The sequence below is a fragment of the Arachis hypogaea genome, chromosome 3 (assembly GCF_003086295.3).
Source record: "Arachis hypogaea cultivar Tifrunner chromosome 3, arahy.Tifrunner.gnm2.J5K5, whole genome shotgun sequence".
NCBI classification, from domain to species: Eukaryota; Viridiplantae; Streptophyta; class Magnoliopsida; order Fabales; family Fabaceae; genus Arachis; species Arachis hypogaea.
The window spans coordinates 31,668,580-31,740,668 of record NC_092038.1 but is presented as its reverse complement, the minus strand read 5'-3'; the positions used below and the strand labels follow the sequence as shown (position 1 = coordinate 31,740,668).

General features: G+C 37.0%; 2 protein-coding genes, 1 long non-coding RNA gene and 1 other non-coding gene across 10 annotated transcripts; 2 read left to right on the top strand and 2 right to left on the bottom strand.

Annotated features, from left to right (window-relative positions):
• The first annotated feature begins 2,754 nt into the window (after positions 1–2,754).
• On the top strand, positions 2,755–2,858 carry LOC114927538 (small nucleolar RNA R71). The gene has a single exon (XR_003818026.1). It is a non-coding gene; the product is annotated as a small nucleolar RNA R71 (small nucleolar RNA).
• Positions 2,859–28,654: 25,796 nt separating this feature from the next.
• LOC112775896 (uncharacterized) lies at positions 28,655–39,533 on the bottom strand. 2 transcript variants are annotated; one of them, XM_072232716.1, is made up of 3 exons: positions 39,037–39,533; positions 34,222–34,258; positions 28,655–29,114 (listed from the first exon to the last, which is right to left on the bottom strand). In XM_072232716.1, the coding sequence occupies exons 1-3, from the start codon at positions 39,324–39,326 to the stop codon at positions 28,860–28,862; spliced, it is 582 nt and encodes a 193-aa protein (XP_072088817.1). In that variant the 5' UTR covers positions 39,327–39,533; the 3' UTR covers positions 28,655–28,859. The 2 variants fall into 2 exon arrangements, 1 of the variants encoding a protein (XP_072088817.1); XR_011879714.1 differs by lacking the exons at positions 34,222–34,258; positions 39,037–39,533 and adding an exon at positions 31,257–31,746.
• A 3,933-nt stretch (positions 39,534–43,466) lies between these two features.
• On the bottom strand, positions 43,467–46,107 carry LOC112790147 (uncharacterized). Of its 6 annotated transcripts, none has more exons than XR_003196524.3 (5): positions 45,344–46,107; positions 44,533–44,700; positions 44,339–44,431; positions 43,967–44,026; positions 43,467–43,689 (listed from the first exon to the last, which is right to left on the bottom strand). It is a non-coding gene; the product is annotated as an uncharacterized lncRNA (long non-coding RNA). The 6 variants fall into 6 exon arrangements; XR_011879713.1 differs by having other exon boundaries at positions 45,325–46,105; XR_003196525.3 differs by having other exon boundaries at positions 44,363–44,431; positions 45,325–46,105.
• A 4,832-nt stretch (positions 46,108–50,939) lies between these two features.
• LOC112790146 (nod factor hydrolase protein 1-like) lies at positions 50,940–60,422 on the top strand. Its single transcript, XM_072232715.1, has 2 exons — positions 50,940–52,614; positions 60,161–60,422. The coding sequence occupies exons 1-2, from the start codon at positions 51,495–51,497 to the stop codon at positions 60,184–60,186; spliced, it is 1,146 nt and encodes a 381-aa protein (XP_072088816.1). The 5' UTR covers positions 50,940–51,494; the 3' UTR covers positions 60,187–60,422.
• The last annotated feature ends 11,667 nt before the right edge of the window (positions 60,423–72,089 follow it).

Sequence of the window (72,089 nt, the reverse complement as noted above, 5' to 3'; positions counted from 1 at the left end):
TGCTCTTATCCTTAGTTGCTCCCAATAGTTATGTGGAGGAAAATGTATCCCCTGAGGTATCTCAGGAATTTCTTGATGAGGGAATTACTCATACTCTCTTGATGTGCAGTCAAATGCTCTTCTACTGAGCTATGGACCCTAGAGATGAATCTCTCCATCTCCCATGACTCGGAGCTGGAAAAACTTTTTTGTCTTCCCTTTTCTCTCTTTTTCTTTTTTGAGGTTTCTCTGGCCTTAGGTTCCATCAATGGTTATGGAAAAACAAAAAAGCTATGCTTTTACCACACCAAACTTAGAATGTTGCTCGCCCTCGAGCAAAAGAAGAAAGAATAGAAGAAGAAGAAGAAGATATAGAGGAGAGGGAGAGAGGTGTGTATTCGGCTATGTAAGGTGGGTTTGGGTGGGAAAGAGATGATGGATGTGAGTAGTGAAGAGGTAATGGGGAAGAGAGATTGAGGTGATTGGTGAAGAAGAGAGAAGGTGAGTTGAGGTAAGTGGGGATCCTGTGGGGTCCACAGATCCTGGGATGATCCTGTGGGGTTCACAGATCTTGAGGTGTCAAGGATTTACATCCCTGCACCAATTAGGCATGTAGAATACCTTTGCATACAATTTTGGCATTTAAACACCAAAGTGATGCTCATTTTGAGCGTTCAACACCCAATTGCAGCATGATTCTGGCGTTGAACGCCAGTTCCATGCTTGTTTCTGGTGTTCAGCGCCAGCTTTCCTCATTGTGTATTCTTGGCGTTTGAACGCCAGGATGTTGCTTGTTTCTGGCGTTCAACGCCAGATCCATGCTCTGTTCTGGCGTTGAACGCCAGCCAGATGCTCCTTACTGGCGTTTAAACGCCAATAAGTCCTTCCTCCAGGGTGTGATTTTTCTTCTGCTGTTTTTTATTCTATTTTTAATTTTAGTATTTTTTTCGTGACTCCACATGATCATGAACCTAATAAAACATGAAATAACAATAAAAATAAAATTAGATAAATAAAAATTGGGTTGCCTCCCAATAAGCGCTCTTTTAATGTCACTAGCTTGACAGTGGGCTCTCATGGAGCCTCACAGAAGTTCAGAGCATGATGAAGGCCTCCTAACACCAAACTTAGAGTTTGAATGTGGGGGCTTCTCAACACCAAACTTAGAGTTTGGTTGTGGCCTCCCAACACCAAACTTAGAGTTTGATTGTGGGGGCTTTGTTTGACTCTGTATTGGAAGAAGCTTTTCATGCTTCCTCTCCATGTATACAGAAGAACACCCTTGGGTCTTAAACACAAGGTAGTCCCTATTCAATTGAAGGACTAATTCTCCTCTGTTAACATCTATCACAGCTCCTGCTGTGGCTAGGAAAGGTCTTCCCAAGATGATGCATTCATTCTCCTCCTTCCTAGTGTCTAAGATTATGAAATCAACAGGGATGTAAAGGCCTTCAACCTTTACCAAAACGTCCTCTACCAATCCATAAGCTTGTCTTACTGACTTGTCTGCCATTTGTAATGAAAATATAGCAGGCTATACCTCAATGATCCCCAGCTTCTCCATTACAAGAGAGTGGCATAAGGTTTATACCTGACCCTAGGTCACACAGAGCTTTTTCAAAGATCATGGTGCCTATGGTGCAGGGTATTACGAATTTGCCAGGATTTTGTCTCTTTTGAGGTAAAGTTTGCTGAACCCATGTATCTAGTTCACTAATGAGCAAGGGAGGTTCACCTCCCCAAGTCTCATTACCAAATAACTTGGCATTCAGCTTCATGATAGCTCCTAAATATTGAGCAACTTGCTCTCCAGTTACATCTTCATCCTCTTCAGAGGAAGAATAGTCTTCAAAGCTCATGAATGGCAGAAGGAGGTTTAATGGAATCTCTATATGAGCCTCAGTTTCCTTTGGGTCCTCAATAGGGAACTCCTTCTTGCTTAAGAGACGTCCCATGAGGTCTTTCTCATTGGGATTCACGTCCTCTCCTTCCTCTCTAGGTTCGGCCATATTAATTATATCAATGGCCTTGCACTCTCTTTTTGGATTTTCTTCAGTATTGCTTGGGAGAGTAGTAGGAGGAGTTTCAGTGACTTTCTTACTCAGCTGGCCCACTTGTGCCTCCAGATTTCTGATGGAAGACCTTGTTTCACTCATGAAACTTAAAGTGGCTTTGGACAGATCAGAGACTATATTTGCTAAGTTAGAGGTATTTTGCTCAAAATTCTTTGTCTGTTGCTGAGAAGATGATGGAAAAGGCTTGCTATTGATGAGCCTGTTTCTTCCACCATTATTAAAGCCTTGTTGAGGCTTTTGTTGATCCTTCCATGAGAAATTTGGATGATTTCTCCATGAGGGGTTATAGGTGTTGCCAAACGCTTCCCCCATGTAATTTACCTCTACCATTGCAGAATTTTCAGGATCATAAGCTTCAACTTCAGAAGATGCCTCTTTAGTACTATTGGATGCATTTTGCCATCCATTCAGACTTTGAGAAATCATGTTGACTTGCTGAGTCAACATTTTGTTCTGAGCCAATATGGCATTCAGAGCATCAATTTCAAGAACTCCCTTCCTTTGAGGCATCCCATTATTCACGAAATTCCTCTCAGAAGTGTACATAAACTGGTTATTTGCAACCATGTCAATAAGTTCTTGAGCTTCTGCAGGTGTTTTCTTTAGGTGAATGGATCCACCTGCAGAATGGTCCAGTGACATCTTAGAGAACTCAGACAAACCATAATAGAATATATCTATCATGGTCCATTCTGAAAACATGTCAGAAGGACATCTTTTGGTCATCTGCTTGTATCTTTCCCAAGCTTCATAGAGGGATTCACCATCTTTTTGTTTGAAGGTTTGAACATCCACTTTAAGCTTGCTCAGCTTTTGAGGAGGAAAGAACTTAGCCAAGAAGGCCATGACCAGCTTATCCCAAGAGTCCAGGCTATCTTTAGGTTGAGAGTCCAATCATGCTCTAGCTCTGTCTCTTACAGCAAAAGGGAAAAGCATAAGCCTGTAGACTTCAGGATCTACTCTATTAGTCTTAACAGTCTCACAGATCTGCAAGAACTCAGTCAAGAACTGATAGGGATCTTCTAATGGAAGTCCATGAAACTTGCAGTTCTGTTGCATTAGAGCAACTAATTGAGATTTCAGCTCAAAATTGTTTGCTCCAATGGCAGGAATTGAGATGCTTCTTCCATCAAACTTGAAAGTAGGTGTAGTATAATCACCAAGCATCCTCCTTGCATTATTGTTGTTGGGTTCGGCTGCCATCTCCTTTTCTTGTTCGAAAATTTCAGCAAGGTTGTCTCTGGATTGTTGTAATTTAGCTTCTCTTAGTTTCCTCTTCAAAGTCCTTTCAGGTTCTGGATCAGCTTCAACAAGAATGCCTTTTTCCTTGTTCCTACTCATATCAAAGAGAAGAGAACATAAAAAGAAGAGGAATCCTCTATGTCACAATAAAGAGGTTTCTTATTGTTAGCAGAAGAAGAAAGGGAATAGAGAAAGGAAAATTCAAACACAAAGGTGAGGATAGGGGCAGAGATTTGAGATGAAGAGAAGTGTTAGTGAATGAATAAATAAATAGAATAAGAAGAGGGACAGAAGTTTTCGAAAATAATTTTGAAAAGGAGTTAATGATTTTCAAAAATTAAGATAAGAAATAAAATTAAAATTAAAATTTAAAACAATTAATTAATTAAAAAGAATTTTTGAAAAAAAGAGGGAGGTATTTTCAAAAATTAGAGAGAGAAAAGTTGTTAGGTGGTTTTGAAAAAGATAAGAAACAAACAAAAAGTCAAATAGTTAGTTGAAAAAAATTTGAAAATCAAATTTAAAAAGATAAGAAGATAAGAAGATAAGAAGTTAGAAAAGATATTTTAAAATCAAATTTTTGAAAAAAGATAAAATTTTGAAAAAGATATGATATAAAAGATAAGATAAAAAGATATGATTAAAAAGATATGGTTAGAAAAGATTTAATTTTTAAAATTAAAATTAATTACTTGACTAACAAGAAACTAAAAGATATGATTCTAGAATTTAAAGATTGAACCTTTCTTAACAAGAAAGTAACAAACTTCAAATTTTTGAATTAATCATATTAATTGTTAGCATAATTTTCGAAAATAAAGATAAAATTAAGAAAAAGATTTTTGAAAAATAATTTAAAAAAATAAATTTTGAAAATTAATAAAAAAATGAAAAAGATTTGATTTTTGAAAAAGTTTTGAAAAGATAAGATTTTTTAAATTTGAAAATTTGACTTGACTTACAAGAAACAACTAATTTTAAAAATTTTTGACTAAGTCAACTCAAATTTTTGAAATTTTGAGAGAAAATAGGAAAAGATATATTTTTTTTGAATTTTTAATTATGAGAGAGAAAAACATAATTATGACCCAAAACATGAAAATTTTGGATCAAAACATATGATGCATGCAAGAACACTATGAATGTCAAGATGAACACCAAAAACACTTTGAAGATCATGATGAACATCAAGAACATATTATTGAAAAATTTTTGATGCAAAGAAAACATGCAAGACACCAAACTTAGAAATTTTTAATGCTTAGACACTATGAATGCAAAAATACACATGAAAAATAACAAAAGACACAAAACAAGAAAACATCAAGATCAAACAGGAAGACTTGTCAAGAACAACTTGAAGATCATGAAGAACACATGCATGAGATTTTCGAAAAAAAATGCATAAATTTTTAGAAAAATGCAATTGACACCAAACTTTAAAAATTGACTCAAGACTCAACCAAGAAACACAAAATATTTTTTTGTTTTTATGATTTTATAATTTTATTTTATTTTATTTTATTTTATTTTATTTTTCAAAAAACATATAGGAAAAAGAAAATAAAAAATTCAAAATTTTTAAGAAGAATTCTAGGAATCTTTCAATGTTTAGCCTAAAGCTCTAATCCAAGGGTTGGGATTGGCTTAATAGCCAGCCAGCTTTAGAAGATATAAATCAGGCATGCAACAGCTGATATTTCATCCAACTCTATATACATAGCCTTTTATGTTTACAAGTGGAAGCCTCAATCCAATTGAGTTAGACATGGCTTTACAGCCAGCCAAGCTTCCACATGCTTCATGAAACACTAGAATTCATTCTTAAAAATTTTGAAAAATTTTCGAAAACAGGTGAGAACATTTTGAAAAATTTTTTGAAAAAAAAATATTTTTTGAAAACATTTTGAAAAGAAAATAAAAAGAAAATTATCTAATCTGAGCAACAAGACAAACCGTTAGTTGTCCAAACTCAAACAATCCCTGGCAACGGCGCCAAAAACTTGGTGCACGAAATTGTGATCATCAACAATGGCACCAAAAACTTGGTAGCGCTTTCAAACGTGAATCACACTTAGTCATAACTCCGCACAACTAACCAACAAGTACACTGGGTCGTCCAAGTAATACCTTACGTGAGTAAGGGTCGATCCCACGGAGATTGTTGGTATGAAGCAAGCTATAGTCATCTTGTAAATCTCAGTTAGGCGGATAGTAAATGTTATGGAGTTTTCGAATAATAAATAAAGCAGAAAATAAAGATAGAGTTACTCATGTAATTCAATGGTGGGAATTTCAGATAAGTGTCTGGAGATGCTTGTCCCTGTTGGATCTCTGCTTTCCTACTGCCTTCCTTCAATCCTTCTTATTCCTTTCCATGGCAAACTGTATGTAGGGCATCACCGTTGTCAATGGCTACATCCCATCCTCTCAGTGAAAAAGGTCCAAATGCTCTGTCACGGCACGGCTAATCATCTGTCGGTTCTCGATCATGTTGGAATAGAATCCCTTGATTCTTTTGCGTTTTTCATCATGCCCAACAATCGCGAGTTTGAAGCTCATCACAGTCATTCAATCCCTGAATCCTACTCGGAATACCACAGACAAGGTTTAGACTTTTCGGATTCTCATGAATGCCGCCATCAATCTAGCTTATACCACGAAGATTCTAATTAAGGAATCCAAGAGATATGCGCCCGGTCTAAGGTAGAATAGAAGTGGTTGTCAGTCATGCGTTCATAGGTGAGAATGATGATGAGCGTCACGGATCATCACATTCATCATGTTGAAGTGCAACAAATATTTTAGAACAGGAATAGCTGAATTGAATAGAAAATAGTAGTAATTGCATTAAAACTTGAGGTACAGTAGAGCTCCACACCCTTAATCTATGGTGTGTAGAAACTTCACCGTTAAAATTACATAAGTGATGAAGGTTCAGGCATGGCTGAATGGCCAGCCCCCAAAACGTGATCACAGGATCAAAAAATACAATCCAGGATGAAAATACAATAGTAAAAGGTCCTATTTATACTAGACTAGCTACTAGGGTTTACAGAAATAAATAATTGATGCAGAAATCCACTTATAGGGCCCACTTGGTGTGTGCTTGGGCTTTACACGAGTTGAGGCTTCTTTTGGAGTTGAACTCCAAGTTGTAACATGTTTTTGGTGTTCAACTCTGGTTCGTGACGTGTTTCTAGCGTTTGACTCCAGAATGCAGAATGGAACTGGCATTGAGCGCCAGTTTACGTCATCTAATCACGAATAAAGTATGGACTATTATATATTGGTGGAAAGCTCTGAATGTCTACTTTCCAACACCGTTAAGAGCGTAGCATTCGGAGTTTAGTAGCTCCAGAAAATTTATTTCGAGTGCAGGGAGGTCAAAATCCAACAACATCAGCAGTCCTTTGTCAGCCTTTTATCAGAGTTTTGCTCAGGTCCCTCAATTTCAGCCAGAAATTACCTGAAATCACAGAAAAACACACAAACTCATAGTAAAGTCCAGAAATGTTAATTTTACATAAAAACTAATGAAAACATCCCTAAAAGTAGCTAAATTATACTAAAAACTATCTAAAAACAATACTAAAAAGCATATAAATTATCCGCTCATCAGTTCTCTATACCTTTGGCAGAACAAATTTCTTACTTTTTAAAACACGAACAAACAATCTTTATGAAACAAAGAATAAGGTTCATCAAACGAAATAGTTTGCATCACAAAACATATTTCTACTTCTAGTTGTCATCAGCATTATATTTTCCTTAACTTCGTACTAGTATAAGAAGTTTTAAAATGTCGATTCCAATTATTTTCTTATTCTAGAATCATCTCGCACAAATAAGAATTTTCTAACTAAAGAAAATTGACTTCACAAGTTCAATTAGATGATTTCACATGACTTGCTTTAGAATACTTTTGTTATCATTTGTTTTGCACCATACTAAAGAAATTCTTTCACATGTCATGTAGTATTTGTTTAATGCATTTTTTCCATAATGCCTGACATACATAACTATTGGATTTTTTTTTCACTCAAGCATTATCAATAATACACTTTCATATTTTAGTCAAAAACAAAATTCATCTTTTAATCATCAACCAAAAATAAACGTTCACAATCTTTATCTTAACTTATCAAGCAGGAAAATAATTCTGTGACAGGAAAGCCATGTTCAGCAACAAAGAACCATAACAACATCAGATCATCAAATTAGAAAAGCTCAACAAAACTTCTAATCAGAAAGATTTTTTATCTAACTAACTAATCACCTAAATAATTCACTACACCTAAACAGAGAAAATCACCAATCCAATAAACAACAATAACATTTCATTCACATGTTTATCACATAGTCCCTTTTCTTAAACAACTAAATAACAATTTTCAAAATTCTTGATTTGAAAGAGAAAAAAATCAAAAGGAAATCAAAATTATGTCATAACTTCAAAGATTATCAACATAAGAAGAAAACTCTAATATCGCTTATCAACTCCAGAACAAAGCAGCTCGACCAACAACACAATAACTCAAAAAATCCATGTAATCCACAAATTCAAATACAGTTCTATAAAAGAATTAGATGATAATTCACAGCACATATAGATCGAATCTTTTAAGTAGTTAGTGAGATATCGACATCAGGAGTCATAGTGAACAACACAAAGACAAAGACAAAGAGGATTAAGGCACACATTCACAAAATCGAAGAAGATTAGAATTGGCTACGAGAGAAATCGTAAACCAGAACCAAAACATGAAACCATTGTAAAAACACGTTCAAGATTGGGTACAAGAAAAAGGATTGGAGTAGTAAGAAACGGCAGAGAATGCACAATCACAATAATCAGAAGACGACAATGACACAGAGGACAAGGATGGCATTCCTATAGGCCTCTGATAGTGCCACAATTTGTACAAATAGATGCGCTTATATTTATACAATTGTGATCCTACCATAGGACACTTACTCCATATTACACAGATAAAACCAAAGCTCTGATACCACTTTGTCACAGCCAAAATGAGCCATGACTGACGCCCAGGGAAATTATCCCCTAGCAAGTCTAACAGATTCAAATATAAGATAAACAAGAAGGTTACAAATGTTTTGAATAAATTTACACTTTCTAGAATAAATAATTTCATGTTTTAAACAAAAATAAAATAAATAAATATGAATAAATCCTGCTTGTGACATATGGAGCAGATGACATCTAAGAACTCAACAAATAATAGATATCCATTGCAGATCATTACTCTCGAATAGAAAGGCTCACATAAGCAAGTATTTATTCCTAAAAAATAATTTTAGAAAAACAGAGTGAGTTTTGCAACCCAGTGACTAGACAGTACATCTATAAGTTACATGAGACCATATAAATATTATTATAACAATAATTTTAGTTAGAAAAATAATAATTTATATGAATAAGTGAATCAATAAGGGAGTTCTCATACAGAAATCAAATCAAAAGTCCACACTTGGGCGGTTTTACCACTATGGGTAGCCCTTTCCTCTTGTGTGTCCTAACAAAATAACAGATCTAACGTGTGGCTTACACGTTAGGCTAGCAACACCCCTGCTAGCTGGAGTCTGAGTTAGATACATCTAAGTTAATGTCATAACCGCCATTAACTACGATTTTCTAATACGAGCCTCCCAAACCAATTCAAAACATATAATTTCAAATACAACAATTATTTGCTCTTTCGAATAATACTTTCTCATCAGAAATCTTTTTCAATCATACTTTTTAAGAGATTTCAAATATATTTCACAATTTTTAAAATAAGTGAGTACCAACAATTACTTCAATACTTCAAAAACAGATTTTCAAGTAAAATAAAACATTTTAGAATAATACAAATTTCATAATAAATATATATAGTCTCAAAAATAGATATTCAAGAAAAATCAAACATTTTAGAATAATTCAAAACTTTCTCAAAAATATACATAGTCTCATGTATAGTTTCGAAAGTATAAACTTCATAAAAACGAATCATTTAATTCTAAAAAATCAATTATTCTAATCCATTTAAAATCAGTCAAAGCAAATATAGCTATAACTCAAAAATCATAATAGATATATGTCAAAATAATTATAGATGAACAATCAAAAACCATAAATGTAAAGCCTACTCACAATATAGTCCTAAGGGACCGAAGAGGGTGAACCCAGAGTGCGATATTAAAAGGTGAAGAAAGTTGAAGTAGAATGGAACGGAAGAGCACAGAATTTGGACCAAGGCAATGGCAACAACTTTAATTCTCACGACAGCGACAATGACTACAACACCAGGCAGTAATTTTAAATCGAATACAGAGACAAAGGAAGATAAAATTCTGAAAAATCCAAAACAAAACAAAGACAAAATAAATCAAAACAAGAATAAGGTAGAAAAATGAAATGGTGGCAGAGATAAGGTGAAAATAGAACAGACTAAGAGAAGAAGCTAGACCAGAACAGTGCCAAGGTAGTGTTGCCGGTGAGTTTGGAAGCTCCAGCGTGTTTTCCAGCAACGGTAGCGCCATTCCTGGCAACTAGAGGCGCAGCGACGAGTCTCCCACTCCTTCAGCGAGTTCCTCCTCCCCTCTCTGTTCGTGTATAGTCATGTTTCTCTCTCTACAAACTCTCTCTCTCTTTCTCTCTCTCTCTCTCTCCTGTTCGAGCTCCTTTTCCCAGAAACGCAACGGTGGCAGCGGCGGCGCAGTAGCTTGGCAACAAGGTCTTCATCAGCAAAGACGGATCGACGGTGGGAAAAGCATGGCGGCAAAGGATCTGACGATGATGAGATTGACCGCGTCCCTCTCTTCCTCGCGGGTCTTCCTCCCTCTCGGTGACCATAATGACGGCACGGCAAAACGCTAGCGGCATCAACACTCCTCCAACTTCCTTCAACTTGCAGACTCCCTCTTTCTCTTGGGTTGATGTCAATAGCAACTTGGCAGTGGCAGAACTTCGGCGACGAGGTGTAGAAGCAGCAACCCCTTCTGTCATTCTCTCTTCTTTTTTTCTGTGTGGGTGTATTTGTGTGTGGTGTGAGTTTTGAAAAGAAAGGGGGGTTGTGGTTGATGAGGAAGAGTGGAAGTTGTTTAGTAATTTAGGGTTAGGGTTGGGTAGGAGGAATAAAGGTAATACTGGAATTTTGATAAAATTAAAGGGTAGGATAGTAATAATAGAAAAAAGAAGCTTGGGACATTACACGCTTGATGTCTTCAATGTCACGCCCTTGTCTCTGTTGTTCTTCCCTCATAACTCTTTGATCTTCTCTCATTTCATTGAGGATGGTGGAATGCTCTTGATGCTCCATCCTTAGCTGATTCATATTAGAGCTTAATTATCCCACAGAAGTATGTCATTGATCCCAATAGCTTTGAGGAGGAAAATACATCCCCTGAGGCATCTCAGGAATCTCATGTTGAGGTGGCTCCACATGCTCATGTTGTGGTTTGTGTGCCGGATCTCTAGTATGCTCCATCCTTCTTTTAGTGATGGGATTGTCCTCCTCAATTGGAATTTCACCTTCTATGACAATTCCAGCTGAATTGCATAGGTGACAGATAAGATGAGGGAAAGCTAACCTTGCTTGGGTGGAGGGCTTGTCCGCTACTTTGTACAACTCTTGAGGTATCACCTCATGTACTTCCACCTCCTCTCCAAGCATAATACAATGGATCATTATGACTCGGTCTATGGTCACTTCGGACCAATTGCTTGTAGGGATGATAGAGCGTTGGATGAATTCCAACCATCCTCTAGCTATGGGCTTGAGGTCAGGCCTTCTTAGTGGAATAGGCTTGCCTTGGGAATCCCTTTTCCAATGTGCTCCTTCCACACAGATGTCTGAGAGCACTTGATCCAGCCTCTGATCAAAGTTGACTATTCTTGTGTAAGGATGTGGGTCTCGTTGCATCAAAGGCAAGTTCAACGCCAACCTCACACTTTTCAGGCTAAAATCTAAGATTCTCCCTTGGACCATGGTGCTCCAATTCTTAGGATGAGGTTCACACTAATGTCATGATTTTTTGTGACCCATGCATTAGCATAGAACTCTTGCACCATTGAGATCCCAACCTCTTGGATGGTATTGGTTAGGACTTCCCAACCTCTTCTCCGGATTTCTCTTAGGATTTTCGGATACTCATTCTTCTTAAGCTTAAAAGGGACCTCAGGGATCACATTTTTCTTTGCCACTACTTCATAGAAGTGGTCTTGGTAAGCTTTGGTGATTAATCTCTCCATCTCCCAAGATTTGGAGGTAGTGGCTACGGCCTTTTCCTTCCTCTTTCTAAAGAGTTCTCCGACCTTGGGTGCCATAAGTGGGAATGGAAAGCAAAAAGTAAGGCTTTTCCAACACCAAACTTAAAACTTTGCTCATCCTCGAGCAAAAATAAACAAGAGAATAATGGAGTAGAAGAAGAAGAAAATAGATGGAGATGGAGAGAGAAGATCAATTCGGCCTAGTGAGGGTGAAAGGTGTATGAGTAGTGTGTGGGATAAGTGATATGAAGGGGATATTTATAGGGATGTTGCAGTTACGATTTCGAAAGGTTGGGTGGGAAATATGGGTGTGAAATTTTGAATTTTAGTGGGTGGGTTGGTGGGAGTTATAATGGTTTTGGGCAAGAGTTATAGATGTGATTGGTTGAGGATTTATAGGGAAGAGTGTATGGGGAAGTGTGAAAAGAAGAGAGAAGAAGGTAGGGTAGGTGAAGATGCTGTGGGACCCACTGGTCCTGAGAGGCTAGGGAATTCATAGTCCCTGCCCCCTAATGGGCATTCAATGCCCAGCTCATGCTCCATAACTGGCGTTCAACGCCAGCTTCCTGCTCCATTCAGGGTGTTGAACCCCAGGAGGGACCTCCTTCCTGGTGTTTAATGCCAGGTCTTTTGCTTCTTTCAGGCATTGAATGCCCACCCTCTGCTCCAAGGCTGGCATTCTATGCCAGTAATGTTACCCCTTGTGGGCGTTAAACGCCCACTCTTGCCTCTTGTCTGGCGTTCAACGCCATCAAGACATGCTCTCCAAGGTGTTCCATTTCCACTTTTGAACGTTTCTGTCTCTGTTCTGATTAATGCACATGATCATGAACCTAAAGAAAATAACAAAACAAAATGAAATTCAAAGAAAAATATAAATAATAATAATAATTATGGTTGGGTTGCCAACCAACAAGCACTCCTTTAATGTCACTAGCTTGACGGTTAGCTCCTTACGGAGATTGATATAAGCTCAGAATTTTGCCCCTTACAGTGAACTTTCTTCCTGTCTTCTCATGAATGAGCTCTGCATGCTCTAGAGATAAGACATGACTCACTATATATGGTATGACTGGTTTCTTGGTGAAGACAACTCTTGTAACACCCTAATATTCAAATTCTTATGCTCGAGTCATAAGTCAATGATATTACGGTGGTACGACTCTCAGGTGGATTTTTAATATATAAATATAGGTAATTTCGAAAGGAGTATTAATCGAGAAGCCTGAAAGGAGTAGAAATAAAATCGCGAAGACGTATCACTCACGTTTCGACAACGAAAAGTTAAACCGCGAAGCCGAAAGCGATATACGGACAAGGCATAAAGGAGATTAAGAGATAGATAACAGATAGATATATATAACATAAGTAAATAGCCACTAGTCGCGACCCGCGAAGTTTAGGCCGGCTAGGGTACAATATGAAAGTAGTTGACAACAGTGCATCCTAATCTCTCCCAAAGGAAACATAAGAGCCTCTATAGGCAAGTTCCAAAAGAGTTCAACACATAACATAATATCTTCAAAACAGAGGTGGAGAGATTCTAAGCAAAACACAAAGTAGAGAAAATGAAGATCTTCGCCGGCTCTCAGACGAACCGCAGCTCACTTCTGAGCACTTGGACCTGTATCTGAAAAACAAGAGATATATACGGAATGAGAACCCCGGGCCCATGGGTTCCCAGTACGGTAAAAGTGCCAAATAAATACAATGCACTGCAACAAAAACTCACTAAGCATCCTAAACTCCTTTTCACCAAGTATCCAGCCTAGATTCTCACTAATCCATAAATAGGCATCTGTTGTAAGGGGATACTAAATCTAGTTCATGTTACACATGTTTCCCAACTCGCTGATTCTTTCACAAATCAGACTTAGAATCATAAGCAAAACCATTACCAGTTGTTCTGCCTCAGCAACTTTATATCAATACATCATACCCTCGCCTGGAGCTAGTGAAATCACATCACTGCGTCTACCCAGGGGGCTCAAATGATCTCATTCAAAAATCATCATCATTATGCAATCGCATTATCAATTCATCTCATCAAGAACAGCCCCCAACATCCACCAACACCATTATGAGGGATCTCTCAGTTGTACAAATACAATCAATGCAGACAAGTAATACACAACTAAGGTACAAGTAGAACAAGTAGCATGTAATCAGGTAATATAGCATATATGATATAGAAATCCAAAACAAATAGGCAAACCCAAACAATTCAAACATATACAAATGATGTATGCCTGCCCTATGGCTGATGATATCATCTGTCGGTTATCAAGCCAACCCGACGTGTCCGGTAGCTAACCCGGGCACAGTCTCTCTGCTGCGTATTAATATCATTAGAGGGACTATGTGCCCTGTCGCCATTAGAGGGTATCTGCGCCCTGTCGCCATTAGAGGGTATCTGCGCCCTGTCGCCATTAGAGGGTATCGGTGCCCTGTCACCCTTACAACCAGAGAGAAAACACAAGCATTGACCCGGAGCAAGCGGGACGAACCACAACCCTTGCTACTACCCAGGTATCTGAGTTACATTCATTCAAAACTCCATAATTAATTCATTTATCATAAACATCATTTTTTCGCCTCATACCCGGAGCAAGTGGACTAGCCACTGCTACTACCCAGGGAGACTCGTAACTCAGATAGTGGAAGTGCAAATCACAATTATCAATAATTCAGCATAAACATGCATGAATTCTCATCCATGGATCAACATCCATATCAGCCATCCGGCTCACGGTTAAATCCATAACCAGCCAATATTCATAGCATACACAGCTATTCCGGCTCACGGTTCAATCCAGAACCAGCCAATTCATAAACAATTACGGCCCTTCGGCCAATGGCATAACAAGCACTTCCACCATCATCCTCCCCATCTCACATAATCCTCAATGATCCTCATTGATTATTCATTTTCCCCTTGCTTCACTCGCAAGTTATCTCATTCACTAGCCCTTTTCTAATAGCTAGGCATATCATAAAGATTTAAGATATAAGTGGTGAGATCGGAGGCTTAAAAGTATGAGATTTGGCTTTTAAAACTCAAATATCAACTTTGGCATGAAGACAATGCCACGCGTACGCGTACTCCACGCGCACGCGTGGATGTCCTTAAAAACTCATCGACGCGCAAGCGTCATGCACGCTAACGCGTGTATTAAAATCTGCCAAATCGACGCGCACGCGTCAACCACGCGTACGCGTAGATACTCTCGTGCCCCAGGCACAAAGCTGGCACAGTTCTGGCACAACTCTCTGGAAAATGGCTGGGCATTGGGTACAGCACTATCGGCGCGCCCGCGCACATCACGCGCACGCGTGGATGGCATTTTCTGGAAGATCGGCGCATACGCGCCAAGTGCGCCCACGCGCAAGGGTTATTCTGCTAAAAATTTTCTAAGTTAAAAAACTGCAGAATTCACAGATTCAACCCCCAATCTTCCGACGGACATAACTTCCTCATTTTAAATCGTTTTTCACCCGTTCTTCGAACGGCATGGACATCCCGGATCCAATTTCATTTCTAAACAGATTTGGCACAAAACAAAGATCCGTAGTCCAAGCTATGTCCCGTCAAAGTATGCCCAAAAACCATGTTTTCATATAAAACCACAAAGTGCCATTTTCAAAACAAGCCATTTTCAACTCTTTTCAAAATCAACCAAAACATGCCAATTTCAACCCTTTTTGAAACCAATCAAAATATACCAAAATCAACATCAAGCCTCCTCAACTCATACATTAATACCTTGCCACAATTCACAAACCGCCATATAACCATCTTTACCTATTTCAAACGAATGGCTAAATTACAAACATATCAACATGCCATACATCCTTCCTCATCCAAATTTTCCAACAATGTTATTTCCAATCAACCATCACTATACATAACCAATATCATACTCACTATCACGTGGTTTCACCCCCAAATCAACCTTAATCATTTCTCAAGCATATATCACAACATACATATCTCTCATGCATTATCATACCATCAAGGCATCAATAATCATACTCACATATATGACCACATAATATATCTCAACCAAAATCAAACATACCTCATCTATACAATTTCACCCAAAATTACCAATTTCCACACTTCAACTCCTCAAACCTCATTATCCAATAACCAACCCAATTGTTCATATATTCATTACATGAAATTCATCCAATCACTTGTGTCATCATACAATGCACACATCAACTTACCTCCCTTACCTCTTTTCGGCCTCCGGCCCAAAATTTACGGCCTCCGGCCCAATTTCACAATTTAAATGCATAAACCACAAATTAATACTCATTACCCAATACATCAAATTTTTAATACACCAAGCATACAAGGCCACACAATTCTCAACCCAATCATCAATTCACATTACATACCAACTATACATATTAGCATCAACCATTTACACAATCCAAACTTAATCCTAGGGGCATCTAGCCTAGGAATTCTCATCACACCACACGGTACTTAAATGAAACTTGAACCGTACCTCTTGTAGCCAAATCAATTGAGCCTCTTCTATGGAAGTCTCCACCAACCCTTAGCTCCAAGCCTCACCAAAGCTCCACAAGCAATACCAACCTCCCAATTGTGCATCAAAATCACCAAATACACTAACATAACCAATATCACATACATACATCAACCTAGGGCTCATAAGGATGATAAATCACAAGGGTTTGAGCACTTCTTACCTCAGCCCATATGAAGTAGGGATAGAACCCACTTAGAATCCATGTTGGAGTATCCCTAAACACCCAAAATCACAAGATTTCAACACTAACTTCCCAAAAATGTGTAACAGTGGGGAAATTCGAAAACTGGGCAGAGATGAATGGAATACTCACCACAAAACTTAGATAGAAATGTAGAGGATGAGAAGAGCGACGCGTGGCCGCAAACGGCTCGTCAATCGGAGCTCCGTAGCTCAAGTTATGGTGGTTTGAAGATCAAAGAGAGTTAGGTTTTCTCTCTTCTCTTCTCTCTTCTCAAATCAGCGCCCCACACTACTCTTTTAGGGTAAAAATGAGCTGAAATGCTCATAACTAATGTTTATATATGTTGGGTCTTGGGCCCACTTAGGCCCAGTTCACTTATTTTTGTCCGTTGGCCCAATTTTGGGCCAAAACCTTTAAGATTAGCGCTTCAGACCGCACTTTAAATATTTCTACCTCCCCTAATCATAATTCCTCATTTTCTTAATATTATTTACTCATAATCAAATTTCTCAGCTGCAGTACCAGACAGGTCTCAGCCGGTACTGCCGGTCAAAATTCCACTGCGCGCTTTTACACAGGAAACTATGTCTTCCGACTCAGAAAAACTCACTGAATCCAAATATCATATTTAAATCATCAAATTCCAATTGCAAAATCTTCCAACCCTATTCGCTCCTACTTAACTTATTATTTAATCAATTTCGGTTAGACCGGGTATTACATTCTACCCCCCTAACAGAAATTTTCGTCCTCGAAAATTCCACCCATCACTACGAGTACGCGAGCATAGTCTGCCTTTATATCAAACGCATAACAGCTCCAAGATCCTTTTTACTCTGCGCGCTTCCGTTGCCGCACTCTGATTTCTCTATCTACGAGGGTCTCGGTCGTTCGTTCAACGCCGACCAACAGCCTCGTCCCTTACTTTTACCGGCTCATCAACTCACACCTTATTAAATCTCGAATTATGTCATTAATAAAATTTCCATCATCGTTAATCATAGCCATTATCCCACGTCACTATAATCAATCAATGATCATCACCACACCTTAATCATACTCCATCACTATCCTCTCTCTCTCTCTCTGCCAAGCCAATTCCTCTAATCACAGTTCAACTCCAAGCATAATCTCCAAACTTACTTTCTTATTCTCAAACCCTCAAATTTCTTCATGACTTACTGATATAAAGCCTCTGGCTTATCAATCAAAAACCCCTTTCATTTCTAGAAACCAAATGAGTTCGGAATAGCGAGTTAACAAAATCATAAGAGTTCGCATTTCCTTTAATAATCTATAAAAGCATTTGAAACGCATCTCTTTTGTTAAAATTACTCATATCCAAAATCATCTTCAAAACCAAAACCAACACTTCTTTCAAATTCTTGGGGAAAAATTTTCAACAGTACCTCTCCAAAAATTGGGGTTTACCACCTGTCACGGGTTTCCTCAAACCAATCTCAATACCGCATCGACATTTCGATTAATGGTTTTCACATTCGTTATTCAAAATCAATCATTATAAATCTCAAACTAAAACCAAGATCACTATGACCAAACATCACAGTACTCATCTTTCAACACCACAACTTGCACTCTCTCATCATCTAAATCCAATTGTGCATTAATGATAATTTCCTCATCTGCTTTAGAACCATCAAAGCTCGCAGCCGTAATCATTTCCAACTAATTTGGGATCATTACTTGCAGTAACCCGCTTAACCCTTCTAATATTCAAACATAAGATACTATATTAAACTTTTACAACTCCTATTCGTAGCTATCCTGTGTTACTGCTTCCACAAGTTTCCGCTGCTTTATTCTGACCTCTCGTCTAGTACGAGCTTTATCACTTACTTCCTCAAGTACTCAACCACAACTTAGCATGACTGGCATTCACTAGACTCTATCTATGATAGCCAAAACCACATACCAACTTAATCGTACCTTTAGCACGTCGTTACCAATCTTTCGCTTACCAATTCCCAAACTGTCAGATCTAACGGTATCCCCCGTTGTTGCAGTGAACACACGACCTTGTTGTTAGTTCTTGGTAGTATTCCGGTTGACCTTCTTAGGACATTTCTAGGACACATGTCCAACTCCTCTACAACCATGGCAAAGTTCCAATCTACCTCGACACGGAGTTCCCGAATGATGGCTTTGACGCCACCCACCAGTCATTCCATTCTGAGGTTGCCTTCCGTTAAAGGCCTACCTAATCATTTATGCTCACCAAACCTTCTATTAAGATAGCTTAGGGTTATCTAGAACAGATCATAATTTTTCATTCGACCATGTATTATGAGTGAATACCAGCCTTCAGCATTATGTAAAGAATTAAGTTATCAGTTTTTCTTATTACCTCAGGTACGAAAATCGGGCCTGGCAGTCTCCCGATCCTTCCGGTGTGGGCAATCTCTGACCAAATGTCCTAGCTTGCCGCAATTGTAACACAAACCCGAACCATAACGACACGGTCTATTTGGGTGATGACCTCCACACCTCTGACAGCTCAAAACATCCGAGGCAGCCACTATTTGTTTTTCCCTACCCTTTCCTTGGGAATTCCTATTCGTCGCAAGGTCATTTCGCCTTTGGGGAAAACGTTGTGAGTATCCTCTTCTCTTACACTCTTGACCCCTTGTTGGGTACTTTTGATTGTGCTCCCTGCGGCGGGACTCCCGACGGTCATTCTTTGCCTCAACAACCTTCCTCACACATTCTTCAGCAATACGGCTCTTGTTCACAAGTTCAGAGAAGACCCTAATCTCCATCGGTCCAACGGAGCTCAGGATTTCACTTCGAAGTCCTCCCTCATACTTAATACACTTCCATTCCTCAAAGTCTCTTGGAGCTCCCTGACACATGCGGGAAAACCTGAATAGCTCCTCAAATTTGTCTGTATACTCAGATACGGACATAGCACCTTGCTTCAGCTGTAGTAACTCCAGTTCCTTGGCTGTTCTGGCGGAATTCGGAAAGTACTTCTTATAGAATTCCACCTGGAAGGCATCCCAAGTGATAGGATCATTCCCCTGTTGCAGGAGACGTCGAGCCCCTTGCCACCAATGTGATGCTTCCCCCGTGAGCAGATAGGTAGCGAATTCAACACGCTGCTCTTCAGGCACCAATTGCGCTTGCAGTGCTCGCTCCATGGCCCGAAACCAAGTATCAGCTTCAGTCGGATTGGTGGTTCCCTTGAACTTAGGTGGATTAACCTTTAAGAAAGTTGCCAGTGTCATCGGGCCCTGAGCTTCCATTCCGCCATTGCCATTATTGTTTATCTGTTGCCCAAGAGCCTCCGCAGTGGCTTGCATAGCAGCAGCCATATTCTCCAATGCCGCCATAAGGTTTACCGGGTTATTCAGGTTGACTTCCGGTTCCTGCCTGCTAGTACGATCTCTCTCACGTCCCCGACTGGGTCCACGAGGCGCCATCTGGTTCCTATACACACCAAACAATCGATATCAAGTTGATCAGTCTCAATATCGGAAGTATAGTGCTTCAAAGTACCAAAGGTACACTCATGGACTTCATGCTAGATGTATCAGTTAGATACCCTAACTAGCACAGGCACCGACTCAGAGTATGCATTGAAGCATAAGCAGTTCCATCCCTCAGGCTCACGAGGACGAACTGCTCTGATACCATAATGTAACACCCTAATATTCAAATTCTTATGCTCGGGTCATAAGTCAATGATATTATGGTGGTACGACTCTCAGGTGGATTTTTAATATATAAATATAGGTAATTTCGAAAGGAGTATTAATCGAGAAGCCTGAAAGGAGTAGAAATAAAATCGCGAAGACGTATCACTCACGTTTCGACAACGAAAAGTTAAACCGCGAAGCCGAAAGCGATATACGGACAAGGCATAAAGGAGATTAAGAGATAGATAACAGATAGATATATATAACATAAGTAAATAGCCACTAGTCGCGACCCGCGAAGTTTAGGCCGGCTAGGGTACAATATGAAAGTAGTTGACAACAGTGCATCCTAATCTCTCCCAAAGGAAACATAAGAGCCTCTATAGGCAAGTTCCAAAAGAGTTCAACACATAACATAATATCTTCAAAACAGAGGTGGAGAGATTCTAAGCAAAACACAAAGTAGAGAAAATGAAGATCTTCGCCGGCTCTCAGACGAACCGCAGCTCACTTCTGAGCACTTGGACCTGTATCTGAAAAACAAGAGATATATACGGAATGAGAACCCCGGGCCCATGGGTTCCCAGTACGGTAAAAGTGCCAAATAAATACAATGCACTGCAACAAAAACTCACTAAGCATCCTAAACTCCTTTTCACCAAGTATCCAGCCTAGATTCTCACTAATCCATAAATAGGCATCTGTTGTAAGGGGATACTAAATCTAGTTCATGTTACACATGTTTCCCAACTCGCTGATTCTTTCACAAATCAGACTTAGAATCATAAGCAAAACCATTACCAGTTGTTCTGCCTCAGCAACTTTATATCAATACATCATACCCTCGCCTGGAGCTAGTGAAATCACATCACTGCGTCTACCCAGGGGCTCAAATGATCTCATTCAAAAATCATCATCATTATGCAATCGCATTATCAATTCATCTCATCAAGAACAGCCCCCAACATCCACCAACACCATCATGAGGGATCTCTCAGTTGTACAAATACAATCAATGCAGACAAGTAATACACAACTAAGGTACAAGTAGAACAAGTAGCATGTAATCAGGTAATATAGCATATATGATATAGAAATCCAAAACAAATAGGCAAACCCAAACAATTCAAACATATGCAAATGATGTATGCCTGCCCTATGGCTGATGATATCATCTGTCGGTTATCAAGCCAACCCGACGTGTCCGGTAGCTAACCCGGGCACAGTCTCTCTGCTGCGTATTAATATCATTAGAGGGACTATGTGCCCTGTCACCATTAGAGGGTATCTGCGCCCTGTCGCCATTAGAGGGTATCTGCGCCCTGTCGCCATTAGAGGGTATCGGTGCCCTGTCACCCTTACAACCAGAGAGAAAACACAAGCATTGACCCGGAGCAAGCGGGACGAACCACAACCCTTGCTACTACCCAGGTATCTGAGTTACATTCATTCAAAACTCCATAATTAATTCATTTATCATAAACATCATTTTTTCGCCTCATACCCGGAGCAAGTGGACTAGCCACTGCTACTACCCAGGGAGACTCGTAACTCAGATAGTGGAAGTGCAAATCACAATTATCAATAATTCAGCATAAACATGCATGAATTCTCATCCATGGATCAACATCCATATCAGCCATCCGGCTCACGGTTAAATCCATAACCAGCCAATATTCATAGCATACACAGCTATTCCGGCTCACGGTTCAATCCAGAACCAGCCAATTCATAAACAATTACGGCCCTTCGGCCAATGGCATAACAAGCACTTCCACCATCATCCTCCCCATCTCACATAATCCTCAATGATCCTCATTGATTATTCATTTTCCCCTTGCTTCACTCGCAAGTTATCTCATTCACTAGCCCTTTTCTAATAGCTAGGCATATCATAAAGATTTAAGATATAAGTGGTGAGATCGGAGGCTTAAAAGTATGAGATTTGGCTTTTAAAACTCAAATATCAACTTTGGCATGAAGACAATGCCACGCGTACGCGTACTCCACGCGCACGCGTGGATGTCCTTAAAAACTCATCGACGCGCAAGCGTCATGCACGCTAACGCGTGTATTAAAATCTGCCAAATCGACGCGCACGCGTCAACCACGCGTACGCGTAGATACTCTCGTGCCCCAGGCACAAAGCTGGCACAGTTCTGGCACAACTCTCTGGAAAATGGCTGGGCATTGGGTACAGCACTATCGGCGCGCCCGCGCACATCACGCGCACGCGTGGATGGCATTTTCTGGAAGATCGGCGCATACGCGCCAAGTGCGCCCACGCGCAAGGGTTATTCTGCTAAAAATTTTCTAAGTTAAAAAACTGCAGAATTCACAGATTCAACCCCCAATCTTCCGACGGACATAACTTCCTCATTTTAAATCGTTTTTCACCCGTTCTTCGAACGGCATGGACATCCCGGATCCAATTTCATTTCTAAACAGATTTGGCACAAAACAAAGATCCGTAGTCCAAGCTATGTCCCGTCAAAGTATGCCCAAAAACCATGTTTTCATATAAAACCACAAAGTGCCATTTTCAAAACAAGCCATTTTCAACTCTTTTCAAAATCAACCAAAACATGCCAATTTCAACCCTTTTTGAAACCAATCAAAATATACCAAAATCAACATCAAGCCTCCTCAACTCATACATTAATACCTTGCCACAATTCACAAACCGCCATATAACCATCTTTACCTATTTCAAACGAATGGCTAAATTACAAACATATCAACATGCCATACATCCTTCCTCATCCAAATTTTCCAACAATGTTATTTCCAATCAACCATCACTATACATAACCAATATCATACTCACTATCACGTGGTTTCACCCCCAAATCAACCTTAATCATTTCTCAAGCATATATCACAACATACATATCTCTCATGCATTATCATACCATCAAGGCATCAATAATCATACTCACATATATGACCACATAATATATCTCAACCAAAATCAAACATACCTCATCTATACAATTTCACCCAAAATTACCAATTTCCACACTTCAACTCCTCAAACCTCATTATCCAATAACCAACCCAATTGTTCATATATTCATTACATGAAATTCATCCAATCACTTGTGTCATCATACAATGCACACATCAACTTACCTCCCTTACCTCTTTTCGGCCTCCGGCCCAAAATTTACGGCCTCCGGCCCAATTTCACAATTTAAATGCATAAACCACAAATTAATACTCATTACCCAATACATCAAATTTTTAATACACCAAGCATACAAGGCCACACAATTCTCAACCCAATCATCAATTCACATTACATACCAACTATACATATTAGCATCAACCATTTACACAATCCAAACTTAATCCTAGGGGCATCTAGCCTAGGAATTCTCATCACACCACACGGTACTTAAATGAAACTTGAACCGTACCTCTTGTAGCCAAATCAATTGAGCCTCTTCTATGGAAGTCTCCACCAACCCTTAGCTCCAAGCCTCACCAAAGCTCCACAAGCAATACCAACCTCCCAATTGTGCATCAAAATCACCAAATACACTAACATAACCAATATCACATACATACATCAACCTAGGGCTCATAAGGATGATAAATCACAAGGGTTTGAGCACTTCTTACCTCAGCCCATATGAAGTAGGGATAGAACCCACTTAGAATCCATGTTGGAGTATCCCTAAACACCCAAAATCACAAGATTTCAACACTAACTTCCCAAAAATGTGTAACAGTGGGGAAATTCGAAAACTGGGCAGAGATGAATGGAATACTCACCACAAAACTTAGATAGAAATGTAGAGGATGAGAAGAGCGACGCGTGGCCGCAAACGGCTCGTCAATCGGAGCTCCGTAGCTCAAGTTATGGTGGTTTGAAGATCAAAGAGAGTTAGGTTTTCTCTCTTCTCTTCTCTCTTCTCAAATCAGCGCCCCACACTACTCTTTTAGGGTAAAAATGAGCTGAAATGCTCATAACTAATGTTTATATATGTTGGGTCTTGGGCCCACTTAGGCCCAGTTCACTTATTTTTGTCCGTTGGCCCAATTTTGGGCCAAAACCTTTAAGATTAGCGCTTCAGACCGCACTTTAAATATTTCTACCTCCCCTAATCATAATTCCTCATTTTCTTAATATTATTTACTCATAATCAAATTTCTCAGCTGCAGTACCAGACAGGTCTCAGCCGGTACTGCCGGTCAAAATTCCACTGCGCGCTTTTACACAGGAAACTATGTCTTCCGACTCAGAAAAACTCACTGAATCCAAATATCATATTTAAATCATCAAATTCCAATTGCAAAATCTTCCAACCCTATTCGCTCCTACTTAACTTATTATTTAATCAATTTCGGTTAGACCGGGTATTACAACTCTCATGCCAGGTGAGAGGCCTTCAATAGGGATCTTTTTATCCCTCCAGCCTTTAACTACTTTCTTCTTAATACCTTTGGTCTCAGTGCTTGTTGATGGATGCACAGACCAAACTTAGAATTGGTGTCTGGGGGATTATTAAAGCTCTACACTGAAAGAGATAGTTGGATCACTAAGTGTTACGTAGTTATCTCTCTTTTCTCAGAAGGAGAGTTGGGGTGAGGCATCTTGAATAAGATGTGCTTCTCCCCTAGTTGTAAAAGCAGTTCTCCTTTTACTACATCAATGATAGCATTGGCAGTGGCTAGGAAAGGTCTTCCAAGAATGATGGAGTCATCCTTATCTTCCCCAGTATCTTAGATTATGAAATTTGCAGGGATGTAAAGGTCCTCAACCTTCACCAAGACATCCTCTACTAAAACATATGCTTTTTTCATTGACTTGTCTGCCATCTCCAGGGAGATATTTACAGCTTGTACTTCAAAGATTCCCAACTTCTCCATCACAGAGAGTGGCATGAGGTTTATACTTGACCTAGGTCACACAGAGTCTTCTCAAAGGTCATGGTGCCTATGGTGCTAGGAATTAGGAAGCGTCTGGGATTCGAAAGCTTTTGAGGCAACTTCTCCTAAACCAAAGCATTAAGTTATTTGGTAAGCACTGGAGGTTCTTCCTCCAATGTCTTTACTCCAAATAACTTGGCATTTAGCTTCATGAGAGCTCTTAGGTACCGAGCAACTTGCTCTTCCCTAGTTTCCTCATCCTTATCAGAGGATGAGTATTCATCAGAACTCATAAATTGTAAGAGTGCTTGCAAGGGGACCTTTACGGTCTCTACATGAGCCTTGGCCTCCTTTAATTCTTCTATAGGGACTTCATCAGTGGTTGTTGAATACTCAGTAGAAATACGTTTACTAGCGTTCAACTCTACCTCTTGTGGCCTTTTGGGCGTTGAACGCCCAATAGGGACATCTTCACTGGCGTTCAGCGCCAGCTTCTCTGTCAATTTGGGCATTAAACGCCCAGTAAGGTCCTCCATACTGGTGTTCAATGCCAGCTCTTGTGCCAGTTTGGGCATTGAACGCCCAGGAGGGACTTCCTTCCTGGCATTCAACGCCACTAAGGGTGTAGCATTGGGCTTTGAACGCCCATTAGGGAGCTTATCATTGGAGTTCAATGCCAAATTACTCCCTTCATATTCGACCTCAACTTCAGCAGTGATGGCCTTGCACTCTTCTCTTGGGTTTACTTCAGTGTTACTAAGAAGAGTGTTAGAAAGAGTCTTAAGGATTCTCTTGCTCAGTTGACTAACTTATACCTCCAAATTTCTGATGGAGGATCTTGTTTCAGTTATGAAACTATGAGTAATCTTAGAGAGGTTAGAGACTATAGTGACTAAGTCAGAGAGGCTCTGCCTAGGAGTCTCCATATGTTCCTGAGAAGATGGGAATGGCGACCTGTTGTTAAACATATTCTGGTTTCTTCCACCTTGATTATTATTGAAGCCTTGCTGAGGCTTCTGTTGATCCTTCATGAAAGGTTAGGATGATTCCTCCATGAGGGATTGTAGGTGTTTCCATAGGATTCTCCTATGTAGTCCACTTCCTCCATCATGGGTTGTTCAAGATCATAGGCTTCTCCTCCAAAGGAAGCTTCTTGAGTGCTGCCAGTTGTAGCTTGCATTTCAGTCAAATGCTGAGAGATCATATTGACCTGTTGGGTCAGGATCATGTTCCGAGTCAATATGACATTTAGAGTGTCTACTTCAAGAACTCCTTTTTTCTGAGCTATATGTATTGGTTGTTTGCAACCATCTCAATGAGTTCTCTTGCTTCTGCAAGTGTTTTCTTCAAGTGGAGTGATCTGCCTACAGAGTTGTCCAATGGTATTTTGGACATCTCAGAGAGACCATCATAGAATATGCCTATGATAGACCATTCTGAGAGTATGTCAGAAGGACATCTCCTGATCAGTTGTTTGTATCTTTTCCAAGCTTCATAGAGGGATTCACCCTCTTTTTGTCTGAAGGTTTGAACTTCCACTCTGATTTTGCTCATCTTCTGTGGTGGAAAGAACTTGGCCAAGAAAGCATTGACTAATTTTTCCTAAGAGTCTAGGCTTTCCTTAGGATGAGAGTCCAACCATATCCTAGCTCTGTCTCTAACCGCAAAGGGAAAGAGCATAAGTTTGTAGACGTCAGGATTCACTCCATTGGTCTTAACAGTATCACATATTTGTAAAAATTCAGCTAAAAACTGATGTGGATCTTCCAGTGGAAATCCATGAAATTTGCAATTTTGTTGCATTAGAGAGACTAATTGAGGCTTAAGCTCAAAGTTGTTTACTCTAATGGCAAGTATGGAGATACTACTTCCACAGAAATAAGAAGTTGGTATGGTGTAGTCACCAAGAACCTTTTTTGTATCTCCTTCATTATTAGGCTCGGCTGCCATATTTTCAGCTTCTTGTTCAAAAATTTCTGTGAGGTTTCTTCCGGAGTGTTGTACTTTAACTTGTTGTAAATGCCTCCTTAGAGTCCTCTCAGGTTCAGGATCAGGATTTAAGAGAGGTTCTTTATTCCTGTTCCTACTCATAAACAAGAAAAAAAATAAGAAAGAAGAAGAATGGGAGCTCTATGTTCAAGAACAGAGGACTCCCATTGAGATGTGAAGAATAAAGAAAAGAAGAATGAAGATAGAGAGAAGAGAAGAAGAATTCGAATAATAGGGAAGAAGAATTCGAAAATTATAAGTAAAAAGAGAAAATATTTTTGTTTTTATTTTTATTTATTAATGAAATTCGAAAATTAAAGCTAAATAACTAAAAATATTTGAAAATTAAATGATGAATTTTGAAAAGAGAAAAATAGAGAAGATGCTCAAAGTATTAAGAAATATTAAGAAATATTAAGAAATCAAATAACTCAAAGTACCAATTGAATAAGGCACAAAAGCATATAATTATTAATAAAAAGTTATCAATTCTCTTTAAGAAATGCCAAGGAAAAGTACTAAAGATGCTCATGCATCAACCAATCAATGACTGATTTTGTTAGCAACCGATATTGCTTGGTTCTAGTTTGGTAGCCTTGGTTAAAAATCGATCTCTAATAGTCATCGACTGAAGTCAGTTGCTATTTTTTAATTTAGCATCTAAGGATATGGCGACCATAAAAATCAATCACTAAATCAGTCGATAAATCTATCGCTATTTCGGTAAATTCTTGTAGTTCACCAATTCTTCCTAATCTTGATCAGTTCTCCTTGTTCTATTAGTCTCACCGCCCTCTTTTGGATCATAGTTAATGAATTAGATCCGTTAAAAGGAAGTAAAGAATTTGATAGAGCACACAAAAGAGAAAGTTCAGAATGACCAAATTATGGTTTTTTTCCTCAAAGAAATGTAACTCCAAATCAAACTCCAGTGAAAATCCTAGCAAAGCACTAGAAAATCCTAGATGGGAACTCCACTTAGCGGTCTCATGTGTGATGTTTTTTTATTTTATTAGTTTAATAAATATTTAATTAAGTAATAAAGTAAAAAAAAAGTTACATAATTGTTTGAAGAGTAAACTACTAAAATGGTACCCAAAAGTTTGCATCGCTAATAAAACAAATTTCAAAAGATGCCAACAACAAATAAGCTCTCGAAAGATTCAAAAAGGCGACAAAAAGAACTAGATATTAAATATATATTCTAAAAAATAACTTTAAAGATCAAATTTTGATGCAAATTTTTACAATTATGATTAGAAAAATAAGATCTTTTCATTCTTAAAATTTGATAATTTTTTGTCAAGTGAAATTCTTTTTTAAAAAAATTATTACAAATGACCACATTTTTTGAAAAATAAAAAGAAAAAACTAGAGATCAAATTTTGTTTCCAATTTTTTTATGCACCTTCTAAATATTTATTCAAATGTAATCACAAAAATTTAGATTTAATGGATAAACCATTTGCTAAATATGATTTTTTTTTGTTACTTACGAAAAATATAGTATTTATGAATTCTTTTTGTCATAATTTCAAATCATTTAGGGGTTGTTTTGTCAATAATATTTTTCAAGGGCCATTTTGGAAGTGGCTAAATCATTTGAATACCGAATTGGTAGTTAACTCTTGTTTAAAAGTAACAACTTGATGGAAGTTAGTTTATTGAAAAACAAATCAGTGAAATTCTTCTTCTTCACTCACCATCAAAAAAAGAATTGATGAAAGAAAAATAAAAAGGCAAAATAATAGATAAAGTAAATTCTTCGTATTAATACTTACCCATAAATTAACGTTAGTAATTTTGTCTTATGTCTATTTGTGAGAATCATGAATTTCAAAATCCTTTTAACATGTAGTTCTATAGTGTATACTAAAAAGTATATTAAAGTTACATATTATATACAAAAGTGAGAGTTTTATACCTTTTTTAAAGAAGAAAAATCCTACATTGGATCTAACTTTCTTTTAAACCTGGTTCACATACATTTCACACATCCAAATCACAGAAACCAAGCTAACTTTAGCCAAATCCTAAACATTTGTTTCGTTTAGGTTGATTATCACTAGGATTTTGGGTAAGTTGTTCGTTTGTCTCCCCTTTGGTAGTGGGCTTCTCCATGGCATTTAAAAACTTGCGCATGTGCTTGAGGTATTCGGGATAAGCTTCAAGGTCACAATGTCCCCCACCTTTAACCCACAAAGGTTCATATTTTTCCTTACAATTTTCCCATAATTGCTTTCCATGGGTGCAATCAACGACTTCATCACTAGTTCCCTGCGTTTAATACATAAGCACACAAACAAAACTACCATTAGTAACATGACTTTAAACAACTTTATCAAAGATTGAAATATCCCATATTAACAAATATCCATATGTCGTATTGTATGGGGTTATCATCAATTCACAAACAGTTGCAAAATAAAAAAATTAAATCCACAATAATATTTTGATTGTGCTACTTATACTAGATGGCTAATATTTGAAATAGATATTTTTTATTTTTTATATTTGGGTAATAAAATATAGGTATACACTTATAGTCTTTTAAATCTAAGCATCGCTTATATTGTTGCATTCTAACTATGGATATTCAAGTAAAAAAATAAAATCATAATTCCCAACTCTATTAATTATTTGGACTTTCCTTCGTTACTGCTTAGAAAAGGAACTAAATATTTGTAAAACGTATACTCTATTAGAATAATTGAGATTTTACAAAATCAAAATTAATATAGAAAAATCTTAAGAAAAAATCTTTTGGAAAAATGACACATTTTATTCCTATGCTAAAATTGACTCAAAGTTGTTGCAAAATAATAGAAGTATCAATTTATAGACCAAATATAACAATTAAAAATGAATAGGAATCCACATTAATGTTAGTGCGATTAGTGGATAACTCATATAGCAGAGAGAGGAAGATAGTTGCCAGCTGGCATGTCAAGTTAGTTAGACGTTAAAAAGAAGAATTAGTTAGTTAGATACATGTGTAAGAAGTTGGTTAAACTTGAGCTCATTGTAAAGTAGTATTTAATGGTAGATTGTATCACAAAAAACTAAGATTTATCACTCTGAACTTGAAACTCAATTTTGAAACTTAATGAAACTCTACCCCCTGTAGCTATTCTCTCACCCTCACTCTCATTTTCTGTGTCAACTAAGAACATATTTTATAATTTTAACATGGTATGATGAGCATGTATTTGTCGAGATCTATAAGTACTTTACATAAGAAATGATTAATTTGAGTTTTTTTAGTTCTAATTCGTGTGGTTTAAGCTCAATTTTGTTGAATACACAAAGAAAAGAACAACGAACCAAGAGTTCTCCATGGCATGCTCCAAAAATTCACAAAGATGAAGGCACAAATTTCATCATTTGAAGCTTTCCCAAAAGCAAACCAAAATTTGTACCAAGATCTTTCAATTACTATTTCTTGCACCCTGATGAGAATCCAGGTACAATGTTAACAACAATTACTTTCTTAACTCATAACTATCACTCTAGGGGCAAGATCTGCTTGTATTTCCATCAAGTTAAAAAACAAGCTAAAATTTATCTATGGATCATTACCGAAAGTAGACGAGAATTATATCACATTCAATACTTGGGATAGATGCAACACCCTTATGCTTTCTCGGCTACATGCCTCACTAAATCAAGAAATCTTGTGAAATGTGTCATTGTATGATAATGCATGTGATTAGTGGGAGGAGATGGGCAAAAGATATTTTGAACAAGATGTATTTAGAGTTACTGAATTATAAAAAGAAATATTCTCGATGAGATAAAGAGAGATGTCAATTACATCTTATTTTACAAAACTGAGTTTGGGAAGAAATTGAAGAGTTTAGACTGATCCCAGCATGTGATTGCTTTGTCCAATGTTCTTGCAGACTTGGAGTTGTTAGAGAATACAGGAAGCAAAAAACGTCGTATACATTCTAAGGGGACTCAATGATCAATATTTCACAGTAAAATCCAAATTACCAAATAATACTGATAAAACCTCTTCCTAAAGTGGCAACACCATATTCATTGCTTTTGCAACAAGAAAGACAGTCAAGACAAGTAGGAGGGCTGAACTTAAAGGTTTTAATCAATGCAGTAGTCAATAATTTAGGAATTGGCAATAGAGATGGAGCAGTTGGAGTTTGAACTTTGGGAATAAAGGAAGAGGCATAGATCGTGGAATATTTGGTATCTGTAGGGGACAAAATTCTCCAAAGATTTGTGCTCACTACGGAAAAATTGGGTACCACACTGACACATGTTCCCATAAACATAGGTTCACACATGATATGGAAAGAGCCCAAAAAAACAGCAAGCATAAATAGCTTTGAGGTTGCTGAGAACAATGTTGGTTGCAACAAGATTTTAATTCAACAAGAGGGAAGTCAAGATTTTGAGAACCTGTTTTCAGAAGATCAAAAGAAGGCCTTGGTTGCATTTTTCCACCATCATGCATAGTTTCCTACTCATCCATCATGTGTATTCCAAATCCTTTCCACTTATATACACTCAAATTTTTCTAATAAGTGGATTCTGGACACAAGAGTAGCTGTTCATGTATCATTCTCTTTAACATTTTTCTAAATCCAAAGAAAGATCCCACCAGTAATTGTTAAACTGTTGAATAGTTGACAAACTATTTCAACCATATGTGGAGAAAAATAATGAGGGAACGACCTATTACACTATACTGTGACAATCAAACAACACTCCATTTTTATGTATAGACATTGGTAACCAGGGTATTTCTTGTAGTGATATAGACATTAATTGTCATATAATGGAAGGTAAAGCTCAAAAAGGAGTGGTGAAGCTCCTTCTAATTAGGTTGTTGATGTCCTCACAAAATCACTTGATCCTAGATTGTTCTCTCTATTACACTCCAAGTTTGGTATGGTGGATTTCCAAATGCCAAGATCAAAGAGGAATGTTGATGGATAACTTAGCTGGCAAGGAGTGAAAGCTAACTGCTAGTTGGTATGTCAAGTTAGTTAGACGTTTGAGAGAAGAATTTATTAGCCAGACACTTATGTAAGTAGTTAGACTTGATCTTAATGTAAAGTGTACACATCATTTTAGAAAACAAAGTTTGAGAAATACTCTTAAGAAATGTTGTTTAAGTTGTTATCTATCCAATGTTTAGTTTGTCATTTTAGTTTTTCCTCCAAACATAAGAAGATAAAGATTAACTCCAGTTTTAACTTTACGGACAAGATGCGAAGATTCTTTTGTTTCAAACAGACGAAATTATATAACTTGAAAATAACGAGAACAAATATCCAATCGATTTTTATTTGTTTTGTATTGCAACCCCGTATAAAATAAAATTATAAAATGATTCATAATCATTCATTTTGTAAGGCATGTCAGTTCATTTTCATCCAAAATAACGTTTTGAGGGACTGAATATAATTTTTTTTAATTTTTTATCAAAAGGGATTTATATATCTCATAATGAATCAAATAAACAGAATATTTATTCAAACAATAACGATATGTGACACACAAACCAACAAAAAATATCATGCTTAAATCGACAAATACTATATAACTTTTTGATATAAACACACTTCTTTCTATTTTTTAGCAATGAATATAAATTTAAATTTTAAAAAATAATCAATTCAAAATTTTAATAAATCTTAGTTTCCATGCTTTTCATTCAACTAAACCGCAAAATGAAATATCTCATTCACAAATAGAAATTATAAAAAATATCTCTAACAAATATCACATTAAAACCTATAAAAACTGTTTTATATTTACTAAAAATCAACTACCAAATTATTAGTCACTATATATTTGTGTATATTTAAATAAAGATGTTAATATTTACACCAAAAATCAGCCACCATATATTTATATGTGCTGTTAAACTCATTTTTAATATGTATTTTGTATTTCAACATATATTTTATACCAATGATTGGTTTAATTTAGTGGTTAATTTTTAATGTACACATAATATGATTAATATTTATATATATTAATTTATATATTTTTAACACCATCAGAATAACCAAACAAGCCCTAGTATATAACCAAACTTGCTATAAATGAATAATTAAATTTGTGTAAATAATATAATAAAAAAATTTTGTGAGATACTAAATACGTATTTTTATATGCAATGGCTAATTAGTAGCTGATTTTTAACATATATATAGTAATATAGGTATATATAAAACATATAGATACTAAAAGAAAAATAAAACAGAATTAAAGTAAAAAAAATATAGATGATATGAAAAGATGTAGGTATATATACATGCAGAACTAACATTGGGCTGTTGACATGCTTTATTTTGTCTATATTCTGAAACAAAAAAAAATTGTTAACATAAAAGAAGAACAAAATTTCAACAAATTTTAGAATCAAAATCAAGGAATAATTAGAAAATCATACTTTGAATATGTCAAACCAAAATGTCATCTTGATAGGGTATAAGACCCTTATCCCTGAGAGGATGCCACTGTGGATAACAACAGCTCTCAAGTTTACTAACTTAGAAGCCAAGTGTACTGTGGGACCACTTCCAACTGATTGACCATACAAAATTAGTTCTTCTTCCTTAATCCCATATTGACTCTTCAAACAATCATACACTGCTTCTACGTCATAGTATGTGTTCAACTCGGTTGGCTATTATAGTTAGAGAGGTGTTCATGCAAAGATTGCCCAATTAGATAGGCCAATATAAAAGTTTGGTAAAAGATAAAGAACTCGGATGATATGAAATTTGAAAGTTAGCTTCTTTTACCTATACGACAACATTTAATTAGATATAAAAATATTTTGTGAATAAAAATTCAATCACACAATATGAAAATACATTAAAAAATATTATGCGCATAAAAAATTAACTATTAAATATTTTTATATAAATACATATGTTGTTTAATTTATTTTTAATATGTATTTTGTATTTTAACATTATATATTCATATAATGTATGTATATAATATACATATCCATTCTCATCATAATCATAAATTTTATTTATTATAAATGTAAATTTGATTGACTATATATGGTCTTAAAATTTGATTATAATTGCATATCTGATTTGATTTTATTATTTATGAAATTTATGACAAATGTAAATCTAATTTGTACTTTTTAATATTGTAAGTGGATTTCCTATGTATATGTCGAGCAACCAATAGTGGTTTATTTTGTGGTGTTCATAAAATTTATTTAATTAATAGCTTTGTACTAAAAAGTTGTCTCTTTTAAATTTTTATTTTCCTCTCTTTATCATTTCATAGGGTTATAAAAATTAATATAAACTCTTAAAAATAATCCAATGAAGTGACAAAAAGACAAAAATAAAAATTTGAGAGAGATCAATCTTATAATACTTACCTTACCTGTAGAAGCACCATATCCTGAGTAGTCATAACTGCAATTTAATCAAAACGTAGTATATTTTAGAAAAACACATAAAAAAGACTTTCCTATTATTCTTTAACTTCAAAATGATATATCTATATGAACATCATTGCTTCTAGCAATAGATGTGTTATATTGTAGGGAAAAAACAACAAACAAAAGGAGCAACCATCCACTATAGGATATTATAAGAATAGACACTTTCATGCCACCTCTACAAATTTTTCATGAAATTTAATCTCATTCAATTTAACAATTGAAAATTAAATTTCATGTCATATTTATTATTTACACGAATTTAACAATTTATATTATTCAGAGTATTTAAAGTGAGAAAAGATTGTTCGAGTCTAAATTATAATAGAAAATGAAATTAGGATTTTCTTTCTGCATTAAGTTTGGATTTTTTTCTGTTTGGTTTTCTTATTTGGAATTATAATAACATTATTGATTTACTAATATCTCAACTTCCATTGATACGGTACAAATATGGTTGATCTAAATAATCATCACAACTTTGAACCATTAATTCTATCAATTTTCCTAGGTAGACAACAGAAATTGTGAATAATGGATTACATCCTATATCTACTAAACATAAACATAACATCTAATATAATTATCTCACTGTATTTTCAATTTTATTTTTCTATTTTACCTTCTTTTTTAAATTAAATCCTGTTTTCACCTACCCTTAACGCCAACTCTGTTTTTTCACCGTATCACCTCACCACCGTCTTTTTTATCACCGGAAACGAAGCTTTCCAACGCTGCCCTCGCCCACTGTCGCTAACCATCTAAGGAAAATCGCAGTTCTCCCGTTGCTCGGATGTCGTACCACTACCGTTGTGTCACCACCGCATAGTTGTGTCTTCTCTCCATCCTTTCATGCACTGCTGCTCTACCCATTTCGAAGCCTACGAAGTGATATCACACAGTCACCGAGCCAGAGGCCTTATTCTACCGCTGCTCCAACCCTTCACTTCTGCCCTTCCTTCCACGCCGCTGCGTCACGTCTTAATCAATTCCATCGCGTGTTGCTTGGTATGGCCCAAATAAATATCCACATCTTAGTGAAAGAATCATCCACATACATAGTAAAATAAACATCCGCCTTAGTTGATAAGAAACAATTAACAAGTTGACCAAAATACCACCCGTGCACCATGTTTAAATGGCGTAACTCAAACCCAACTTGAATTCAAGCAAAACTAAACTAAATCTAATCCAAAGCACATAACAAAAAAAACTTGTGAAACATGTGCATGCAAAATCAAGCAAATCAAGTAAAATATCAATCGTATACCCAAATAAAAATCCACTTCAGAATGAAAAGAACCATTCGCATGCATAGTAAAATGAACATCCGACTTAGTTGATAAGAAACAAGTAACGAGACAGCAGCTGCAGAAGACACCGGAGCACAATACAATAGCTACGACGGTGGTAGGGGGTTGCGAGAGAGTGGTTGCGGCAGCTGTACGTGTAATACAATACAACCGCACTCGCGGCCGGGAACGCAACTCACGGACGGACGGGCACCTTGCAACGGCTCTCCTTCCGACAGCGGCGAAGATCTGTGTAGGCGGATCGGCGGCAACGCACAATGAATGCATATCGGCGGAGATCTGAACGGCATGCGATTAGCAGAAATGGAAGGACAGTGCGAAAAGACGGAAGGGGACGTCGTTTGAAAAAAAATAATTTAAAAATAAAAAAATTCAAAATTATGATTAAATTTAATTAATTCAAAAATTTTAATTTTTAAAATTAAAATTAACTTTTCTTTTTAAACCTATTGTTTAAGTTGTTAAAAAAAACGTTATTCCTAATACTTTCTCTTTTTCTGTTAGACATTATTTATATATAATTTTCTATCTATTTATTTTATGTTTTTCTATCTATGATAGAACCAATTCGAGAAAAATAGGAGAAAAGTCAGAGAAGAACGTGCTGCCCAAATCGCTGCAAAAATCCCAAACCTCTTTTGACTTTGGAGGATAAGGTGGACACATAACAGTTGGTGGTCGCAAATGTGGGAGGGGTATGGCATTGGGTGCATCAACACTAGCAATGCGCCTCAATTTAATGATGTTGAGATGCTAGGGGACCATATTACTACCGGTTAGCAAGACCAATAGAGGATGTGGTGCATGGAGTTAAAGGCATGCTAGCTATAACAATAAGTTGATGTAGACTCACTAGAGGTCGTAAGCGGAAATTATCCGCCTCCAACGGAGCTTCAACTCTTAGAATACAAAAGTGACTTACATGAAAAGCATGGTCAGCCAATTATAAACGTTAGGGATGTCAACGGGAAAAGGCGAGGCGGGGGAATCCTCCCTGCTTCCTATCCCCGCCTTCAGATTTGTTCTCCGTTCCCATTTTCGTTTTCTACCGTAAGAAAATATTACTCCCCATTCTCATTCGTCACAGGACTCCATTTCCCGCAAAGACCCCATTCCCTATCTCTCTAATCGTTATGACCAATTATTAATTTTCATAGTAATAGAGCTAAAATATATGTCCTATACAAAAATAGTAAGATTTTATACAAAAAGTCTAAACAACAAGATGGTGACTTCTTTCAAAATGACGCAATGGAGACGCTACGGCGAGACAAAGCACAGAGCAGTGGATGAGGTGGGAGATGCGACAACAGAGAGAAGAATGAACACTATGATAGAGTTGTGGAAAGGAACGCCACGAATATAGAGAACGACGCAATGAGGGTGATGGAACGGTGAGGGGTGACAATACGGCAAGACGGAAGAGTGACGAGGGAGTGGCTACAGAGAGCTTGAATAGAGTATGGACAACGCTAGGGATCTATGAATTGAAGACTCTCTCTCTCTCCCTCTCCCTCTCCTTCTCCCTCTCCCCCTCTCTCTCTCTCTATATATATATATATATATATATGGCATGTGATATGACAAAAAGACATGTATGAAAAATAAACTATTAAGAATAATTATGTAAATTTATGAATTTCGGGGATTAGCAGAGACGGGACGGGGATCCCCATTCGGACCCCGTGCCTGCCTCGGGGAAATTTTGTCCCCCGCTTCTATTCCCGCGAAAAAAATTTCCCACATTTAAATCTCTGTTCGAGGTAATCCTCGCAAGAATCTTCATATCTCGGAGAATTTTGCCATTCCTAATAAACGCTAATGTAGTCGCGCAATGTAGAGCAGCTCTTCTTACATACTAAGAGTGTACAACTAACCCATCCAACTTCCTTTATGACCGGTGATGGTAACACACGCAAGATCTGAAATGAAGATCACCCACACGATGACAACAAATTCCTCAATGAGGACTATCTGTGAACATTATTTTAATTATGACATTACTGACAATTGATAGTTTTATTGAATTTATTTGTTTATATTATAATAAATCTTACAAATTTTTAGTTATTAATAATTAATAAATATAATAATTTTTCAGCTTTACAATAAATTCTATTATGATAAATACAACAGGTAAAGAAAAAAGAAAACCTTTATTGATCGTTACGCTATTTCTAAGCAAAAGATAAAATTAGTCATTTTTATTATTTATAGATGCCCCTGACATCAGTATAGTTATTTTAATAGTGATTTTTTTTTTTTTACATTTTAGCGACAATTTTACTAACAGCCACGAGGTATCGGTAAAAATCTCAAATTTTATCAATAGGGTTATGACTTGTCACACTTTTATCATTGTCCTGATCATCTATAAAATTTATTACACGCCTTGACTATTAATCGTAAGACTATCGATAATACTTAACATTCTTATAATGGGTGAATGAGCAACACCATATTCACTAGTGCCACGAGACGAATGGGCTATCGAAATGCGAAGTCAAAAATTAATAAAAGGAGTGGGGTGGAGATAAGGGTACAGTGAAGGTGGAGTCCTGGGGCCGGAAGAGGAAGGGTGATGATGATGAGGAGGAGGATGAGGAGGAGAAGAGAAAAGGATGGAATGGTAGTGAAGATGATGATGATATATCAGTGAGTAAAATTGAAAGAAAAAAAACACTTATTGATGATATAAAATTAATGGTAAAGACAACTAAAATTAATTTTATTATTGGGATGAAGTTCAATCAAACTAAACGTTATCATTATTTTTTAAAATATTTTGAAAAATACTACCTTTTCGTTAGATTTGGATACTATATAAAATTAATATGTTGCTTTTAAATCAATATAAAAAATATGATAGTTTGGTTTAATTATTCAAGGTATTTTTAACTCTCAACAACTAACAATTCGTCAAGATTCCAAGAACTAAAACCAAATATTATGTTATATCATAATGAAATTAAATTATTGTATAGATTAAGACATTGCTGTTAAGCCACTATAATTGGCCTAATAGTAAGGTATTAAAGTAGTATATATATATATATATATATATATATATATATATATATATATATATATATATATATATATATATATATATATATATATATATATATAATGCTAGAAACACAATTATCTTATTTACCAAATTAAAATTCATAATATTTATAACGATAAAATAAAACCATGGTTAATAAGTCTGAAACTTGATTTTAACAATTAAGGGTTTTAGCATTCTTTTACATATGAATCTATTAAAGTTTTGTTGTCCAATTTATTTCCCCTAATTCAATAATATAATGAAAATCCCCACTTCAATAATTACTTTATATATAGGTATAATATATTCATCCCTCTAGAAAATAAAACCAATTGCAAGTACAAAGAGCAATAATATTGAGATCAAGAAGAAGAAGAAAAAAGGAACCTCATAATATTAACGCGAAATTGAGCTCTAAGGTACATGAAAAGATCGATCATCTGACCCAAGTCAGCGGCATTGCCATGCGAGTATAGGAATGTAAACCTGGCAAAAGGGTGTTTCCAAAATATAGCAATGATCTTGTTCCCACTCTTCGTATCTAGACGATGCACTTCCACATTCTTCTCTTTGGGAAGCGGCGAGAATATGAGCTTCATCCCATCCTTCTCCTCTAACACTTTATACGTTGGTGGGGTTGGAGGGTAAAATGCAAATCTTGAAGCTACATTTCCCATTTATAGGGTTATATTATCGTAACTCCAATATGCATGTTCAATAATGTTGATTATATTTTCAAGAATATATTATCTTAGTCTCACTCTATTTGATTCTATCATCATGTGCTAATGACAAAAATGAGAAAAAATGGTGTGCCGCTTTCTTGTTTCTTTCAACGTATGTTTAATGATTCGTTTGTGGTGGGTTACAATGATAGAAATGAGTTATCTGTATTGAGATTCTAAATGGAATGCAAGTGTAAAATGTGAAAGCAAAGGAGGAAGGTAATCGAAGAAAACCAAAAAAGTAAGTATACCCGATTTAAGCGGCTTCATTGTTGGAGCTATTGTTGTGGTGGGAATAGATAGGACCATTTACCTTCATTTTCATTAATTAAAAAAATCTTAAATAAGCTTTGAATTTATATTTTAATAAATATTTTGAGTTTTGATCTTATTATTTTTTTCTAGTCCAAATACTTTTAAAACATTTCGTTATTTTTTTTATTGTTAAGAAAACGGGGCTAATGCCTAAGATTACGCATCTACTATGTTTCAGGGTAAAATTGTCCTTTTACCATCATCAAGCAAAATCTGTCTAAGTTTTGTTGTAGGTTAATCTGTAAAATGAACTCCATGATATATTTTCAAGTTCTTTTTCGCTAACCAGTCCCCGCGCACCAATTTTTTTCTCGATAGTTGTGAACAAACTTTAATTTTCATTTTCTTTCTTTAAATGTTGCTATTGCTCTAGCTATATTATCCGGATGTACCTTTAGCTTATTTTCCTGATTTATCACTTATCCAACAGTTTCGGAATCAGCTTCAACAATAACTCTTTTAAAGCTCAAGTCTCAGACTATCTTTAAACTATGCAAAAACCCCAATGTTCTTGGAAGGCGTTACACCTTCCCATATTAACCATATATCATGCGATCCATCTTCCATCTTTAGTTCTAAAAAGGCCGCCGTACCCTGCTGCTTCTATATCTTCTGTCACTGATCCATCTGTATTTAGTTTGATCCATCCTTTTGGTGGCACTTCCATTTAATATTTGCCTCCCTTCTTTTTGGGCCTGATTCCAGCAGTTTCGCTTTTTGAAAAGCTGAGATGATGGAATTTACATAGGAGTATATAACCACTTTAGTCTCTCTTGATCTCTTGAAAGGGAGGAATATTTCTCTGTTCCTCCAATTCCAAGTCCACCAACATATGACCATGAATTGTGTGATCCATCGTACTTGTTTGGTGATTCCAAGTTCCGTTTTAAGATTCCAACAGATCTATACATCAAAGGGAGATCTATAAAAATTAGATAGATGACATGGTGCAATTATTTTTGACCAAGTCCTGCTCACCTTCAGATAGTCTCAGACAACATGCATCAAGGATTCCTCTACATTAGTGCATATATGACAGTGAGGAAAAGCACCAAATATCTTACTGTACCTTTGGGAAGTTACAAGTTTCTTGTGCACTAGCAGCCACATGAAAACTCTGATCTTTTGGGGTCCTTGCCACTTCCATATTATATTCCAAACCTGATCGTTTGCCTCTTCTGGATGACATAAAGCTTGATAAGCAAGTCACGTGTTCTTTTTTACATTAATCTATCTTCTCCTAGATCTTCACATGGTAGATGCAAGGCCCTGATTTTTTGGACTATGTTGTCTTAGAGGTTGTCATTGAAGAGAGAAAAGTTCCATCCTTCACTCTCCATAACCACATTTTTCAGTTTCATTTCCAGGTTCAATTTAGCCCATTCTAATAATAGCTGCTGTAAGTGGTAGTTCATCCCTTAACCACGACTCTTTTCAGAGAAGTATCCAAGCACCATTTTCAGGTGAAAGAGCAATGTTTTGTTTGAATGTGTCCCACATCTTCCTTAAGTTTTTCTAAAAGGGTGTATCAATTGATGTTGAATTCATAGCCTGCAAGAGATTTTGTTGTCTTGCATATTTATGCTTTATGATTTCTGTCCGTAATGTTCCTTTTTCATTGACTAACCTCCATAGAAGCTTGAGGATGAAAGCATCATTCATAGTGCGCAATCTTCTAAATCCCAAACCTCCTACCTTCTTTGGGCTACATATGACCTCCCATTTGATAGCATGAATTTTTTTGCTTCCTCCTTTCTCACCCCAAATAAAGCTCATTTGCATCATTTTTTTTTTGAATTTTGAAATACATCTTGTCAAAGTTGAGTGTAAGACTTACAACTATTTTTGCTAGTGTAATCCTTCCGGCCAATGATAAGCACTTTGCTTTCCACCCCATTAGTTTGTTTCTAACTCTGTCAATTGCACCTTTGTATATTTCTTTTTCTTTTCAGCTATTGAAAAAGTAGGCTCTCAGATATCTCCCTATGCAAGGGACTTCTTTGAATCCACACTCGTTGGTTATCTCATCCTGTAAATTTCTATGGACATTTTTTGAGAAATAAATTGAGGTCTTTTCCGCATTTATAGTAAAGCCTGAAACTTTTTCAAATTCTTCCATGATCATTTTTATCTTCTTGATTTGGTCTACTGTGGCTTCCGCAAAGAGAAGAAGATCATCGACAAAAAGCAAATGGGAGATCAAAGGTCTCTATCTTCCTATCCTCATCGGATACCATTACCCTCCTTCAACTTGCTCTTCAATTAGATTTGAAAGTTTGTTCATAGCTATGACAAAAAGATAAAGAGAGAGAGTGTGTCCCCTTATCTTATATCCCTTGAAGGATCAAATTTTTTAGTTTTGCAGCCATTCCACAGAATTTTATATGACACGGTAGTAACATAACTGCTTTGGAAGTTCAAACTCCTGCAGGCTCTGTTTAACAAACTCCCAACTTCTCTATCATTTGCCTTTTTAAAGTCTATCTTAACGCAAGGAATCCTTTCTTCCATTTAATCTTTCTCATATCATGCACAATCTCCTTCGCGATTATTATGTTATCGTGGATGATTCTTCCCGTTATGAAACTAGATTGAAAAGGAAAAATTCTTTCCGGGAGCAATAGCTTAAGTGTTGCAACCATGATCTTTGTTAAATATTTGTAGATCATATTGCACAAGGCAATGGGATAGAACTGGTTGATGAATTTCGGGTTTTGTATCTTAGGTATCAAAGCAATCAAAGTTTGGTTTAGTCCTCTGATCATCTTCGCATTCTTCCAGATTTCCTTTATAAAAGAAAAAGCTGAATATTTTACTAGTCCCTAATTTTCGTTAAAAAAAGAAAGCTGGGAATCCATCTTTCCCAGGAGCCTACAAAGATCCTATAGTGAAAATAAAATATCTTACCTCTTCTTCGGTGAGCAGCTTTTCCAAGTCCTCCCTGATATGTTCTTCCAGCATCAGTACATTACTTGGATAATTTAAAAGCGGCCTATTATAATCATTTTGTGTATACAATTCTTTGAAAAAATTTTGTACCATCATCTTCAGTTTCTCTTGTTCTCCGCACCGAGATCCATCTCCTTTCCTCAGCTTCAGAATTTTATTTTTTCTTCTTCGTATGAAAGTTTTTGTGTGGTAAAATCTAGTGTTTCTGTCCCCTTTAACTAGCCACTACTGTCAGAATTTTTGGAGCCATAGTTCTTTTTGGTCTTACACCATTTCCAATTCTTGACTAAACTCCTTTTCCAATCTTTCAAAAAATTTGTTCCAGCCATAAGATGGAGCTACCTGGATTCCTTTTAGCTGGTTCACACTACAAGAAAAAGGCGTATTTGTAACAAAAAATATTGTTACAAAACGTCGAAATTTTGAAACAAAAGTTTTTTGTAACAAAAAAAGGGGTCCATTGCAGTAAGTCCCGTTACAAAAAGTTTTTGTAACGAAAAATGAAACTGTTACAATTCAAAATAATATTTTGTAACAAATTTTTCTGATACAAAAAACAAAAGTCATTACAAAATTGATAACAAATTTTGATCTTCAAAATATTTTTAGTGACAATATATTTTTTCCTATCATAAAATTTTGTTACAAAATATAACTTGATTTTGAAACATTTTTTTCCTTTAGTTACAAAATACTATTTATTTTGTAATAATTTTTTTAATACAAATTACACACATAATTTGCCAAATTATATTATTTTTTAATTAATTAATATATTAACTAATTTACTCAATAAGTCAACATTTATATAATATATAATAACATAGATAGTTCAAATATATTTCATTTAACTAAGATTGTTTTATAAATCTTTAACATATAAACTTTAAAGTACAAACTAACAAGATATATTGAAGAACCATAATGAACTAGATAGATACATAGGACAAAAAAAACAAGAAATTATAAATCTCCAAAATATAAACTACAAATTACAAACTCCGTTCATACAACTCCTTTCTCATGGAGAAACTTTTAATAAGTGTCACACCTGAAAAGACCACCAACAAAAAAAAATACTAACTTTAGTTAACAAATTTTGTTTCAATTTGTAGGTGATGCTTTTGTAGCAATGTGCACGACATAGACAATTTCAAATAAATGAGGAACATCATCATACCACTTCAAGATATGTATCCTCAGGAAATAGATTCATTATAAAGATCAAGCACTTAGATGCCGAAATATAACAGTGGGGTGAGCCTCAAGCATGAAATATTCTGCTCATCATTAATAGCAATATAAAGATCAATGACACAAATACTTACATGATCCTCAAAATCTAGGCTCCTTAAATTGATAGATAGATTTCTCATCAGCAGTAGCACCTAAACAGGGTATGATTTGGTAAGTACTTCTCTAACATAAATTTATAACTTCACATTTCTAATATCTGTCCAAAGTCAATATTTTAAAGCCTTTGTAGAAATAAAGTTTCAATATCTTAACTCCATTTAAGGAGTAGGAATTATTTTTTTGAAGCAAATAGAAATGGACTGTCAAAAGAAATGATTCATTGGACAGTAAGAACACCAGCAAATATACCGTCTCAATATCTATAGGACTAAAATTAAATTAAATTAAAACCAGAACATGGTAATCATAGCAGTGACAAAATAGAACGTGTAAATGGACCAAACCTAAGGGAAAGATCATACGAGTACCAAGATAACAGAATTAGAACTAGCAGCAGCTTCAACAGTCCCACAGCAACACTAGCATCAATATTCAACCTAATTGAAGCAGAAAATAGGATAATAGTAGAGTAAAAGTGGAAGTAGAACAAGTTTAAGAAAGCGAAGGACCTAAACCGAAATAGAGGCAGCAAAGATACCTCCATCAGTGACTCTAACAACAGCGTAGAGATCAATAGTGGTCACGGTGGCTTCTGACTAGCCCAGCACGACAATAGCAGCGGTGGTGGTCTCCATCATCCTCCTTCGCATCTCTCTCTGTTTTGTTCTGCTTCTCGACAGCGACTACGCGGAATAGCAATTAATATCTAGGACAGGATCAATAACAATATGATGTCAATTAATGCAATTCTAAAAAATTGTCTAGAAAATTTGAGCTTTACTTGGCAAAGAAACAAAAAAATTTACAACAACAAAAGATTTAGCTAAGTGATTTTTTAAGCAACACAACAACAAATTCAACTATTCAAGTATTAAACTCAACCCAATGATGTTATCCAGCAACAAAATTCAACTCAATGATGTTTAACAGCAACAAAAAAATTTGCTCAGGTTCAGCAATAATTCTAAAATACCAAATACTACAACAACAATAACAACAACAACCACCAGTCCACCATCATAAAATTCTAATTTCAAACCTTAAGACACACTGAAATTGACACTGAAAGTCTGAAAGAACTGGGTCGAAGGGAGCTCACCTGGGAAGTTGACACTGAAAGTCTGAAACAACTCAAGAGTAACAACTCAATCGATGGTATGAACATGTAAATAATTATTATTATTATTATGAATGAATTTTGTTGGGCATCAATCTAGCATCAACTAAATTAAGAACAAATTAAAAACAAAAACAAGTAATAATTTGAAGTTTCAATAATACTAAATTACTAATCAGAACAAGTAAAAAAAAACAAGTAACAAATCAGAACCATGGAAAAAAGATTAGACCGGGGTAGTGGCACTGGACTTGAATTGGGGCAAGACAATAGAAATTCCAGGGCTTTTGGGCGGTGACTGTGACGGCAACTATAACCACCACGGCGTAGCCACACAAGCAGCAATCCTAACAACCTCCGCGGTGGTTTTGGCAGCGGCAACATCTCCCCCAATACTTCCAACAACAGCTTACAACTCAATGATGGTCATGGCAGCAGCGAAGGACCCACTTCATCCTCTCTCGCTGTCCACCTTTCTCTTGCAAAGAACTCTCAGCAACGGCAGAGTCTCTAAGGCGGCGTGGTAGCGTCAAACCCCAGTGGCGGCGAATAGGTGAGAAAATGGTAACGGGAACGCTTCAATCCCTCTCATCTGTCGCACTTCTCCCTTTCTCTGTGTCATTCATTCTCTACCTCAATCTCCCGACATGGCGGCGGCTCAGCAGGAACGGTGCGACGGTGACGGCGACAGTCTGAGGCGACGGCGACGGAGCACGACACCAACGGCTTCGTGACACCAGTGGAGTTTGGCAGCTTCTCACGTCTCCCTCTCTGCAACAGTGTCACGCCCTTCTTCCTCTCCTGCTTCTCCATTCTTCGCGCTCTCTCTCTCTCTCTCTTCGGTACAACACGGCGGCGCGGTGGCAGTGATGACCACCGACACTGCCCTTCCTCTTCCTCCCTCGTTCTCTTCCCGCGGCTCCCCTCCCTCCTTTCCCTTTCTTTCCTTCTTTCTTTTCTGTCTTTTTCCCTTTTGATTTTTCCCCCTCTGTTTGGGGTTTCTAAAATAGAAGAAAGGGGAAGGGTAATATCAGTTGGAAAATGAAAAAAAACATTAAATTAGGGTTTTGTTGTGTAAAAAAAAATTAGGATTTGTATAAAAATATTAATAAGATAATAGGATTAAGTAATAATTCAAATTAAAAATTAATATTAAATGATTATCTTTGAAATATTATTTTATTATTAATTTAAAATTTATTTTTAAATAAATACTAATTTAACAAAAATTGATGATAATTAAATTAATTCTCTTTTATTTATAAAATAAGGTTACAAATTTATATATTAAAACTAAGGCATATAAAATATTCATTATTTTTCAATTATAAGAACTCAAAATAATAAATAGGATTTCACTCAATTTTTATATAAAAATCTCTAAAATATAGTCTTAAATAAATATAATATATCATAAATAATTTATTAATAACTTTTAAAAATTTAGGGGTCTTACACAAACTATCATTAATTTGACTTAAATATTTTAAATTTTTTAATATAAAATCTTAAATAAATATAATAAATCATAAATAACTTATTATGTTAATTCAAAGTCTTACATTTAGTATGTTGAAACAAAATTTTTTATTAGTTACAAAAAATTTTTGAATTTTGTGACAAATAAATAACTTGTTACAAAAATATTGTATTTTGTGACAAATTAATTTTTTGTTACAAAATATTTACAGCTTTTGAAACAAATAGATATTTTGTTATAAAACATTATAACATTTTGTAACAAAACAGCAATTCAATACGAAAGCCAACATAATTTGTAACAAAAGAAATCAAGTTGTTACAAAATATTGAAATGTTTTGTAACAATTTTTTTTATTGTTACAAAATAATCTTATTTTCTAACAATACAAAAAAACTATAATTTGTAACAATTTTAAATTTGATACAAATTTTTTATTACAAATGTTCCATTTTCTTGTAGTGTCATGAGTTTCCTTTTTCTCTTTATAACATCTCCAAAGATATCTTTGTTTCATTTTCATAGACAATGTGCCATATCCTCCAACGACTCTGGTAATTCTTCTTGGTTTTTTCATAACTCATTTAGAAATTCCTTGAAACTTGGATGTGTTTCCCACATTGCTTCAAAACGGAAAGGTTTTTCTCCTCCATCAACTCTTCTTGGGTTCAAAGTAGCAAGCAACGGATGATTATCAGAATGAATTCATGTGAGAACCTCTATTTTAGCCTCTGAAAACCTCATCTTCCAGTCAACATTGGCCAAAGCCCTATCAAGCTATTTAAAGGCTCTGTCCCTCTTATCCGTCACACCTCCTCTCTAAGTGAATCTGGACCACAGGAAGCCTAAATCAATCAACTTACAACTTTCTATTTATCGCAGAATCTTTTGCAAGCTCTCGCATCTGTCCTTGCACCACCCTTCTTTTCATATTCTTCCATTATGTCATTGAAGTCCCCTATTAGCATCTGTCCCTTATTCGCTATGTTGCGTAGATTTCTCTACAGTTCTCTTCTTCCTTGTTCTTGCAGACTACCATATACAATAGTTAACCACTAATCCTGCTCCTCTACAATTTTGATATTTAACAAAACATATTGCTTGTTTGATTCCAACACAGTAATACCAAGGTCATCACAATCCCACATGACCCAAATTCCTCCTGAAAAACTAACAGCTTCTTCAATGTAAGAATATTTGTACCCCAAAGCGCTGACGTTTCCTGAGCTCTACTTCTACTACACCTAGTCTCAAAGAGTAAAGCTATATCTATCTTATTCATTATTAAATTCTCTAAGTGTGCAAATTGTAGCTTTATTCGCAACACCTCTCACATTCCAAGCAAATATAATCATAGCAGAGGTAATAAAATTGAGAAGGGAAATTTTTTAACCAGTATGCCTTAAGCACAGTGCATGTCATCTTCCTGAGGAATAGTGGTCTGCATTTGAGCTGCTCCTTCATTCTCCATGACATCCACATTCTCCACATCTGCTTCGAAGAAAACATTGCTACTACGAGTTGTGACGAGTTTCCCGACCCAAATTCAGGGGGTCTTTCTTCACTTGGTTGCGGTTTTGGCTCTGGCGGAACCTCTTCTCTTTGCATGGGTGATGGGTGATTTCCACTCCACTGTCCTGATCAGCGTTGAAAATGGCACTTTCCACCCAATTTTTCTAGTGATGAGTTATGTTGATTTTGGTTTGATTTGATAAAGTTCTATATTTTTCCAATGTTTGAACCTGGGTTGGATCTGCTTGTGGTAGCTCAGGTTTGGGGCAGGTGTGTTCTGGTTGTGTCCATGGGTATTTGATGCATGAGAATCTTAAGTACTTTTCTTGGATATTTTTTAATAGAATTCACTGATTGTTGCTTGTTTATCATATGCTTTTATATAAAATTTTATAATACTTTGAGTCTTTTGTTTTGTGATTTGATAAGAAGAAAATGAAGGTAAAAATGGAATAAAGTACAAACAAAAAAACAACCAGAAAAGCATCCATCATGAGGCAGTGGGCTGGCATGTCACACGCCATAGAGGGGCGTTGCATGCCAGGCCAGGGAACCAGAGAAGAAAAGAGTGCATAACATGCTTGGTGTTGCACACCACACCTTAGGTGTTCTACACGCCCTTAAAACCATGCCTAAGATGCCTTGTTTGGGGGGCGTATGACACGCCAAGAAATCGGCGTTTCAAACGCCCAGTGAAAAACTTGGCGTGCAACACGCTAAGACACGGCGTTGCACGCTAGGCCAACTTTTCAGAGGATTTGATTCAAGACCATTCGAGCTAGAAACGAGCGTGCAACACACCAAGGAAGTGGCGTGTCACACGCCATAAGAAAGACACCTCCAGGGACGTTGCATGCACGGCGTGCGCCATTTTAAAATGCCTTCGACACGGGACTCGCACGTACGCATGCCTCAAGCGTACGCACAACACCTGGAAAAAAGGGTTCATGCGTACGCATGCCACATGCGTATACGCAAGATATGAAAAATTGAAGATTTATGCGTACGCATGCTGTATGCGTTCACGCAAAAGCTGGAAGAATGAGGACTCATGCGTACACATGCTGCATACGTACATGCGATTGAGGATTTTCGTTAGGGCATGCTTACGCGGGCTTCATGCGTATGCATGACACAGTTAACAGTGGGCTTGCAGCATGCCACAAAAGAACAAACGTGTGAGTTCAACATGCCTTCGTTGGTTCAATGAAGACCCATCTTTAGCAATTTGAATGGGCGTGTAACGCCATATGTTGGGTGTGTCGCACGCCATTGTTCACCTCCAAAAACCTTGTTTAAAGTGAGTGGCGTGCCGCAAGCCAAGATCCGGCGTTGCGCGCTGGGCCAAGTTTCCAAAATGTTGTTTTAAAGACCCATATTTTAAGTTCCAAGGACCAAGAGAATGGGCGTTTAACACCACACATGGCATGTAACACGCCAATGGAAAAAGTTGGGCATGTCACGCGCCCAAGAGTGGCCTTTCACGCAAACATAGATGAACCCAGGAAAGCGTGTTACTCCTTTATGCAAAGCGTGGCAGTGCATAGGAAAAGTGTGGCATTAACATGAAAAAAAGTGTCACTTGACCCAATATTCACAATTAATCCTTTTTGCCATTCCGAAAAAATGTGTCACTTGATCCAATATTCACAATTAATCCTTTTTGCCATTCCAAGTCCATTCTGAATGACGGTGGCATACAGCTCAGCAACAGTGATGCGAACGGCTTATATCTAGCGGTGATTCTGACCACAATGACAATGACGACGACCTAGTGGCGGAGCACGATGATGGCGGCGATAGCTCCAACAACGATGAAGGCAGCCTCTCATGGGGTGTGTGAGTGTGAGTTAAGGGTGGCAGCTGAATGATAGTGAGGAAGAGTGTGTGAGTGTGTTAGGATTAGGGTAAAATTAAAGTTAGGTTAAAGTATGGTAAAATTAGGGATTTTAGGGTTTGAGTAGTGTAGAAATTTTAATAAAACTAGAGAGTAGAGTAATAATTTAAAAACAAATATAATTATTTTTGAGAATACTATAAACTCATTAATTAGTTTCAAGTAGCTACTTTACTTTAAAAATTAGAGATAATCTAATAAATTTTCTTTTAGTTCATAAAATTAAAGTATTCAATTCCAAATCTCAATTATTCAAATTAAACTAACAAATCCTCATTATTTTTCAATTACTAAAACTTAAATTTTAAATAAAAAATACTTTATTATCATAAAAATTATATAAATCCTAATTTATTTTAAACTCAAAGTCTCGTAACTTTGATTTAATTATTTTTGTAAATAATTTTTCAAAAATAAAATCATAAATAAATATAATAAATTTCAAATAATTTATTATTTAATTTTTAAAAATCTGAAGTTTTACGTAATTATCTTATAATAAATTTGTTATGGCTTATTTATCTAATACGCTATTAAAAATTTAATTAAAAATAATTAAAAAATCAATTTATTCAACTAAAATAATTTTAAAAGACTCTTAGAAAATAAAAATTTCTAGGTACTATAATTTTCAATCTAAATTTTTTGGGACCAACTACTCTAAATTAAATGAATAGATAATAAAGGATTCCTCAATCATAAAAGTCAGAAAGAAAATCCAAGTTCCAACAAGCATATTTACACCACAATAGAAGGGAGATACACACCCACCTCATCATTGACCCATTCACATAACAGTTCGCATATATATATATATATATATATATATATATATATATATATATATATATATATATATATATATATATATATATAGTTCGACATAAATTATTATTAACTTGGTACGTCTCAACACTCTCTAGTTCTCAACCACAACTTACATTTATCATTATTTCCAACCAGCTTAACAACAGACTTGGAAAAATCTTGGAAATCAAAATTTGATTTTTTTTATATATTATTCCGTGCCGATTGCCGAAACGAGACACAAATACAATTCTAAACCGCATAATCCATATCAGAAACCATGCATTCTGCCGCTCCAAAGGACATAAAATACTTAAACCTAGGACGGCAACTTACAGAATCTCTCACCCTTTGGCAACAACCAGAAAATGATATTTTGACTTGTGTATGTTGACAGACAATTTCGCCTATTCATGCAAGAAAAAGTGAAAACCTATACAACATTTTGGCCTAACATTTTTTGCTTTGCTCTTTTCGTCCCTACATCAAAATATAAGTTACTTTTTATTGATTCTTAAAAAAAGAATTTTAAAAAAATAGCGTAAGTAATATTTAACAATAGAAACATAATAATGCATGTCATATCGTGCTCCAGCTCTCTAGTAACTTATAAATACCTCTTAAGATCCCACAAAGTTCTTGTCCTTAGAACCAAATAAAAAATCAACAGCCAGTCAGCCACATATCATGTCAATGCACTGTCTACTACATTCCGTCACTTTCACAACACTGCTCATGGCAATAGCCACAGCCATAACCACCGTCCGCGCCACCGTCACTGCTTCTTCTTCACCCATCAAAGGTTCATACTGGTTTGATCAAGAAACATTTCCAGTTTCCGCCATAAACACAACCTATCTCAGACACATCTTCTACGCGTTCCTCTTACCCAGCAACACGACCTACACCCTCGAAATCACCGCTTCCAACGCCACCAGCCTCTTGAAATTCACCACCACCCTCCGCTCCAAGTACCCTCCCGTCAAAACCTTAGTCTCCATCGGCGGCGCCGCCAGTGACGCTGCTCTCTTCGCTCGCATCGCCGGAAACGCAGATGCGCGAGCCGCCTTTATTGGCTCCTCCATAGTCGTCGCGCGCCGTTTCGGCTTTGACGGCCTCGACCTCGACTGGGAGTTCCCGCGCACTGCGGTGGAGATGAGCGACCTCGCCGTCCTCCTCCGACAGTGGCGTATTGCGATCCTCGCCGAGTCAGAGCTTACCGGCCGTCCGCCGCTTCTCCTAACAGCCGCCGTCTACTTCGCCAGTGACTTCATCCTCGCCGCCGGTCCGGCGCCGTCGTACCCGGTGATCGCTATGAATAAGACCCTTGACTTTATCAACGTCATGAGCTACGACCTCCACGGAGCGTGGAACAACGATACCGGAGCTCCAGCAGCGTTATTCGACCCGAAAGGGAATGTAAATGTTGTTTACGGGCTTCGGTCATGGGTTCGGGCTGGGATCTGCCCGAAGAAGGTGGTTATGGGTTTACCCCTTTATGGGAAGAAGTGGACCCTACTTGACCCGAATGTGACTGAAATTGGAGCAGCAGCTATTGGGATAAAACCCGAATCCGGTGGGGATGTGCCTTATTTTCAGATTGAGGTGTTTAATAAGGAAAGTGATGCCACCGTCGTGTACGATCCAGATACGGTGTCGGCGTATTCGTACGCGGGAACGTCATGGGTCGGGTACGATGACCCAATGACAGTGACCGTGAAGATTGGGTTTGCTCAGGCTCTGGGACTTCGTGGATATTTCTTCTGGGTTGCTGGCTTTGATCGTGATTGGAAGATTATTGAGCAAGGTATATACTGTGTTGCAAATTAAAGTGAAAAAAAAAAAGACAAACTTGAAAACCAACACAACGGCAAATTAATTTTAGAAGGATGCTTAATATTATTAGAATTTATTATTTTTGTTTAGTCATTAATATTTAAAAGTATAAAATAAAATATAATAATTAAATTATAATTAAAAATAACAAAAAAATAATAAATTTTGAAAATTTTTTAATATTTTTTAATTTTAAAACAATAACATCGACAAAAGAAATACCAATACCAATAATAAATAAATAACATTATTTAACTAATAGTTTTATTAGTAAATTATTTTGAAATGAAAGAAATATTGTGTTGATAAATTAAAGTTGAGTAATACGTCAAATTAGTCGTTAAGAATTTTTTTAATATGATAATTTAGTCTCAAAAAATTTAATTTCAAAAATCAGTCCCTAACAATTATTTTTGTTATACAATGCACATCCGACGTTAATTTTGTTGTCAATTAGTAAGGACAATTTTTTTTTTTTTTGTCAAAGGACAATTTTCAATTTTGTTATGTAAACCGTTAAGTCGCCACATGATTATTGAGTGTCACGTGACAAATTAGTCCCTTGCTGCACCACAAAAAAACTACATATATTTATTTATATGATAAATTATTAAAATTGCCTCTAATTTTTTAATACACTGACAAAATTATACTCATTTTTTATAACGTAAAAAAATATTCTCAAAATATTATAAAATACAACAAAAATAACTAAAAAAACATTATTTTTTATAAATAATTTTTATATTTGATAAATCGTTTATTAAAAAAAATTATATTATTTGATCTATAACTTATTGACTACTTTTAGTTATTGTTTAATCAAAATAAATTTTAAAGATTGATTTGGTAATTAATTTTTTAAAAGATTAAAGTATTTGATTAAAATTTTTAAAAATTTTAAAGTTGGTTTAAGGTATTATTACATTAACTTTGAAAGTCACATTTAAAAAAAAATCCCAAAACTAAACTCTTTTTCTTTGCATTTGATTCATGTATGTTAAGTTTAAATTAAAACCATCAAAAGCAATAAAAAAAGGTTGATCTTTCTTTTCCTGTTGGGAAGTGATTTTATTTCTTGTTATCCTTACCTCAAATCATACAACAAAATAAGGGTGCATAACAGGTACACAATAGTGTGAATATGAAAGTTGTTATTGTATAGTATACAATATTTTATATCTTTTAAACCAATTTCTCTGATTAATGGAAAAGTATTGAAAATATTCCCCTTGGGTTTTGATTTATAAATATTTTTAATGTGTTCTACTTTTTAAATTCAAAAAGTTTCACTCCCCTCTTCTGTTAGATGCTAAAATAATATTTTTCTCTCTTTTATTTTATAAATATAAATTTTCTTCCCTTCTAACTTTTAAAAAACTTTCTCTTTAATCCATTTTAAATTTTTTGTGTTAACTAATGTTAACTTTATCCATTTTTTAAGAAAAAATAAATTATTTTTTAAAAAAATACCCATTAATAAAAATTTTATCTTTTATCATTAAATTTTGTTTACTAAAATATACTTTAATAAATTATTCTTTTATTGATTAAATTGTATTTTTATCAAAATATTTTAAAAAAAATTAATAATTAAATTATTTTTTTCTAAGATACCTACCCTTCAATAACTTTTTAATAATTAAAGTGTTATTTTACTAAAATTTTTGTTAACAATTATTTTTATATTTTTTATTAATTTTTTGTTATCAATATATATTATTTTAACATTAAATAAAAAAATCTTACCACAATTAATATGTATAACAATTAATATATATTGATATTGAAAAATAATCTTACTAAAATTTTTTATTTAATTTAAAATAATATACATAGATATTGAAAAATTAATAGTAAAATATAAAAAAATTGTTAACGAAAATTTTGGTAAAATTATGATTTAATAATTAAAAAATTATTGAAGGTTATTTTAAAAAAAATAATATAATTATTAAATTTTTTTAAAAATACAATTTAATCAATAATAAAAGAATAATTTATTAAAAGATAAAAAATAAAAATTTTTCTAATGGATATTTTTTTAAAAAATAATTTTTTTCTTAAAAATGGATAAAATTAATATTAGTTAATACAAAAAGTTTAAAATGGATTAAAGACGAAGTTTTTTAAAAGTTAGAAGAGAGGAGAATGTACATTTATAAAATAGAGGAGAGGAGAGTATCATTTTAGTATCTCACAGAGGAGGGGAGTGGAATTTTCTCTTTTAAATTTTATGAATAAGAAAGAGAACTTCCAAAATAATAATAAACTTTTGTTTTTAATTTTTATTTCATAAAATTTTAATAACAGAAAATATAAAACATAAAAATAAAAGATAAACTACCAAAATGATTTCTAATTTCTGAACACGTTCACAAAAAATATCTCTCACTTTTATTAATAAGTGACAAATGACTACTCAAATATTTAAAGTATATGATAGCACGAATTAGCAGTAAATAGCAAAATTTAAATTTAGTAACTACTAAACCTAAAGAACTAAAAAATGTTAGGTAAATAAATTAATTTTTATAGCCAAATTTAACCAAGTTTTTTTTCTTCTTATTTTTATGTGTTTCTTCTTTTTTCAATTGATTTTTATTATGCCAATAAATTATTGGATCAGCTTGATTAAATTTAATTATCAAAATAATTTTGTCACGTAGCATAACTTAGAAAAAAAATAGAAAATAAGACCAAAATATATATTTTAAAAATAGCAAAATTTGTTTAAGCCAAATTTTTATATGAATAACATTTATGGTGCTTTTTTATCCCCTTAAGACGATAATGCATTTACTTATCTGTACTGCGAAAGCTAACGAACGTAATACATACTTTTTGGTAATGGTGCTTTTTTATTCCCTTAAGACATCATATCATCATGTCATTATGATTAGCTATAGCCACCAAAGCAGAGCAGTCGGCTTTACTTATTTATAACAATAATTAGGGTTTGACTGGCGGAGATGCTCAAGTGACTTTTCACTTTAGTAATTTGTTTAACAAGGTATAATACGAGTATCTTGTAACGGATAATTATATTAATCAAACAATTGTAATTCATACTGATATTTAAAGAAATAATATTGGTAATCGTAAATTATATTGCATGCTTTTATTACAATTATTAAAATTATTTTTTCACTAATCTATTTTTAATTATTATTATTATTAGTGGCACTACCAGAACGGCCTCCTGTCGAGGTGATATTGTTTTGCGGCAATCGTGAACAACGAACTAATGGTGTATATAACCACAACTAAACCAAATATTGCAATAGATATTTTGAACAATGAATTAATAATGTGGTTTGATTGCTTGATTTGCAACATGCTTTAAGAATTATGGGATTCTTTTATGTTGTTGAATATGATCCGACTTTTTTGGGGTTTGCTTGAATGTTTATCTTGTTATACCCAATTTTCTAATTTGTTGTGATGATTTTCTTTTGCTGTGTTGTAGCTATAGTTGTATGTCTCATTTAGTAATATTCAACATGTCTTTTAAAATTCTATTTGACCTAGATTGGATAGATATTACCGTATTTTCTGTTATTTCTGTAATTGATAACGATTATGCTTAAACTTTTCGTAGACAACATAGGTTGTGTAGAGATCAGGAGGATGAGGATAGATATGAGATTGTGGTTGCTGATCCCAAGGAGAGAATTATTTTTTCCCGACTTGACAAGTCGGAATGTCATTCCATTTACATGTATGAGTACTTTTTTACTAAGCTGGGGTGAATCTCCATGTTTCTTATTTTGAATCTAAAATTCTCCATCTTTGTAAAGTTACTCCTTCTCAACTCCATCCTAATTCTTGGGTTTTTTGAAAATTTATCAGCTAATAAGTCGAGAACTCGACCTACCTTTATTCTCCAAAGTTTTCTTTTATCTTTTTCAACTCATCAAACCATCCAGTTCCAAAAATAGGGCTGGATTTTCTTCTGAGTTGTTCAATGAAGGAAGGGTTTTTTTTTCTATTTTTAACGATTTCTTTCTATGATTTCAAAAATTATTTTTTTAAGATCCGATCGGTTGAGGGTATCCAATCTTTCTTTCTGAATGAGAGAGACAAAGCCCTTTTTAGCCTTTATTGGGAGGAGTTTTCCACAATTATAAAATACAACTTAGAGGATTTAGATGATGTAGAGGAGTGTATAGTCACCCTGTTTCAAGAGTGTTTAGGTCGAGCTCCTACCCTTGATACCAAAAACTTTCTGGTAGAAAATCCGAGCAACATGCGTACTGAGCTAGGTAGTACTTTCTTTGCATTTTGTAGATACATTTTTGTTGATATTTATTATGCTTATGTAATCCGACATTGATACTTGGTTTTGCAACAAGGATGACTAGTGGGTTGAATTCTCTGAAAACCCTATGCCAAGTCAAAAGGAATGTTGTTTCCTGAGTTATTCAATTGAAAGAGGCTGGTAAGTCAGGTGACCTCTCCTCTCTCTCCAAGTCACACTTAGGTCCTTCTTTCTTAATTAAGACTCTTTCTGATCCTACTCCTCCTTGTAAAACCTGGTTAATTAATGGCTAATTAACCCATAAATGAGAATTTATTCCAGAAAGCCCTAAATGTTATTTTTATGGCTAAATGTGATAGAGGAGGTTGAGACGAGAATTTCGGTACCAATTTTATAGAATTCGGACCAAGATTTGACCGAACGGGCCAAACCGGGCCAACCGGACCCAAAGTGGGCCCTTGGCCCAACATAACTAAACCAAAACCCTAGTTTTCAGCACTCTCTCTCTCCTCACTTATCACTCAAAAAACGCTGAAATGGAGGTCATGGAGGGGAGAACTCTCTCTCAAGTTCTTTCTCTCACTTGATCTTCAAATCACCATAACTTTTGATCTAGAGCTCCGATTGCCGCACCGTTTGCGGCCACACGTTCACCGCGGAGAGCTCTACAAAACTCATACAATCAATCTTGAGGTAAACCACGTTTTGCTCTTCGAATTTCCAGCCTTGTTTTCGAGTTTCATGAGCAAAAATATTGAGATTTTGGGCTCTTTGATGTTATAGGACCCAACTCTCTTGAAGGAGAAGGTTAATCTTATCTCCTTAGACCTTGGGTGTGGTAAGATTCTCAACCCTAGTGTAAGTTGTTGTTCTATGATGTTTGGGTATTGAGATGTTGTGTATGGGTATGATGATTATGGCTTAGGTTGTGTATGTGTGAATGTTGAAGCTTGATTGGTGATATTGAAAAGCTTGAAAAGGGATTTGGTAGTAAAAATCTGTTCTTAGAGGTGTTGAGACCTTGAGAGCTTGTGGATAAGTGATTTGGAAGTGCTCCGGTTGAGCTTGGAAAATCGGCTAAGGTATGGTTTCGGTTTCCCGTATCTAATATGTAATGTGGTAGGAAATACTTAGGCTAGAGGCCCTAAGATAGGCATTGAATTGTTGATGATGTTGAATGGTTGATATATATAATGTGGTCATATATGTGATGATGATTATTGATGCCTTGATGGTATGATGTATGAGAAATATGCATGTTGTGATATATGCTTGATGATTGGTTATGGTTGAATTGTGGGTTGAACCATGTTGATGGTGAATATGATATTGATTATGTATAATGATGGTTAATTGGAATTGGTGTTGTTGAAAATTGGCATGAGGAAGAGTATATGATATATCAATGTGTTTGGGTTTGAGCCACTTGGGTGAAGTGGGCTAAAATGATGGGATAATGATTTTGGTGAATTATGGTAAAGTGTCAATGTGTGAGTTGAGGAGGCTTGATGTTGAATTTGATATATATTGATTGATTTCAAAGGAAAGGGGATGAAATTGGCATGTTTTGATTGGTTTTGAAAAGAGTTGAAAATGGCTTGTTTTGAAAATGGCACTTTGTGGTTTTTATGAAAAACATGGTTTTTGGGCATACTTTGATGGGACATAACTTAGACTACGGATCTTCGTTTTGTGCCAAATCTGTTTAGAAATGAAATTGGATCCGGGATGTCCATGCCGTTTGAAGAACGGGTGAAAAATGTTTTAAAACGAGAAAGTTATGTCCGTCGGAAGATTGGGTTTGAATCTGTGAATTCTACAGCTTTTAACTTAGAAAATTTTTAGCAGAATGACCCCCCGCGCGTAGGCGCACTTGGCGCGTACACGCCGGTCTTCCGGGAAGCGCCATCCACGCGTGCACGTGATGTGCGTGGGCGCGCCGATGTGCTGCACCCAATGCCCAGCCATTTTCCAGAGAGTTGTGCCAGAACTGTGCGAGTTTTGTGCCTGGGGCACGAGAGCACCCACGCGTACGCGTGGTTGACGCGTGCGCGTCGATTGGCTGATTTTCAATCCACGCGTTAGCGTGCATGACGCATACGCGTCGATGAGTTTTGTGGTCATCCACGCGTGGGCGTGGAGTGCGCGTACGCGTGGCCCTGTTTTCATCCCAAAGTTGATTTTTGAGTTTTAAAAGCCAAATTTCATACTTCTAAGCCTCTGATCTCACCACTTATGTCTTAAATCATTAAGATATGCCTAGCAATGGGAAAAGGAGCTAGGGGATGTGGTAACTTGCGAGTGAAGCAAGGAAAAATGAATGATCAATGTGGATCAAAGATGATTATGTGAGAGGCGGAGGATGGTGGTGGAAGTGCTTGTTATGCCATGGGCCGAAGGGCCGTAATTGTTAATGAAAAGGCTGGTTATGGATTTAACCGTGAGCCGAATGGCTGGTTATGGATTTAACCGTGAGCCGGATGGCTAGATTATTGCCGTATTATGACAGAGCCATGATTATGGCTAGTATAAATGCATATATGCTGTTGAATGAATTGTGTATGTTGCACTTCCACTGTTGGAGATGAGAGTTTCCCTGGGAGGAAGCAGTGGCTAGCCACCACGTGCTCCAGGTTGAGACTCGAAGCTCTTTTGACCCTATGTCATAAGTGTGGCCGGGCACTGTGAAAGACCCGGATGAGCTCGCCCCCGTAAATATTCACCAGTGAAGGTGATGGATATAGATCATGATTATGATCAAGTTTATGATGAGTATAACTCGAGTTGGGGATGCGTGACAGAGGGACAGTCCAATGGTTAGCTACCAGGACTTGTCGGGTTAGCTCTATAACCGACAGATGATATCATCAGCCACTAGGGACAGGCATTCATCATATGCATACTATATGAATTGTTTGAGATTGCCTATTTGACTGCATATTACTTGCTAATTGTCTAAATGACTTATTTGTTCCTATTTGTATATTCCTTGTTTGATATAACTGTGTTTGCTACATTATACTTCTGCTGGTGGTTGGGAGGTGTGAAGGAATTGGAAAGGGAAGTATTAGTTAGACTGAAGAATCTTTAGTCAGATGCCCTTTATGGTTTAGCTTGTTTATAAGCTTTTAAATTATCTGGAGGAAGTTCTAGGATTGCCTTCGGCTTTCCTCTATTATTATGTATTATATATGTGGAAGCTGTTACCATGCTGGGGACCTCTGGTTCTCACCCATGCGGATTTTGTGGTTTTCAGATGCAGGACGTGAGGTTTCTCGCTGAGGCCTACTGGAGACTTCTGGATTAGCGAAGATCCTTTGTTCTTGGGGACTCTGTTTAGTTTATATGTTTTGCTTAGATACTTTTATCTCCATTAAATAATACAAATTGTGATGACTCCTCTTATGGGAGATTTTGGAGAATAGGTTTCTGTATTTGTGTCCCTTTGGGTTTCCTTTGGGGTTTTCCTTATTTTATCATATGTATATATTGCTATGCTCGGACCGGTTATCTTCGCGGACGGATCTTGAGTCTTGATATTCCTATTTTTGACACTCCTTTGTATATATATATATATATATCTCGCGTTGGTTATTCTTGTTCGTTACGTTATCGATCGGAGTATTGCGCTTTTGAGTTGCGATTTTTTTGTTTACCCCTTTTTCTACAAAGGCTCCTAGTTATAATCAATCATTCATACTACTATACGTACTAAATTTTTTATTTTAGAGGTCGTAATACCTTGCCATCTCTAAATTATGACTTAAGCATAAGACTCTGTATGGTAGGGTGTTACATTATGGTATCAGAACAGTTCGTTCCTGTAGAGCCTGAGGGATGGACTGACTATGCTTCTGTGCATTCTCTGTATGTGTGTTATGTGCTATTAGTATATCTGCTTGATATAATTGGCATAAACGTTCATGAGCATGCATTTGGGACTTTGAAGCACTAGACTTCCGATATTGAGACTAATCAACTTAATATCGATTGTTGGGTGTGTATAGGGACCAGATGACGCCTCGTGGACGCGGTAGAGGTAGTGTGAAAGGTCGTACGAATGCTCGTGCGCTGGAACATGACCCTAATGACCCGGTGAACTTTATGACTGCGTTGGAGAATATGGCTGCTGCTATGCAAGCCACTGCTGAGGCTCTTGGTCAACAGATGAACAACCATGGTAACGATGGAGGTGGAGTTCAGGGCCCGATGACACTGACAAACTTTTTGAAGGTTAATCCACCTAAGTTCAAGGGAACTACTAGCCCGACTGAGGCTGATACATGGTTTCAGGCTATAGAGCGAGCACTGCAAGCGCAAGTGGTGCCTGAAGGACAGTGTGTCGAGTTTGCTACCTATATGCTCACCGGTGAAGCGTCGCATTGGTGGCAAGGTATCCGACGTCTTCTGCAACAGGGTGATGACTATATCACTTGGAATGTCTTCCAAGAGGAGTTCTATAAGAAGTACTTTCCGACTTCTGCTAGGACGGCCAAGGAGCTTGAATTGTTACAGCTGAAGCAGGGTACCATGTCCGTATCAGAGTATACTGACAAGTTTGAGGAGCTGTTCAGGTTCTCTCGTATGTGTCAAGGGACTCCGGTGTAATATGAGGAATGGAAGTGTGTTAAGTATGAAGGAGGACTCCGGAGTGATATCTTTAGTTCAGTGGGACCAATGGAGATCAGGACTTTTTCCGAATTGGTGAACAAGTGTAGGGTTGCCGAAGAGTGTGTGAAAAGGGTAACCGCTGGGAAAGGAAGTCACAAAGGATCATTTCCACAGAACCGAGGGAAGAGCTTTGCACCTAGAGGCCCGTCTTTCAAGAGGGGAAGCTCTTTTAGGAGGCCCAACAACAACAACTCCCAAGGGAAGAAGTTTGGAAAGCAGCCTCAGAATGATCAAGCTTGTACTAGATGTGGGAGTCACCATCCAGGAGCACCATGCAAGGCCGGATGGGGCTTGTGCTACAATTGTGGAAAAGCGGGGCATAAAGCCGCAAGCTGCCCGGAGAAGCAGAAACAAGGTGCTGGGAAAGCACAACAGACTGGTTGGGTGTTCACCACTTCAACTATAGGTGCTGAGGGATCTGAGACACTCATTCGAGGTAACTGTGAAATAGCTGGTCAAACTTTAAATGCTTTATTTGATTCGGGAGCATCATATTCATTCATTGCATTTGAGAAAGCCCATGAGTTAGGATTGAAGATTGTAACCTTAGGTTATGACCTAAAGGTGTATAATGCTACCCATGAAGCCATGGTAACTAGGCTAGGATGCCCGGAAGTTTCCTTTAGGTTCAAGCAGCGTGATTTTGTTTATAATTTAATCTGCTTACCGATGATCGGTCTTGATCTTATCTTGGGATTGGACTGGTCATCTAAGAACCATGTCCTGCTTTATTGTTCTACAAAGTCGGTGTACTTTATGCCGGAAGATACAGAAGGGCCGGTCGTGGTGAATAATTATTACTTGAATTCGTTGATGGTGAACTGTTCTGGAATCGAATGTCAGGGTATCCTGTTGTTAGCCGCGGGTGTTTCGGGTGATGATCAAAGGTTGGAGCAGATTCTGGTTGTGTGTGAGTTTCCGGAAGTGTTTCCAGAAGTGTTTCCCGATGATATTGATGAGTTTCTACCTAACCGAGAGGTTGAGTTTGCTATTGAATTGGTGCCCGGGGCGGGACCAATCTCAAGTGCTTCTTATAGGATGTCACCGTTAGAGATGAACGAGCTAAAGTCTCAGTTAGAGGATTTGTTGGGAAAGAATTTTATACGACCAAATGTCTCTCCATGGGGTGCTCCAGTGTTTCTGGTAAAGAAGAAAGATGGGAGTATGCGGCTCTGTGTGGATTACAGGCAGCTGAACAAGGTTACAATAAAGAATAAGTACCCATTGCCGAGAATTGATGATCTCATGGATCAGTTACAAGGAGTTGGAGTTTTCTCCAAGATCGATTTGCGATCCGGTTATCACCAGATAAGGGTAAGGAGTGAGGATATCCCTAAGACCGCTTTCAGGACTCGTTATGGTCATTACGAGTACACTGTAATGTCCTTTGGGTTGACGAACGCTCCTGCGGTATTCATGGATTACATGAACAGAGTTTTCCATCCGTTTCTGGATAAATTCGTTGTTGTCTTCATTGATGACATACTGATCTATTCCAAGACTGAGAAAGAGCATGCGAAACACTTGAGGACCGTGTTGCAGATTCTAAAGGAGAAGAAACTCTATGCAAAACTGTCTAAGTGTGAGTTTTGGAAGAGTGAGGTGAAGTTTTTGGGCCACGTGGTGAGTAAGAAGGGAATAGCCGTAGATCCAACTAAGGTGGAGGCTGTGATGGATTGGAAGCAACCAACCACCATAACGGAGATAAGGAGTTTTCTGGGTTTAGCTGGCTATTACCGAAGGTTTATCAAGGGCTTTTCACAGATAGCTTTGCCAATGACAAAGTTAACCCGCAAAGACACTCCGTTTGTTTGGACTCCTGAGTGCGAGGAGAGCTTTTAGACATTGAAGAAAAAGTTGACCACTGCACCTGTGTTAGTGTTACCTGAGCCGAACGAGCCATTTGAGGTGTACTGTGATGCCTCATTAAAGGGTCTAGGGTGCGTGCTAATGCAGCATCATAATGTGGTGGCGTATGCCTCACGACAGTTGAGACCTCATGAAGTTAGTTACCCTACGCACGATTTGGAACTCGCTGCAGTTATGTTTGCCTTGAAGGTGTGGAGGCATTATCTCTATGGGGTTAAGTTCCAAGTTTTCTCTGATCATAAGAGCTTGAAGTACCTCTTTGATCAGAAAGAGCTTAATATGAGGCAGAAGAGGTGGATGGAATTATTGAAGGACTACGACTTTGAGTTGAATTACCATCCGGGAAAGGCAAACGTAGTGGCGGATGCATTAAGTCGAAAGTCGTTATATGCGGCTTGGATGATGCTCCAAGAGGAGAAGTTGCTCAAGGGATTCGAGAGTCTAAAAATTGGTGCTCGAGAAGTATCCGGAACTTTGTGTTTGAGTCGATTAGAAATCTCAAGTGACTTTAAGTCTGAACTCCTAAAGGCTCACCAAAATGATGACGCATTATGGAAGGTGTTACCGGCTATTGAGCAAGGAAAACAGTGGAGAGTGTCGGAAGAAAAAGATGGGTTATGGAGATTCAAGGGTAGGATCATTGTGCCGGATGTTGGCACTTTGAGGCAGGATATTTTAAAGGAGGCACACAAAAGCGGATTCTCCATTCACCCGTGAAGTACTAAGATGTACCATGATTTAAAAGCGATGTTCTGGTGGCCGGGTATGAAGAATGATGTGGCGGAATATGTTTCAAAGTGCTTAACTTATCAAAAGGTAAAGATTGAACATCAAAGACCTTCCGGGATGTTGTAACCTTTAGAGATTTCACAATGGAAGTGGGAAAGTATTGCAATGGACTTTGTGTCGGGATTGCCAAGGACTAGGGCTGGTTTTGATGCTATCTGGGTGATTGTGGACCGACTGACGAAGTCAGCTCACTTTTTACCCATTCGTATGACTTACACCCTTGAGGAGCTAGCACGGTTATACATAAAGGAGATTGTGAGACTTCATGGTGTACCTGCTACTATAATCTCTGATAGAGATCCTCGTTTCACTTCAAGGTTTTGGGGTGCATTTCAGAAAGCTTTTGGGACCCGATTAAGCTTGAGCACGGCTTACCATCCTCAAACAGATGGTCAATCCGAGAGGACAATCCAAACACTAGAGGATATGTTGAGAGCTTGTGTTTTGGACCAACCGGTGAGTTGGGATCGGTATATGCCATTAGTGGAGTTTGCATACAATAATAGTTATCATGTGAGCATCGGAATGGCTCCGTATGAGGCCTTGTATGGGAGGAAATGTCAATCTTCGCTATGTTGGTATGAAGCTGGAGAGAAAAGCTTGTTGGGGCCAGAAATGATAGCTGAGACCACTGAACAAGTCAAGAAAATCCGAGATAGGATGCTTACGGCGCAAAGTCGTCAAAAGAGTTACGCCGATCAGAGGCGAAAGCCCTTAGAATTTGAGGAAGGAGACCATGTTTTCCTTAAGGTTACTCCGACCCCGGGAGTAGGTAGGGCGATTAAAGCAAAGAAGTTGAATCCTCGATACATTGGTCCATTTCAAATCCTAGAGAGGATTGGACCGGTGGCGTATCGAATAGCTCTACCACCTCATCTTTCGAACCTGCACGACGTGTTTCACTTGTCGCAGCTTCGGAAGTACACTCCTGATGCTAGCCATGTGTTAGAACCTGAGTCGGTTCAGTTAAGGGAAGATTTGACGCTTCCAGTGGCTCCAGTCAGAATTGATGATACTAATATCAAACGGTTGCATGGAAAAGAGGTTTCGTTGGTTAAAGTGGCATGGAGTCGAGGCGGTGTTGAGGAACACACTTGGGAACTTGAGTCTGAGATGCGAACGGATTATCCTCACTTATTCTCAGGTAATTACATTTGAATTTTGTGGGTAAAATTCCCAATTAGGTGGGTAGAATGTAAAACCCGGTTAATTAACGGCTAATTAACCCATAAATGAGAATTTATTCTAGAAAGCCCTAAATGTGATTTTTATGACTAAATGTGATAGAGGAGGTTGAGACAAGAATTTCGGTACCAATTTTATAGAATTCGGACCAAGATTGGACCGAACGGGCCAAACCGGGCCAACCGGACCCAAAGTGGGCCCTTGGCCCAACATAACTAAACCAAAACCCTAGTTTTTAGCACTCTCTCTCCTCACTTATCACTCAAAAAACGCTGAAATGGAGGCCATGGAGGGGAGAACTCTCTCTCAAGTTCTTTCTCTCACTTGATCTTCAAACCACCATAACTTTTGATCTAGAGCTTCGATTGCCACACCGTTTACGGCCACACGTTCACCGCGGAGAGCTCTACAAAACCCATACAATCAATCTTATGGTAAGCTACATTTTTCTCTTCGAATTTCCAGCCTTGTTTTCGAGTTTTATGAGCAAAAATGTTGAGATTTTGGGCTCTTTGATGTTATAGGACCCAACTCTCTTGAAGGAAAAGGTTAATCTTGTCTCCTTGGACCTTGGGTGTGGTAATATTCTCAACCCTAGTGTAATTTGTTGTTCTATGATGTTTGGGTATTGAGATGTTGTGTATGGGTATGATGATTGTGGCTTAGGTTGTGTATGTGTGAATGTTGAAGCTTGATTGGTGATATTGAAAAGCTTGAAAAGGGATTTGGTGGTGAAAAATCTGTTCTTGGAGGTGTTGAGACCTTGAGAGCTTGTGGATAAGTGATTTGGAAGTGCTCCGGTTGAGCTTGGGAAATCGGCTAAGGTATGGTTTCGGTTTTCCGTATCTAATATGTAATGTGGTAGGAAATACTTAGGCTAGAGGCCCTAAGATAGGCATTGAATTGTTGATGATGTTGAATGGTTGATATATATGATGTGGTCATATATGTGATGATGATTATTGATGCCTTGATGGTATGATGTATGAGAAATATGCATGTTGTGATATATGCTTGATGATTGGTTATGGTTGAATTGTGGGTTGAACCATGTTGATGGTGAATATGATATTGATTATGTATAATGATGGTTAATTGGAATTGGTGTTGTTGAAAATTGGTATGAGGAAGAGTATATAGTATGTCAATGTGTTTGGGTTTGAGCCACTTGGGTGAAGCGGGCTAAAATGATGGGATAATGATTTTGGTGAATTGTGGTAAAGTGTCAATGTGTGAATTGAGGAGGCTTGATGTTGAATTTGATATATATTGATTGATTTCAAAGGAAAGGGGATGAAATTGGCATGTTTTGATTGGTTTTGAAAAGAGTTGAAAATGGCTTGTTTTGAAAATGGCACTTTGTGGTTTTTATGAAAAACATGGTTTTTGGGCATACTTTGACGGGACATAACTTGGACTACGGATCTTCTTTTTGTGCCAAATCTGTTTAGAAATGAAATTGGATCCGGGATGTCCATGTCGTTCGAAGAACGGGTGAAAAATAATTTAAAACGAGAAAGTTATGTCCGTCAGAAGATTGAGGTTTGAATCTGTGAATTCTGCAGCTTTTAACTTAGAAAATTTTTAGCAGAATGACCCCCCGCGCGTAGGCGCACTTGGCGCGTACGCGCCGCTCTTCCGGGAAGTGCCATCCACGCGTGCGCGTGATGTGCGCGGGCGTGCCGATGTGCTGCACCCAATGCCCAGCCATTTCCAGAGAGTTGTGCCAGAACTGTGCCAGTTTTGTGCCTGGGGAACGAGAGCACCCACGCGTACGCGTGGTTGACGCGTGCGCGTCGATTGGCTGATTTTCAATCCACGCGTTAGTGTGCATGACGCATACGCGTCGATGAGTTTTGTGGTCATCCACGCGTGCGCGTGGAGTGCGCGTACGCGTGGCCCTGTTTTCATCCCAAAGTTGATTTTTGAGTTTTAAAAGCCAAATTTCATACTTCTAAGCTTCCGATCTCACCACTTATGTCTTAAATCATTATGATATGCCTAGCAATGGGAAAAGGAGCTAGGGGATGTGGTAACTTACGAGTGAAGCAAGGAAAAATGAATGATCAATGTGGATCAAAGATGATTATGTGAGAGGCGGAGGATGGTGGTGGAAGTGCTTGTTATGCCATGGGCCGAAGGGCCGTAATTGTTAATGAAAAGGCTAGTTGTGGATTTAACCGTGAGCCGAATGGCTGGTTATGGATTTAACCGTGAGCCGGATGGCTAGATTATTGTCGTGTTACGGCGGAGCCATGATTATGGCTAGTATAAATGCATATATGCTGTTGAATGAATTGTGTATGTTGCACTTCCACTGTTGGAGATGAGAGTTTCCCTGGGAGGAAGCAGTGGCTAGCCACCACGTGCTCCAGGTTGAGACTCGAAGCTCTTTTGACCCTATGTCATAAGTGTGGCCAGGCACTGTGAAAGACCCGGATGAGCTCGCCCCCGTAAATATTCACCAGTGAAGGTGATGGATATAGATCATGATTATGATCAAGTTTATGATGAGTATAACTCGAGTTGGGGATGCGTGACAGAGGGACAGTCCAATGGTTAGCTACCAGGACTTGTCGGGTTGGCTCTATAACTGACAGATGATATCATCAGCCACTAGGGACAGGCATTCATCATATGCATACTATATGAATTGTTTGAGATTGCCTATTTGACTGTATATTACTTGCTAATGTCTAAATGACTTATTTGTTCCTATTTGTATATTCCTTGTTTGATATAACTGTGTTTGCTACATTATACTCCTGCTGGTGGTTGGGAGGTGTGAAGGAATTAGAAAGGGAAGTATTAGTTAGACTGAGGAATCTTTAGTCAGATGCCCTTTATGGTTTAGCTTGTTTATAAGCTTTTAAATTATCTGGTGGAAGTTCTAGGATTGCCTTCGGCTTTCCTCTATTATTATGTATTATATATGTGGAAGCTGTTACCATGCTGGGGACCTCTGGTTCTCACCCATGCGGATTTTGTGGTTTTCAGATGCAGGACGTGAGGTTTCTCGCTGAGGCCTGCTGGAGGCTTCCGGATTAGCGAAGATCCTTTGTTCTTGGGGACTCTGTTTAGTTTATATGTTTTGCTTAGATACTTTTATCTCCATTAAATAATACAAACTGTGATGACTCCTCTTATGGGAAATTTTGGAGAATAGGTTTCTGTATTTGTGTCCCTTTGGGTTTTCTTTGGGGTTTTCCTTATTTTATCATATGTATATATTGCTATGCTCGGACCGGTTATCTTCGCGGCCGGATCTTGAGTCTTGATATTCCTGTTTTTGACACTCCTTTGTATATATATATATATCTCGCGTTGGTTATTCTTGTTCGTTATGTTATCGATCGGAGTATTGCGCTTTTGAGTTGCGATTTTTTTGTTTTCCCATTTTTATACAAAGGCTCCTAGTTATAATCAATCATTCATACTACTATACGTACTAAATTTTTTATTTTAGAAGTCGTAATACCTTGCCATCTCTGAATTATGACTTAAGCATAAGACTCTGTATGGTAGGGTGTTACACTCCTCCTCCTCTTACTTCTCCTGTTGAATTTGATATTCAAACTATTTTTCCTGTTCCTCCTTTTCCTCAGCCGAAATCGAAAAAAATATAAGACTTCCGAGTCTGGAAGTGTGTATGAACAGGGATTTGATGCTGTGACTTTTTGTGAAAAATACGTCCTTCCACACAATTTTTTTAGTATGGATGATGTCTCTATAAAAAATCACCTTCAAGTTTTAGCCCAAGGTGGAATCGGGATGGCCAATATTTGTTCTGCTTTTACTAAGACATCTTGAAGAGATTCCCTTTGGTGCCACTCAGCGAACTTTGACGGACTTGCAAGCTGAGGTGACATCTTTACGGGAATCTAAGTAGGAGTTGGAAGAGGAGAAGAAAACTTTTATTTCTGACCTTTTAAAGTTTTGAGAGAGGGCAAAGCATGTTGAAGCTCCCTGTGTCATGGCGAAAGGTTTAAAAAAGAAGGTTGAGGAGAGTTACACTCGAGTTTTTGAGGAGAAACTGGATTTGGTGGATAACGTCGCTAGACTGAAAGAGGGATATGTTAATATGGAGGAGTCAATTTTCCAAGGTATGGATGAAATAACCAAGAACATAAAAGCTCAGTTTCGGATTGTTGCTCCCGATGTGGATCTCTCTCTTAATCCCGAGATGATTGTGGTTGATGGAAAAATCGTTCCTCTCGTTGATGATGACATCCCTTCAGAAAATCCTAAGACATCAGGAGCTCGGGTTGAGGAAGCTTCCCAAAGCTTTCCAACTTAGATGGACAAAGAACCTTCCTTTTCTCCAATCTGACTTGAAAAGACCTTTCATATCTCCTCTGCTTAACCTGAAGAAGCTTTCAACATGACTTCTGCTGAATCGTATCCTCCTTCTTAATTTCATTTCTTGATATTTGACGGTCTGATCTGTGGGTTTTGTGAATACTTTTATTTTGTAATAGTTTAGTTTGGTTAAATTTTTGAGACACTCTTTAATGATGGATTCGACCCTTTTGAGGGATTTTTGAAACGTCGTAGCTTTTGCTACAGTTATTGTTATTTATAAGTGTTTTCATAGCTTTGACTTGCATGTTGACAAAATATTTTCCAAAATAACATTCATCTTCAAATTCATGAATGGTTTTCTAAGTTATTGACTCTTTCCTTAACTCGTGTTAAGTGAGTTTTTATAAGGTCAGATAACTTAGAGTCCCCTGTTTAGTAGGTTATGATAATTTTCTTTTCCATTTTTGAATACTTAGTGCCAACTTTTTGAAGTCGATTGTATTTTTTGTTAAGTTACTCTTGTGATTCGTTTTGGAGCCACTTTTTTTACCGACTTGTTTTGTACGAGTGGCTTCTCGAGTTTTAGCCATGATATGCGTATGTAACTTCTTATACTAATTTGGATCTTGTCGCTTTATCTTGCCGACCATCTTAGGTCGAGCAATAATTTTTTCACTTTACCAAGCTTAAATTAGTGCGTGTTAGTAGAGTAATCAATTAAATAAATAATGAATTATCATTATTGAAAGAATGATTTACAAATGCTATTTGGCTACTAAGAGCTTTTCTATTGTAACTCCTAGCTCTTGTTGTGATGCCTCGTTCAAACCCTCTTCAGGAAAAAAAATGTTGTCTGAAAAAAATCATGAAGTCAGAAAAAAGAGTACACCAGAGAACAAGGTTCGGTTCTTAGCTGTAATCTCTCTTTATGTTGCATGCAAAACACGACCTTGGGACATCAATTCCCTTGAGGTTAGACACTTTAAAGTAACACTTTCCCAAGACTTCAATGATCTTGTAAAGTCCTTTCCAATTTGCGACCAACTTTCCTCCGCCCGACTTCTGTATGCCGATGTCATTTCGGATTAGTATGAGGTTGTTTGTAGTGAAGTTTCTTCTAATGACTTTCTTGCTGTACCTTATGGTCATCTTTTACTTCAATGCTTCCTCCCTTATCCGAGCTTGTTCTCAAACTTTTGGAAGGAGATCGAGTTCTTCCATTTGAGATCGGACGTTTCCCACTTCATTGTAGAATTTCACTTTTGGACTTTCTTCATCGACCTCTATTGGAATCATGGTTTCTATTCCATAAGCATGTCGAAATGGAGATTCTCCAGTTGCTGAGTAGGGAGTTGCCCGATATGCCTACAAGACTTAGGGGAGCTCTTTGGCCCATGCACCATTTGCATCTTATAATCTTTGCTTGAGCCCGGCCAGTATGACTTTGTTCTCAGCTTCTACTTGTCCATTGGCTTGAGGGTACTCTATCGACGTAAACTAATGCTTAATCTTCAGGCTTGCCGCCAGATTTCTAAATATTGAGTCAGTAAACTGAGTTTCATTGTCTGTGGTGATAGAGTATAGGACTCCAAACCGGGTAACAATATTCTTGTACAGGAATTTCTGACTTCTTTGGGCCATGATAGTTGCCAGGGATTCTGCCTCAATCTACTTAGTAAAGTAATCAACCCAACTATGAGGTATTTTACCTGTTCGGGTGCTTGAGGAAATGGTTCGAGGAGGTCCAAGTCCTATTTTGTAAATGTCCAAGGTAAGGTGATGCTAACGAGCTCTTCTGATGGTGCTACATGGAAATTAGCATATTTTTGGCAACGCTATCATATTTTACAAAGTCGGATGCCTCCTTTTGTAAGGTCGGCCAATAGAAGTCTGTTCTTAAGTCTTTCTTGGATAGGGATCTAGCTCCCAAGTGATTTCTACATATGCCACTATGGACTTCTTGTAAGACTTCTTCTGTCGATGAGGTTGGAACACACTTTATTAAGGGTATGAAAATCCTCTTTTATAGAGTACGTTGTGGACCAAAGTATAGTTCTGTGCGTCCCTTATGAGCCTCTTCACCTCTTTTTCCTTTTCAGGGAGGATATCGAATTTAAGGTATTCGATGATGGGAGTCATCCACCCTAGATTTAGGTTTGTTGCCATCAGTGCATCTAACTTGTCGACTTCTTTGATTATTGATGGGGTGTGAAAAGTTTTTTGGATTAGACTTCTATTGTTGTTCCTGGCTTAGTGCTGGCCAATTTGGAGAAGGCATTGGTGCACGAATTTGGAGTATTAATGTTACTAAAAGAACTGTTATCCAAACTCGTACCACTAACCAGCAAGTGCACTGGGTCGTCCAAGTA

Excerpts from the sequence above, each read along its gene's own strand:
- LOC112775896 (XM_072232716.1), bottom strand. The coding sequence starts at position 39,326 with ATGGGAAATGTAGCTTCAAGATTTGCATTTTACCCTCCAACCCCACCA. Across the intron at positions 34,259-39,036 it reads TTTCGCGTTAATATTATGAG|TTATGACTACTCAGGATATG; the intron begins GTTCCTTTTTTC and ends ATTAAATTGCAG. Across the intron at positions 29,115-34,221 it reads ATGGTGCTTCTACAGGTAAG|GGAACTAGTGATGAAGTCGT; the intron begins GTAAGTATTATA and ends TATTAAACGCAG.
- LOC112790146 (XM_072232715.1), top strand. The coding sequence starts at position 51,495 with ATGTCAATGCACTGTCTACTACATTCCGTCACTTTCACAACACTGCTC. Across the intron at positions 52,615-60,160 it reads TTGGAAGATTATTGAGCAAG|ATGCAGGACGTGAGGTTTCT; the intron begins GTATATACTGTG and ends TGTGGTTTTCAG.